Consider the following 72089-nt stretch of genomic DNA (forward strand, 5'->3'; position numbering starts at 1 on the left):
GGACTCCCCCTTGTGTAATTTCAGTTCTTCAAAGTTCATGCTTTTATTGGCGCTGCATGGCAAAAAAGGGGGGCAAAGAGAGTTTCAAACAGAAAGTGTGTGAAGATAAGAGCATAGAAAGGCCCTGCTGAATCAGACCAGCGGCCTATCAAGTTCAGCACCTGTCTCCCACAAGTGGCCAACCGGTTGCTATGGAAGGCCAACAAACGGGGCAGAGGCAATTAGCAATTAGAGGCAATTAGAGGCAATTAGCAGATTGCCTGTTGGGGTAACAAGAAGAGGACCCATCCTCTTTCCCCATAAACTTACCCAAGAGTCTTTGGTGAGGTACCTTGTCAAAAGCCTTTTGGAAGTTTAAGTATATATTGTCTATTGGGGTGCTGGTATCTACATACTTGTTTTTCAAGTTTCTTTTTCAAAGAACTCCAAAAGGTTGGTTCTCTTTGCAGAAGCCATACTGATTTCCCACAGAAAGCTTTGTTCTTCTATGTGTCTAATAATTCTATCTTAGATTGCATTTTCTACCAATTTGCTTGGGACAGAGGTTAGACTAACTGGCACGTAATTTTCTGGTTCCCCTCTGGACCCTCTTTTTAAAATTGGTGTAACATTAGCTATTCTCCAGTCTTCTGGTACAGAGGCCAATTTTAATGACAAGTTGCAACCATCTTACATTTAGTTCCCTAAGAACTCTCAGGTGTATGCCATCAGGACCTGGAGACTTACTGGTTTTAATTTCGCCAATAGGTCTAGTACATGCCTCACACTTTCCAAAGAGAATGCAGATGAAAAGAATTCATTGAGCTTCTTTGCAATCTCCCCATCTTCCTTTAGCAATCCTTTTATCAAGATTAAATTGTGCAATTCTCTGCCAAAGGACATAGTAATGGCCATGATCATTATCTAATCCTGAAACAAGTGTACATTTATATTTAGTTATTTCATTTATACCCAACTTTTCTCCACAATGAGGATACAAACTGGTTTATGACATTCTCTCCCTTTCCGATTTATCCTTAAAACAACCCTGTGGGGAAAGCTAGACTGACAGAGTGTGTGACTAAGGTCACCCAACCAGCTTCCATGGCACAGTGGAAATCTGAACCTGGATGCTAAGATGACCACTACACTGTAACAACTACAGCCTTGCTCTGCAGGCTTTAATGGAGTTGTGTCATGAAAAGGGAACAGTGCTACTTGGTCCCTATCTCTGTTGTCACCAACCCCCTCCATTACAGTAATTCTGTCACTGCTGGGTAAGACCCTGAACTTCCTTTACGTTTCCTGCTTATACTAGTTCAAATCCCTAATGACCCTCTCACAATACATCTGGATGTGTAAAAAATAAAGGATGATTCCCGATCGTTTACACGGCGCTTAGAAATACGTAAGTAGCAATTTTCTCTCCAGCCTTTCACAGAATTTAATGAATGGGTTCTGGTTTTATGAAGGTTTAAAAAGTCCATGTTTAGAAGACAGCTGGAAGAAACAGGTGTGGTGCAGGTTTTGTAGCCTATTTACATATCTAATTGAATAAATGATCAAAAAGAGAAAGAAGCCACGCTCTGCTGCTCATAAGAGAACTACCACTGGGAAAATCACTCGATTCTATTTAACATATTTTCCAATATGCTGTTTTTGAGATCTTAGTCCAGGAGGGGCACTAGATACAGTGCTTGACAGCTACTGAATTCCTTTCTATTTAAAAAATTTCCACAGTTAGCAGAAAGAGGAGAAGCCAAAATCATGGCAGCTCAAACTTTAGATAGATTGGTCCAGTCTTTTAAGCACACAGACTCTCATATTTTCGGAGTCTCAGACAACAGCTTGTGTGCCCAGTTATAAGATTGCCATTATAGATTGTATGAGCTTTTCCAAGACCAGGTGAAATTAAAATCTACTGGCTAGCTTTGTCGTTTTATTACAAATGCATTCACAGAATAGTAAAAGTGCCTCTTAGGGTGAAGGCAGTCTTAGTACTTAAAGGGCAGTAACAGAGATTTCTCCTTGGCAAATTGCATCGCAAATGTAAGAACTGTATTTATTTATTTTCTTGTTTCAGGTGCACTTTAAAAGTAAGTTAAAGGAACGTACATATGCACTTTAAACAAGCATAGGTATTCATTCCAAGGTATTTAGACGAGCATGGGTATAGGTATTCTTTCTTTTCTTTTTTTAAAATTATTTTTATTTGTTTTTTTCAAAACAAAGAGAGGTCCAGGGAAAAGAAGTGTGTGTGTGTGTGTGTGGGGGGGGGGGGGTAATGGGGTCCAAGGAACAGTAGGATTTTGCACTACAAGAGTTAAAATACAGAGTACACAAAATATATCTTATGGTATTCTTTTCTATTGCCCACATTTCATTTTATAACCCCAATGTTTTTTTTTTTAAAAAGGTACAAAATTGCTCTAGGGATTGGGAAGGGAGGAGTCTGGTGATAACATGGGTAGGAGCCAACTGGCACCACCCACAGCTGGGTCTTTCTTTTTCACAGCTCACGGAAAGCCAGTTGAATGAGTTTTTTTTCAGTTTGGTGTAGTGGTTAAGAGCGGCAGGACTCTAATCTGGAGAACTGGGTTTGATTCCCCACTCCTCCGCTTGAAGCCAGCTGGGTGACCTTGGGTCAGTCACAGCTCTCTCAGAACATTCTCAGCCACATCCTCACAGAATGATTATTGTGGAGATAATAATTACTGCAAAACACGCATGTTCCCCTGCCTGGAGTGATGATGTCACTTCCCGGAAGTGCCAGTTTGGTGTAGTGGTTAAGAGCATGGGAGCCTCTGGAGAACTGGATTTGATTCCCCACTCCTCCACTTGAAGCCATCTAGGTGACCTTGGGTCAGTCAGAGCCCTCCCAGAGCTCTCCCTGCTCCACCCACCTCACAGGGTGTCTGTTGTGGGGATAATATACTTTGTAAACCACTTTGAGTGGGAGTTAAGTTGTTTTGAAGGGCAGTATATACATCGGTGGTTGTTGTTGTTATTTTAGAGATCATTTCCTACCAGAAAAATGTACACTGGTTCCAGGATCAGCCAAACTTTCTGACTCTGAAAATATCACCTCACTTTGAACTCTGAGTAATTCAGTGATCAGTGCTTTGGGCTAATCGTTATCATTTACTGAGGGTGAGATACAGACTTGCCTAAGCTCTCTCTTCATCAGAAAATTGAGGAGCTATTTGTGTTGGGATTTTCCCATTCCTCTGCTAATTTTCTTGACCGTGAAAAACAGCTTAGAAATGTACAGTTTTGCATCAGTTCTTACAAAGAGCTTTCTACCTCAACGAATAGGCATTGGTCAAAGTGAAAATTGGAACGCACAAAATTTGGGTTGGGTCAATCATAAACTGAGGTTGCCAACCTCCCACTGAGGTTTGGAGGTTTCCTAGAATTACAACAGAATTCCAGATTACAGAGATCAGTTCCCTTGGAAGAAACGGCAACTTTGGAGGGCAGAGGTTATGGTAAAGCACTGAGAGCCAAGCTACAAGTGATGTCTTACACAGGTTGGACACTAGTCGGCTTCCCTCAAGTTTTGATGGGAAATGTAGGCGCCCTGGTTTTACAGCTTGGCTCTCCATTACAGCTGCAAGACTAGGATGCCTACATTTCCCATCAAAACTTGAGGGAAGCCGACTAGTGTCCAACCTGTGTAAGACATCACTTTTAGTTTGGCTCTGAGATCACATCCAAACATAGTTCACTCCTCTCCTCAAACTCTACCCTCCCTAGGTTTTGCCCCCAAATCTCCAGGAATTTTCCAAGCCAGATTTGGCTACTCTGTCATAAACAACCACAGAGATAGCCAAGAATGGTCAGGTCATAGAAAATGATAGCAAGTGCTATCAGTAGAATGTTTATTTCAAAAAATTTTGTCCCTGAGGACAGTATAGCAGTGGACTCTTGGACAGATGAGTGGTCTCTTTCTGCTGGAACTAATACTAAAAGATACCCTGAGCTGTACTTGGATTCTAATGGGGGCAGGGTAAAGGAGCCGCACAGGTGGGCCAGATCTACAACAAGACATTCTGAGGTGATCAGAGTATATTTTATTTAGTTACTCAGTTTTTATACCACTTCTCTTCAATTAAAAACTTGAAGCGGTTCACAACAATTACAACAGTTAAAAACCAATACAAAAATATAAAATATTTAATAAAACCACAATAAAACAGCAGCCTAATACAAATAATTAAAATCTGCTCAAGACCGAACCTCGGCCTATAAAACCCTGCGAATAAATAACAACAACAACAACATTCGATTTATATGCTGCCCTTCAGGACAACTTATCACCCACTCAGAGTAGTTAACGAAGTGTGTTGTTGTTGTTGTCATCGTCATCATCATCATCATCATTATTTCAATTTATAAACCGCCCACCCTCAGGGGCTCTGGGCTGTGAACAACAGTTAAAATAAACAATAACAAGAAAACAACAGTTCTAAAATCAACATACAATAAGAAATAATAAAATAACTTAACCAAATACATTAAGGTGCAATGGTGGGGAGAACCCCCCACCCCAAAGGTGGGAGGCCAACATGGCATTGCCCCCTTCAACCACCAAACGCCTGGCAGAACAGCTCTGTCTTACAGGCCCGGTGGAACGATAATATGTCCCGCTGGGCCCAGGTCTCCATTGACAGAGCGTTATCTGCAGAACAAAACAACCTGTGAAGTGGGTGGGGCTGAGAGAGCTCTGGGAGAGCTGCGACTGACCCAAGGTCACCCAGCAGGCTTCAAGTGGAGGAGTGGGGAATCAAACCCTGTTTTCCAGATTAGAGTCCTGCCGTCTTAACCACTACACCAAACTGGCTCTTTATGGTTGTGGCACCCTCCCATTGGAATGCACTGTTGGAAGGCACTCATAACATTGCAAGTAGATAAAACGCACAGCAGTTTCCTCTGTGTCACAGTAGAATATTAGATACCAAAAGACCACTTGAATAGTTCTGGGGGGATTCATAATGGGAGAGGCGGACCTGAAGGCATGAGGGTCCCAGGCCATGAAGGGCTTTAAAGGTGAGGCCCAACACCTTGAATTGGATCTGGAGGCTAATTGGTAACCAATGCAGTTGCTTCAAAATCAGGGTGATATGAGCTGACCATGGTGACTTGCTCAACAACCTAGCAGAATTATAGAGTTGGAGTATAGAAATTTCTTCTGTACAAGGAAGAAGATCTTGAATGGGGCAGCAAACTCTAGCTAGACAGGACTATAGGGGGGAGTACCTTCTTTCTAAAGGGTTTTTTTGCTTTGTCTGTCTGCAGAATGCTAGTCTTACACCTTTCTTTTAGAACTCTCTGACTCTGACTCTAGTCAGATGGCAACTGACTAGGAGCACACGCTGCATAATCTCTCTCAACTAGTAAGGCAGACAGATTAATTTTCTTCTTGTCAGCTTCCGTGCCAGGGTTGTCGGAGCCTGGGGGAGCGCCCTTCCCAGGTTCACCTAGACATCAAACCCAGACTAGGGAAGGTCTCAGAAATGGTGGGAAGAGGGGGGTTTACAAGCACCCTCTCTCCCATTGTTGGGCCAGCTAGGATTGCCTCTTCTCTGTCTCTTGTTTTTCTCTGCCTTTCATTCTCTCTTTCTCACTACCTCTTTATGCTCTCTCCCAACTACTCCTCACCGGCTGTTGCGCACAGGGCTGGGCACAGCAGGCAGGAGGCTCACTGGTACTGCAGGGCGGAACACAACAGGCAGGAGGTCAGTAGTCCAGAAGTCAGGTCAGGTGTCAAAGCCAATATGTCAGTCAGAGAGAGGAGCAGGCAGAAGAAGTCAGAAAGCAGGCCGGGGTCAAAATCCAATCCAGCAGCAGGGCAGGGGGCGGGGCAAGGCATAGAGCTCTGGTAGCAGGGAGTGGCAAGCTGAGTTGCTTCCACGCTTGGTTTCCTCGGCGTCTTCCTTTTATGCTGTCCTAATGAGGAACAGCTGTTGTCTCTCTAACAGCTCTGCTCGGTGCTGTGCCTGTAAACGGGCACTCCTTCGCCTCTCCAACAGAGCTGACTTATCTCTATGTTTCCTCCTTTCAGCTGGCCCCAGGTGCTCAGGTTTCGCTTTTGCCCTGGGGGAGTCTTTGTCTCTTACAGCCTCTGTGGAGGTTTCTGGCTGTTCCTCATCCCTGACAGTCTCTGCAGAAGCTCCAGGCTGTTCTTGCTGAATTCCCCCTGGAGCAGCAGCAGTGGTTTCTGACTGCTCTTCCTCTCCAATAGCTTATGCAGGGGCTTCTGGCTCTAGAGAAGACCCTTCTGGCCCTTCCTGCTCATCTTCTGAGGAGGACTCTGAGGCACTAGGTAAGGTGGCCAGTCGAGGCTGGGGCTGACTCATGACACCGGCTACCCCTGCTGGGTTCGCTTTTATAGGCTACCCTGTTGCTCCTTCCCCACTAGGCTCCATCCATCCACAGGGTTCTCCACTCCTTCCCATCTGAGGGACAGGCCTGTGGGCCTCTCTGGGGCCTTCCAGGGGGTCTCCTTGCCCCTGGCCCCTCCCTGGCCTTTTAAGGCCCATCAGCAGGGTGGAGCTGGCTGGGGCCCACCCTCCTGCCTGCTTCAGCTGAGGCGCTGGTTTTCCTCAGGGTGGACCCACCACCAAGGGACCTGCTACATCTCCCCAGCCATCCCTTCTGGGTCAGCCCTGCCACCACCTCTACAGCCTTCATAAGATGGGGTCATGTATCGCTGTGTTGGGCCTCCCTGCCATCTCTCTGGCTGCTGCAGGGTCTTGGGAGGGCTACGTCTCTGTGCTGGACCTCCCCACCATCTTGGCAGCCGTTGCACAGCCTTGGGATGGCCATGCCACTGCACCAGGCCTCTCTGTCACCTCAGCAAGCACCATGGCACCTCCGGAGGACTGCACCATCACACTAGGCCTGGCTGCCATTCTTGTGGCATTTCTGGAGGATCACACTGCTCAGCTGGGCCCTGCTAGCCTGGCCATTGCCTCTAGCTGCCTCTCCTGAAGCTGGCTGGACTAACAAACTGGATAGGAAGGACTAAGAAGCTTGACAACCTGGCCAGCCGCAGGAGAGGCGGAGGCAGTGGCTGGGCCATTGCGTCAGCTCTCGCTGCTCCCCCAACTGCCTCGACCATACACCTGGAGGGGTAGCCATGTAAGTTCGGGGGCTGCAGACTGGTTGTCCCAGACACCTCTCTTTCCTATCCAGTTCTTTAGTTCAATTAACAAAGCTTTTGTTACTTCTTATTACTCTTAATCAATACAATGTCCTGACTGCTGCATGAGCACACTGCCATCAAAATCACATGCCAGATTTTAGGGAGTGACAAGTTTCACCCGCCTTGCCTCAAACCAGCAAGCTGACAGTTTGCTTACCTGATACCCCTCTACAGAACATCCCATAGGCTTACCAAGTCTCCTGGGCTTGCAATCAGGGGATGAGTGGGGTGTGTTTTAAGGGGGGGCAGGAGGACTTACACATGGATGGGTCTGACTTGATAAAAATCGGCCTCAAACCCTAGATTAGGGTCCTATTTTTATCAAATCAGCCCTTGTGTACAATAAGGAAGTGCTTCCGAGGGTGCAGGGGTGAACTGAAGAGCTCCCAGGCCCAGTCATCCTCCATTGGCCAGGTGAGAGGTGGGGGGTGGAGATTGGGAGTGGAGGATCCCCTTCCCCACCAAGGGAGAGGGATCCCTAAAATCACATGACAGTTTAGAAAAAAAGAAAGAAAATGATTGCACACAGTCAAAATATTCTCACGCTAATACGGGTAGAGCTGAATCTATCAAAATAGGCTGCAGCAATCCTCACTAATAGTCTCCAATCAAGACCCATTTTCTCGAAAGGTTACAAAACACGACTCCAGTTCCACAGCACACCCCTAATCCAGCAAAGTATTTTTTTCCCCAATCAGTAACAGAGCCGTCACGCTCAGCTGTCATAAAGCGGTGATTGCAGTAGTAAGGCAGAGGCTAGAGAAGCCTCCTAGGATGTCATAACTTTTATCCCGGCCTTGTATAATGTTTGCATTCATTACATCATAAAAAAAGCAGCCGTAAATGGATTTATGGGAGATACTGAACTCTCCAAATTTCTGCCTTGACATGCGCTGTGGGGAACATTACAGTCATTAATCTTCCGGCTTCAAAGCTGGGCCGTAACAGATGTGCTGGATTTTTGTCTAATCTAACATCAAAGTAATAAAGAAGAATGTCACTGAGAAGGGAAGTCCCATCAGGGACACACAAAGTTGCCACGGTTTGAATAGTTACTGAAGCTTAGGGTCAGAAGACGTATCCCAGCTTTCATACCAAAGCCATTTTACAGCGGTTCACACAACCATTATTTCCATACAGTGGCTGTGAGTGTCCACCTTGCCATGTGGCTCAGGTGCTCCACGTGAATCATTTTTCTGTGGTGGTGATGAGAGCGTTGCCTGAGGATCAGCCCTTAAATGAGTCACCTTGTGAAGGCAGCTGCCACACAAAGTTATGCAAAGCATTTTGCACATGCCTCATGGAAAATGTATATGCAACTCAGGTCTGCTTTATTCACTCCACCCTTTAGTTGATGGACTCGCTCCAAAGTGCAGCAATTAACTTTGGAAGTCCAGAACCTCCTACATGAGGTTATCAAAAAAGGCTTGGTTTCTATGTAGTAGCCTTAAATCCTTAAATATACCTGGCTGAGAATCTCTCTCCATGAGACATTTGACATGTGAAGAACACGTGTCGGAAGATGCAATGTTAACCGGGAAGGGTAGTTTAATAGACAGAGCCGGTGGCCGGGCAAAGGCTTTGCTATATCCTGGAGCTGAGAGAAAGGGCCGTGAAATGTCAGAAGAGAAACTTCAGCCCATTAGAACCTTTCCAGATCCAAGTCCGGCTCTGGAAGGCAGCTCCAGCCCATTTCCATTCCTCGCTGACCTCAGGTTGCCACTCAGCTTTAGACTGGAGAGGTGAAATTGACAGAGCCTTCAGGGAGGCAAAGATGAAATTAACAAACCCTCTGAGCAGCAATCTCCACTGGCTCCGTCTTTTTAAACTATGCTTCCTGGCTAACATTGTGTCTCCCTACACTTGACGAACATGCACCGAGCATCTCGTGTAGAGAGACGCGCGGGCGCCCGACTTACCGGGCGACCGGTTTGCTGCCGTGGGGGCGCGGGAGCGGGACGAGCGCGGCGGCCGGCATGCTGGCTGACCCGATCTCAGTCGGGCAGCCAGCAGCCAATCAAATTCAAACCCCGGCCAGCCAATCACGGCGGCCGGGAGGCAGGCTGGGGGCGGGGCCAGCCACCGGACCTCAGGGAGCCAGTCTTCCCTCTGGTCCGCTGGCTGGGTATAAATTCAGGCTCCCGCCCGGCCTCGGTTCACTCGGCTTCGGCTGCTGAATCCCACCCACCGCTCCCTAGTGTTTATCGGTTTGTGGGGTTGTCTCTGTCACAACTTGTTGGCGGTTGGTCATTGGATCGGATCTCTTTTGGGGGAATCAGGGCCTCCGCCCTGGTTCCTGTAAGGGGATTCCCATAAGGAATCTTGGGGGTGAGTCACGGAGGTGCATGCCCAGCTCGGGGGCTGCCAGGTCGGACTCACCACCAGGCGGCAGGGGAATCATACAGGGGTGTACACCCAGATGATCTCCCCCTTAATGCCGCTCCGCGGTGCCCCCCCCTCATCTGGGGGTCTGAGGGGGGAGGGTTCATCGGCTGGCAGGCGGGCCAGCCGATGCTTGGGGATCCGATCCATATGACTGCCTTCGCTCCTCATCTGCTGTTCACAATAAAGTTGTGGCCTATTTTCACCCAGCCATCGTGTGGTCTCAGTTTGTCGCCGTGCCTGCCAGCCTCCGCGCCATCAGCCTAGGCTGCAATCTATGTAGCCCTGAATCCTTAAATACACCTGCCTGAGTTAGACCATTGATCCATCAAAGTCAGTATTGTCTCCTCTGACTGGCAGCTCCTTTCCAGGATCTCAGATATTGGTTTTTCACATCACCTGCTTCCTGATCCTTTTAACTGGAGATTCTGCAGATTGAAGTTGGGATCTTCTGAATGCAAAGCCGACGCTGAGCCATGGTCCCATCCATCTTATGGATCTCCCTTCTGAGGAGGGTCCCTATAACCTTTCCGTTAGGAAAGTCTGGACAATTGAAACATTTCTTTTTACAAGCATTTTCATGGTCCTAGACCAACACTTACGGATTGTAATTAAAGCTCAGCTGGAGTTTGCCTGGTACTTTTCTGCACTGTTTTGGATGAGCTGATTCTAATTGCAATCTTGGCTTGCCGTGCCATTGCCTTTATTGTTAAGTCTTTGCAAGTCACTCTGGGAATAAGGTTGGAGAGAAAGCAGGGTTGGTGAAAGGAATACATTAATGGGACGCCGTTCTTCATTTTATTGACACAACTGTGCTACTGCCCAGATCAATGAGAGGTTCTGGGTACAGCTGGCATTAGTGTGCTCCAAAAAAAAAAAAAAAAACACCCTTTCATGCAAATAGTCATATTCACAGAATATATGGCACCCACTGATATTTCATTCCAGCATTTATACAGAATATTGGCACCCCACATTTCACCCAATGAGCATGGTACACATTGGATTCCCATCCCCTCACAACAACCCTGAAAGGTAGTTTAGGCTGAGACAGTGGCAGTGATTGGGTCAAGCTAACAGTCGCAGTAGTTAGAGTGTTGGCCTAAGATAAGGGAGTCCTGGGTTCAAATCCCCAATCTGCCATGCAGCTTGTGAGGTGACCTTGGGCCTGCCACTCTCTTAAAGGTAGCCTTTAAATTAAAAATTAAATTTAAAAGGAGATTCATGTCCAATGTCCTGAGCTCTTTGGAGGAGATGTAGGATAACAATGTACTGGACTGATGGGTCATCCACGACCAAGTTACACATTTCTGAGTCAATAGGTTTAGAAGGCTGTAGCTCTATTTACAACGGCATTGCCAATAAGCTTCCTAGTTTCAACATTATTTCCACTCCACCAAGCTAGGAGTGATTCCGCACACATTGGATAATGCACTTCCAATCCCCTTTATAGATCATTTGGAATGGATTTTTTCATGTGCAGAACAAAACATCCACCTCAAACAATTGATAAAGTGCTTTGAAAGTGCATTATCCAACGTGTGCGATCTTTGATTTCAATGTCTGCGAGTGTTTGAAAGTAGCTTCGTACTAACCTGTTCGGCAGTATCCAATGGGATTCGAGCAGCTTTACTGGATATAGCAGTCATGGGCATGTAGTTTTGGACTATTTAATTTCTATAGCTGGATAATTAAAAAGATAAAAATCATACTTCCAAAAAAACTCTCTCATAAAATAAAATGATCTTGTGATTGATAGAGGCAAAGGGAGAAGCATAATAAAAGGAAGCTGAAGAACGAGACAAATACAAAATTCATTACCAAAGCTGCTGCCGGGTCTCACGACTGATTATCTAACTAAGTGAATCGCATGTTTTGGAGGTAGTTATTTTGGCTTCAGGATCAATGTATTTTGGAAATCATAGAACATTTGTGTACTTTCTTTGTTTGTAGAAACCAGATGTGTAACAACAACAACAAAAACAACAACAACAGTAACCTTGTGCTTATATACTGCTCTTCTGGTCAGATGAATGCCACACTCAAAGTCAGTGTCATTATTATCCCCACGAACAGACAACCTGTGAGGTGGGTGGGGCTGAGAGAGCTCTGAGAATCTGTGACTCACCCAAGGTCACCCAGCTGGCTGTCAGTCCCTGGCAGTTAGATCCCCAAGTTCTCCACAGTTAACACACGGGTGTTCCAGTTGAAGTAACTTTATTAGAGATCCATTCAGTACAAAGTGCTTAGATAGTGAAATTGGCAGAAGTGACGTATGGCTAGCAATGTTAGTTATAGGGAATATTCCTCCCTTTGGGAAAGAGGACCGTTAACAGGGGGGAGTTGGAGTGAGACATTGTTTTAGAGTAGACAGTGAGAAAGATGAACTATCTTTGGTTCTCAAGGATACATTTTGAGCCAGTTTCAGCTGGCAGTCAAGGACACTGGAACGAGAAAAAGTAAACTTTTGCAAGATAACCTACTGGCATTGCAGCAATAAAGAACTTCCCATACTCTCAGAGACCAGAGGCACAGCCAACATACATTCATGGCAGATATGCAGAAGTCATATAGGACACTGGCTTCGAGGAGTGAGGAATCAAACCTGGTTCCTCCAGATTATACAGTCCTGCTACTCTTAACCACTACAGCAAACTGGCTCTCTGTAAGGGTTTTAGGAAACAACACTAGAGCTCTGGATCAGTCAGTACCATAGTCTGGTTGTAGGTTCAGAACTGACAAAAGGATTTATTTTTCCCCCACACAAATGTCTTATGAAACTCGCTGCCACAAGATGTTACTAGCAGTTTAAGAAAGGGCAGGGAGATTCATGGATAGCTCTAGTTACAGACATAATAGTTAAAAACAAAATCCTGGTAAGAAGTTATGCAATGTTTGTGACTGCAACCGTTTTGACTGACCATGCTAGCAATCCAACAGTGATCCTCAATCTGGTATCCACTTCTTTCTTCCTCAAAGCAAAGAGTCACATCATTGGAGCTGGATGTACTTCAGAAGAGACCCGAAGGCATTGCTTTGGTGTCTTCAAGGAACACCAAGTTTGAAAGAGCTGCCTCCATTATGGAAGGCTGTTTGGCTTGGAACCTCCCAACATTTTGCGATTGGCCCCACCCTCATGGATGCCATTTTGTGGTTGGATGTTCCCCATATGGCAGCTATCTTGTGTTGGCGCCAGCTACCTGTTCTCAAAGTACCTATAGGCTCAGCAAGGTTGGAGACCACTGGTCTAACTTTGAGCTGCTGTAGTGTAATGCTTGAGTGGATGGGTTGCAAATCAGCAGTCCGCTGGTTTGAATCCCACTACTGCCATGATCTCAGCAGGTGGCCTCCAGGAAGCTATTCCTCTCAGCCCCAGCTGTATTTGGTTTGTGGGGCTGTTCTGGTTTCTGGTGTGAGATTACAGATGCCAGTGCTCAGTCCGTAGGAACTTTGTTTTATTTTGTTTTAATTATTTTTATCTAGTCTTAGCCTACTTTATCTAGTTTTAATTATTTTTATTAGGTATACTGAGGTCTACATCTGGTTGAACTTGTCAGCCAGCCAGCAGCAACAAACTTTTTCTTCTTCACTCCCCTCTCCTGTTAAACAGGAGGGGGAGGGTTGTATGTAGACGCTGGTTAGCTTTTCTCTACCTCTGTTAATCTCTTAACTTTTACCCTTTTTTCAAGCTTCCATATACTTTACACATTATATATCGTATGCTAATTTTTATCTTTGATATTACACTCTCTTTTAAAAACCTCTAGCCTTGATTTCCTTTCCTTTCTTTTCTCTCCCTTTCCTTCCACTCAGGCGACTTATTGCTCCCTCCACCCCTCCACCCCCTTCTTCATCAGGTGAAGTGCAATTTAGAAAGCTTTGGGGGAGTTTTGACCTCTAGTTCATTACTGGTAGCAGTTTATCACTTTTCAGGTCTACCTTGTCTTCTCTTCATTTTTGTGTGTGTGCTTAATGCCAAGTTTTATTTAGTGCCAGTTACGGACTCTCCCCCCAAGATGGGCAGGGTACAGAGGTATGCCTCATTCATTGAACAGCTAGCTTTTAACACGTATGCATGATGGATTAGAGCAACACAGCTGGACGTGTTGGCAAGAGGACTCTGGGGGGAGCCAGCACTTTGCAGCTCAGTCGCTGGACTCACCCAAGGTGAGACGATCGAGGAGGTACTCGCCCAGGCCATCCTCACTGGCACGCATACACTTCAGGTTGGTCAGGTGATCCTCCAGCTTCTTGATCAGCTTCGCCTCCTCATCAAGGTAGTGAGAGCCAAGCTACAAGTGACACCTGACACTTGCCAGTTTCCCTCAAGTTTTGATGGGAAATGTAGGCGTCCTGGTTTTACAGCTTGGCTCTCCATTACAGCTGCAAGACCAGGATGCCTACATTTCCCATCAAAACTTGAGGGAAGCTGACAAGTGTCCAACCTGTGTCAGGCATCACTTGTAGCTTGGCTCAGAGTCTCTAGGAAGTCACATATACGAGAATCCACATGGCGAGAAGCAATTTGGTGCAGTTCCAGCAGGGCCTGCTTCACACTCTTCTCCAGCTGAAGGCCATGGCAGAGGCTCCGTTCCCCCATTCATCCTGCTCTGGTTTTTTGACATCCTGCAGGACAGCTCTCCCTCCACGACGGTTTTGGAAGGTCAACAGTTTCTCAGCTTGTTCACGTTTCTCTTCAGACAGATGCCAGAAAAAGGATGCAAACTTGGATAAAGCCACATCATCCCGGGTGAAATAATAACCCAGAGACAGGTAGGCGTAGCTGGCATGGAGGAACTGGTTGACCAAGCGGCTGACCCCGGGTTTGCTCTCGGCGTGGTAGTTCTGGTGCACCTGGGAGGTCATGGCGCAGATGGAGGCAGAGGGCAGGTTAGCTGGACTGGTGGAGAAATGGAGGATGGGGCAGCCGTGGCCAAGAGCAAGAGCTCCTTCTCTTCATTTATTCTGATTCTGGGTTCCTTTTCGTTGGCAACAAAAGGAAGACAAGAAGTAAACTGGCCATTTTGTGATAAGTAAGGGTGTCTGCTATGTTAAGGCTGTTGTTGCCCTCCCTTACTCTGTTTTGTTGCGTCCTACTCTATTTTACACATTCCCTGCTCTGTTCCTAATCTGTTAACAGTTTATTTTTAACTCATTTTAACTTGTTTCTACATTTTTAAAAAGCTTGTTTTAAATTTGCTTCAATTTGTTTCAAGGTTGGGAGAGGGGTGGATATTTATCTATTCATTTATTTATTTTTCCCTAGGGGTAGTGTGATATTAAAGGCACTAACCTTAATATAAATTTGAATATAGATGAACTTATATAGAAGAGTTTATTATGAACCGTAAGCATAACTGCCCCTTTGAGGACCTTACGACTCCCTCTCCTAAACAAAGTAGGGCAGAAGATCCTCTGAGATCTCACGATATAATTTTGAAAATAGTTTTTTTTAATAATAAAAAGTTTATTTTAAAAGAAAACAGAAATGGCAGTGGAAAGTGCATAGAAACTTATATAAAATACAAAGCACTACATTTGAGTTATTTGAACTGCAACAGAAAATTATATTCAAAATATGTAAGAGCACAACTAGCTTATATAATAGTTCTCGTCCCCTCTCCTTGATTGTTTATACCCAAACTTTATAATATCAGTCATCTCTATATTTTAATCAGTTATCTCTATATTAAGATTACTTTAATTTTTCTTAATTTTGACCTAAGTAATCAAAGAAATCTTTCCATTTTTTTCATTTTCTGGAATTCCGATATTGGTCTACTGTGTGCATAAGAATTTAGCCATTGATGTATATTCATACAGCTTCTCTATCCACTTAGACATATCAAGGCAGGAATCTGTTTTCCATTTTGCTGCATATAGTACTCTTGTAGCTGTCACCATATACTGGAAGAGATCTCCCTCTTCTTTTGTAACTTTATTCGGTAAGACATGTAATAACATATTTTTGGGGTTCAGCTCAAACTTGAGCTTGAAAATCTTTTTCATCTCTTCATGTATTTTTATCCAATATCTTCATGCTTCCTTGCATGTCCACCACATGTGATAAAATGTTGCATCTTTGCATTGACATTTCCAACACTGTCCACTATAATCCTTATTAATTCTCTCAATAACTTTGGCATCTAAGGGCCAAGCTACACATGACGAATGACACTTGAATGGCAAGTGTATTTCTCCCTGTTCACTTGCCCTCCACTCAATCCACTTGCCGTTCAAGTGTCATTCGTCATGTGTAGCTTGGCCCAAAAGAACATTTTATACAATGCTCTCTTAACAATTGGCAATCTGTAAATTTAATATCTTCGGTCCGTAGACTTTCCCATTGATCCATGGAAATGATTTCTCCGAATTTTTTCATCCATTGTAACATACAGTTGTTAACTTGTTCCATTTCTTCTACCTCCAATAAATTCAATTGGTTCTTTAATTGCTTGATTTCTTTCCATTTATCTTTATCCTTTCTTGTTTTATATTCTTGTTCCAGTTTCTTCGGTTTTTGAATTAGATTATCCACAACTCCCAACCTTTCTTTTTTCTTTAGGGACGCTATTGTAACAAGGCCCCTCTTATGTAGACTTTACTGGCTTCCCACATTGTTATTGGATTAACATTAATTCCGTACAGTGGAACATTTCCATACAGTGTAACATTTATTTATGTCATTTATTTATCTTGAAATAGTTTCTTTCCCAACTCCTACATTCAGTTCTTGCCTACATTTTTGTAAGACATCCTCCTGTAGCAATAAAGTGTCATTTAATCTCTGTCTTTCTTTCTTGCTTCCGCTTTGACAAATTACCTTTATCAGATTATGATCTGCTAGAGTCCTTGGGAGAAATTCTGCCATATCCACTTCTGTCAATAAGCTTTTGGATATCCAACACATATCTATATTGAGGTACGATTGATGCCTATTTGAAAAGAATGTATAATCACTTTCTTTTGTGTGCAACTGTCTCCAAACATCTTCCAGTTCCAAAGTAGACATATAGTTGCATACACACTTGGGAAGATTCCCTCCCAACCCTATAGATCTATATATTTTTGAATCCAGCACACCATATCTCCAAAGATCAAAATCTCTCCTTTTTGAAAATTTAATTGTCAGCTCCCATGCTGGGGTTGTTGGAGCCTTGGGGGGGGGGGGGTCACCCTCCAATTTGCCACCTAATGTGGACAGGCCCCAGGTTGATCTCAGAATGGGAGGAGGAGGAGGGGGGTTGACAGCACTTTAACTCTCTCTCTCCCCCCTGGCTAGGTAGTCATCTTTGGGTGAGGCTCTTGCCCATTCGCTTGAGGCTCTGATGGGGCCTCATCTTCTCAGGGGCTTGCTTCATGCCCCCAAAGGTTCTCCCCCACCATGCTTCTTACTTCAGGCCCCTGGGCCCCCGGAAGCCTCTGCCTCGACTTGGGCTGGGTGAGGCTTCCTCCTGCCAGTGCAGCGGCACTCGGTGCAGATCTCAGGCTGGCGGGTCCTTCTCTGGCTGTCACAGCTGCCGCTGATGTTTCTCCCAGTCCAGCATTGGCAGAGTCCTTCTCGGCCACCAGCAGGCCTTCCTGCCTTGCAGAGCTCCTCGCTGCCCCCCTGGGCCTCTGGGACTCCTGCAGTAGTGACGGTGGAGGTAAGCCCGTGTAGAGGGAGTTGCCCCAACCTCTGGATACTAATAATGCCTGAAAATATCTCTCATAGAACTTCTTTTTACCATTATTTGGTGCATATATTGACGTCAGTGTCCATACTTGTCCATCAGAAAGCCTTATTTTTAAAATCAAATATCTTCCATCGTCATCTTTTAATTCTTGGAGAATCTCCAGGCTTTGATTATATTGCCACATCCTTTTTCTTCACTTGTGATAATGATGTATAGACCTTGTCCAATTTTTTATAATTTAATAGATGTTCTTGATCTTTTAAAATATGGGTTTCCTGAATACACACAATATCTGCTTTTAATTTCCTCAATTGATTGAAACTTCTTGATATTTTAGAAGGAGAATTTAGATCATTTACATTAGCTGAAATTATCTCAAGTCTGTTCATTTTTCTTTCTTTTTTTCTTTTCCCCTTTTCGCTTGCTGATTGCTCCTTCTTTCTCTCACGTTGAGGTGTTAACGTCTTCTGAGCTCGATGCTTAATTACTGTTGTCTGTTTCCAGATCTTGTAGAAGTGCCTCTGCTTCTATAACAGATGTTATTGTTTTCTCGCCTTGACTCAAAAATATTTCTAGCCCACAGGGGATTTTTCAGTGGTATCTTGTTTCTTTCTGCTGCTGAACTTTTGTCAGGTTCCCAAATTCTCTTCGTTTCTTTACTGCATTTGGTAGTAAGTTTTGGAATATTTGTATTTCTTTTCCTTCTACTTATAAGGATTCCTTCCTCTGTTGTATGAGAATGGTGTCCTTTGATTTTTTTTATGTGAAAAGGTAGCCAGTATATCTCTTGGCACTTTTTGCTGAGTTAAGTACTTAGAATTAATTTAGAAGATTTGTTTAGTTCCTGGGAAGTCACCTTGAACCTTCAAATAGTTCTGAATTAATTTTTGGAATTTATTTTCTAATTCCTGGTCTCCAAATGCTTCCAAAATTCTGTGAAATCTTTAATTATTACTCCTGAGTTTAATTTCTAAAGTCTCTATTCTTTGATCTGCTTCCGTCAGGGAACTTGCTTGCTGCTGTTGTGATGATTTGATTTGCTCTTGTGCCTCTTTCAGTTCTTTCTGTTGATTTTTGATATTCAAGAAATCAAAATATTCATTTTGTTTATTTTCTTGAAACTTCAGTTCTTAAGTTTTGTATGTCTTTCCTGATTTCTGAAAATGTCTTGTGTTTTCTGCTCTGTTTTCTGTAACTGTGTTGATACTTCTGATTTCATGCTGCACCTCTCCCACCGTGTCCTTGGTCTTCTGTACTAGTTCTGTAGTTAATGTCCGAAACTGCTGTGAGATAGAGGACAGATCCTTCTCTGCTATTAATTATATTTCATCTTCAGAGCAGAGTTCAAATTTATCTTTTCTTGTACTTTTTGCCATTCTCTTTAGCCAGCCTCCTTCATCTTCTGATAGCCACTAACAATCTTTCCATATGACAGTATATTCAAAACAATATACTTATACAATCCCACAATCATATCACAGAGCTGCCAGACATTCCCAATCTTTAAGTAAATTATAAACTGGTTTAGTATATAATTATTATATTCTTATACACTATAGATACCAGATACATATAAAAGGCATACATAAATAATAATAAAAGAAAAACCCTGTAAAGCATATTAAATGTTGAATAAAGCCAACAGAGAGCAGGTGTTGAATGACACTATAATTTTGAAAATAGTTTTGATGCCTTACAACCAGGGCTTTATTTCTAGGAAAAGAGGTGGTGGAACTCAGTGGGTTGCCCTTGGAGAAAATGGTCACATGGCTGGTGGCCCCACCCCCTGATCTCCAGACAGAGGGGAGTTTAGATTGCCCTCCACACCATGGCATGGAGGGCAATCTAAACTCCCCTCCATCTGGAGATCAGGGGGCGGGGGCACCAGCCATGTGACCATTTTCAAGAGTTTCCGGAACTCCATTCCACTGCGTTCCAGCTGAAAAAAAAGCCCTGCTTTCAACTGACCATGAATTACCTTCCCTCATTAAATAACATAGACACAGATAGTGCCCGCAATCATTTGAACAATAAGAGGCAGCCACAAATTCAGATGATCTGCAGAACAGGTTTCATCAATCTGAGACACTCAAGCATGGGGATTCAATCCTGAATTTGCTAACATTGCAAACCTTCCTCATTGCAGATACTTTAAGTAAAATCTATGGGAAAATAGATCATATCTCCATTCAAATTCTAAACAGCAATGTGGAGAAAAAATGGGAGATAGCACATAATCTTACAAAAGACCCCGCCTACTCCTGATCCCTGTAGAATTGTGCTGGATATCCATTGTTTTAGAGGGAAATTATTAATTGGAGTAATAAATGGCTCATAAAGAAGCATTTAGCATTCCTTCTGAATTTACATCCTGCTCCAATCGATTTAAAATATTATGACAATTTGTCTAGTAACCTCCATTCCTATAGATTAATGCTTTTATTCTAGTCCTCAAAGCTCCTATCTTTAATCATATTAAATAGTCGTTTCTCAGCCATTACATATTTCCCCAACATCCTCTTAAAACCACTGTAGTAACCCCCTTTTCCCTTCAAAGTCTTTACATTTTTTTCTTATAAAAGAATCTAGATTATATAAAAATGATAGTAGCAGACCCTTAATAGTTAGGAGGTAGGCCCCTAAACCCCCGGATATCCCACTAATTGCCTTAACCGAATCACCCATTTTATCAGAGGCCAGAAAAGTGCCTGAATAGCAAAGGGTGAGGGAAACTCAAAACTGTACTCTAATAACCTCAAAGGATAATGTTCTAGATGCTATCAATGAAAGCTTTTAAAATTCTTTTGAGACCCTCCCTATTGAAGAACAGACCAATATTATTAAGAGATTTAAACTATGAGATCAATTTATTAAAGTTCAACAGAGGAACGCAACTAAACTGGCTAATAATGACAAGAATAACAATAATAATATTAAGAGTAGTGTAGTAATATTAAAATATTAAGTTGGAAGGTGGCCGGCTGGAACACTAAATGATTCTTTTCCAAAGTTAACTCTTTCCTATCTACTTTTGACATTATCTTAATACAAGTGACTTGGCTAAGTAACCCCATAACCTTCCCAGGATATATTACCAAGTGACTTGGCTAAGAAACCCCATAACCTTCCCAGGATATATTACCTTTTTTAAGGAGGTCCAAAAGGGAAAGAATGGGGGAAAACCGAGAGGTGGGTTGGCCTGCCTCATTTAATCTACCCTTAATATTTCTGGATTGAAAGTGATGGCCTCTTTTGACCAGCTTTGGCTGTCTTGATATGATTGGTTGACTTTTCTTTTATAATAATGTCAATCTATATCCCCTCAACTCAAAACTGACATGTTCTAACCACTTACTGCTCCTCCTTTTTGGAAATTTATGATAATCAGTTTAATAATGACCCAATTCTTATTGCTGGGGACTTCATCGCTAGAATCGGTCAAGACGATGAGTGTCTAGTCCAAAAATGGCTAGGTTGTGGACTAGTAGAAACCATTTCCCCTTATCTGTATAATAGTTTGCCAAAGAGAAGATAATGCTGCAGGCCTCAAATTGTTTGATTTTTCCACGCAAAGAGGGTTGGGTATCTTAAATAGACAAAGAGAAATTGATGGAACGGGCAATTTCACTTTCTTTGGTCATAAGTGGGCCAGTTCAATTGACTATTTCATCATCACAGCCCATCATTTCAATCTAGTTGAGAGAATTAATATGGAAGAATATATTGGGGGGATCATCTTCCAATTTCTCTCAGCCTTTGGACCCCTGTGGATAGTTGTCTGTGTTATAAACATTTGTTCTATCTAGCTGATAAGTAGGCATTTACTTGCTGTATCCAATGGTCTCCCACCATTTGGGGTGGTGGTGGTTAATTGTAATATTTTATTGGAAAACAAATATACAACTTGGAATGGTTTTGAGGCAAGTTGTGCCATAAACAGATTCTTTGAAAATAAGTGACTGAACAAAAAAGTTAAAAGCATAATAGCCATAGAAGAAAATGTCTTCTGGTACAGGACCAGCAGTACAAAAAAATAGTACGAGTACCTTGATAATACACCCGTTTTGCAATAGTGCAAACTTTTTACTTCCATATTGTTGAGTGTTCATAATCCACACAGAGTTAAGGCTGCATTTCAACAACGTGCTAAGTTTCCTGAAATAACTAATTTTAAATATGCATAACCTAGATGTTCCCTCATTTAACCAACACCATCTAGCTGTAGAAGGGTTGAAGGGCTTAAATATCCTAAGCCACATGCAAACATTTGTTACTGTGATCATTTCCCCAAAATATCAGGATGACAGATAAAGGGGAAAACATGGAGGACTGAATTTGTTACTATACATGCATATTCTAACTTACAGATAAGTTGGAAACAGAGAAAAAGGCAAATAAACAATTTGTACAAGATATTTAACACATTCTGTACAGTGTCTTCACTTTGCTGTCATCATTTGTACAAACTCTTCATAGTTTACTTGACCATCACCATCAAAATCTGCTTCTCTAATCAACTTCATCTGTTAACTTCTCTCCAAGATTTGTCATCACATGACAAAGTTCTGCAGCGCTATATAGCCATTACCATCCTTCTCAAATATATGAAACTAGCAACAAAGCCCATTGTGGGGAAAAAATACAACGGGCTCTAGAAAGGGGAGGGTGGGCAGGCAGGCATTCGTTCCTCCTCCATCACTGATTCCAGTTGGTGAAGGAGGGGGTCAGCATTGTCATCTGCTCCACACCTGATCTGCCTGATCTCGGCCACATGGAGGGGTGGTGGGCTTTGCTACTTGCTCCATGCCTGATACATGCCGGGTAAAGGGAAGGTATTGCCTCCTGTTCTGCTCCTGATCTCAGCTGGCTGAAGGGGGATGGGCATTGCCATCTGCTCCGCTCCTAATACCAGGTACAACAAAGGACCAAGTCCACGGGAAGTAAAATGCAATACTCAACAGTAAATTTACAAAAGGTATATTCAAAGTGCAAGTGCTATAAATAGTGAAAATTCATACACATTGTGAATTCATACCCATACATTCATTCCATAGTCATCACAGATTATGAGCTTTCAAGAGTGTTGGTGATGAAATAACGTCGGATTGTGCTCTGTCCTGACCTGATGGAGGTATATTTTCATTTAATTTTGTTATAATCCATGGCACAAGAACAATTATTCTGGATATGAAAGCAGTTTTGAACTTTGTATTTTAGTGAACTGCACGCTCCTGATGAAGGAATCACGAAATCTGCAGCGTGAAGCCGGCCCCAGATTGGGCGTGGTTTGGAACTTTGCTTTTCATTTCCAACTGTGTCGCTCCTCATTGATCTGGAAGGACTCAGGACTGTTAGTCTTTGCACAATACCTTGTATAAGAATTCATGAAAAGACCTATGGAGTTATAGCCCTACTGTTTAATGTATATGGATGTATCTTCCCTTACAAATCTGTGATGACTATGGAATGAATGTATGGGTATGAATTTACAATGTGTATGAATTTTCACTATTTATAGCACTTGCACTTTGAATATACCTTTTGTAAATTTACTGTTGAGTATTGCATTTTACTTCCCGTGGACTTGGTCCTTTGTTGTACCTGTGACTGGAGGGGAGTAGCCATCTGTTTTTCCTCCGCTCCTAATACCAGCTGGGTTAAGGCAGGGGGTGAGCATTGCCACCTTCTCTGCTCCTAATACCAGCTGGGTTAAGATGGGGGTGGGCATTGCCACTTGCTCAGCTCCTAATACCAGCTGGGTGAAGGCAGGGGGTGAGCATTGCCACCTGCTCTGCTCCTAATACCAGCTGGGTTAAGATGGGGGTGGGCATTGTCACCTACTCCACTCCTAATACCAGCTGGGTTAAGGCACTTTAAGGTGAGCATTGACACCTGCTCCATTCCTAATACCAGCTAACCAACAGTGGAAACCACACTGGAGGATCCAAATCAATAACTACCACACTAAAGTAAATATTTGTTCGTATATTCCGTGCTCAGTGAACCTCAATAGAAACATTAAACAATCTATTCCAAAATACAGAACAATAATTTACATTCCATACAGTGAATAATACACATTTTAGTAATTTTCACAAAGACAATTTTAACACAGCTATAATAGCGACAGCTCCAAAATGAATATTTATTCAATCCTTTTAATAGCTCAAATCCCCATCTTTGACGTACAGAAGTCTCATCAATTGGGTATAGAACCTAAGAAAATGCAGCATGATATTCGCTAGTGCGCACAAGGCTAATAATTTTTGTTGGTGTACACAAGGCTATTCATAAAGTCTAGTTGTATGTTTCAGGTGGCTGAGAAGATATCAAAGCCCTTGTCTGGCGTGGACTCTACAAGGGGCCGGCTGATGTCCAACTTGTTTCCCTCTGCTTCATCAGGAGTCCCTCGTCAGAACCACCATCGACAATTCAATCTTAAACTGCACATATAGAGCATCTTAAACTGCATGTATAGAGCATCTCTCTGCTGTGAAGCTCTCTATACATGCTGAAGAGATGCAAAGTTTGCAGTGTACACCAACAAAAATTATTAGCCTTGTTATTAGGAGATCCCCCCTGCCGCCTGCTAGCTGATAGTTTAAAGGGTCCTGTGGCTTGCAAGGCAGGAAAGGGCCCTTTAAACTGTTAAATGCCCCTTCCCCTGCCACTGTTAAGGTCAGAAAGGGGCATTTAAACCCCACAAACCATGAACTGTTTCATAACTGGTCCAGTTCCGTGGTTCCTGGTTCATTTTTTGTTTTGTTCCGTGCCCATGTCTAGTTTCCAGTGCTCCCTTGTTCCAAGGCTGCCAACTCAAGTAAGCACAGCCCCCTGAATAACTTTTTGCTCAAAGATGTAGGGAGTGAGCGAGATGTAGGGAACTCTAAGTAGAATTTCACCCCTCTGAGCTTATTGACTTCAATGTCTTTAGCTGGGAGTGACTCTGTTTAGGACAGCACTGTGAAGCAGTTGCTAGGAAGCACAGCTTTGTTGTTCAAAAGTACTAATAGACAAACCTGAATATCTGTTAAAATGATCACATTGGAAAATTCCATTAGCAAGCTGTTCGTGCCGGTTTGACTTCTCTCCATAGCCAGAGTTATCATTGCTCTTTTTTAAAAAACAAGATTTCTTTTTACCAAAAAAAATATCAAAAATCAAAAACGGTCTCTTGAGAAAGAAACGTGTTTCCTCCCAAATATTTCTGAGCCTGCAAGGCTATTTCTTAAGAACCACAAAGGAGATGCGAAGAAGTGCTGTGCCAGAGACAGGTCTGGAAAAGATTGAAATTTTTGAAGGATCATTTGGAAACGGCAATAAAAAGAAGAGGATTTTGCTAGGTAAAGGACCGAACTCTTGAACAAAGTTACAAAATAGAGGCGATATGCTCAGGTAGCGGAATGACTTCTGCAGCAGTTTTGTTAATGGGATTTTTAAATGAAGTCATTTCTTTTTTATGCAGCAGACACAGCGGCCCTTTTTTGCCCTTAAGTCTGCCCTCCCCTGATATTTCCTTGTGTGATAGCAGCTGCTTGGCTTGTAAAAACCAGGAGGAAAAGTATTTCCCATGGCATGGAGCAGGACCGGCATCAACACTCAGCACTCGGCACATGGCGAGGTGAGGCTGCTGCCAGGGCTCATGGCTTCTGGTGACTCCCACTGCTGCTGACTCCCTCTTCACACATCTCCTCTGAGGCCTGCACTCACCCCCTTCCGCTGCCTGCTTGTGAGCACTTTGTCACCTCTGCTCCCAGCTGCACGTGCTGCCCAGCCCTGCGGGAGGAGGGCAAGTGGCTGGTGCACAATCACCAGCATTCCTGGTGGCCACAGCGGTGGCACTCCTAGCTGCACCCAGCATCATCAAGGAAAGGGGGTGCAGCAGTGTGAGCAGCTGTTACTGCAGGTGGTGGGAAAGCTTGCAAGCGGGCAAAGGCAAGAGGCACTGGCAGGTGGGGGCACATGGGTGGGAGGGCAAGAAGAGGAGCCTAGTAGTGGGCAGGTCCACTTACCCTTCCGGCAGGCGGGAAGAAGGGAGACCTAGCTCTTCCTTCCTTCTTTCTCTTTTCATCTTCTATTTGTGTGTGCTGTGCGTGCATGGTCCCGCGGCTGCACAGTTACGTCACTTCTGGTGATGTCACTTCTGGTGATGTCACCACGCAGGTGCAGGAGGGTGCATGTGCTTCACAGCAGGCCGATTTTGGCCTCAACTGGGCCCGATTTGTTCCATTTGGGGCCCAAATCGGCCTGTGGTGAAGCGCTGACGATGACATCAGTGATGTTGTTGAGCCGCCCCAGGAGTGTGTCCAGGAGGCCCGTTCCCCAGCCAGGTAAGTGGAGGCAGGTGGGTGGAGGGTGAAAGCGGGGGATCCCCAGCCCCAAACGGGGGCCCCTATCAACTCTCTGCCCAGGCTCCCTTCAAACCTGGAAATGTCCCTGGCATGGAGATAAAGATTTTGAGTGGCTAATATCTGGTGCTGATCCAGCTACTCTTAAAGACATCTCTACTGTGCCCAGTGTAGTGTAGTGGTTAGAATGTTAGACTAAATCCGGGAGATTCAGGGTCAAACTAGAAAGGAATTGAAGTGAATTGATGTGAGGGAATTAACGTTTCCAAGTGTGCAGAGACCCTCCCCTCCCTGGACTGTTTTCTTGAGTCAAATTGTATCCACAAGGGTCTCTGTATTCACTTAGTAAAGCGTCTAGTAGCACCTTTAAGACTAACCAACTTTATTGTAGCATAAGCTTTTGAGAGCCACAGCTCTCTTTGTCAGATGCAATTGTACTGTAGCATAAGCTTTCGAGAACCACAGCTCTCTTCATCAGATGCAACTGTATTGTAGCATAAGCCTTTGAGAACCACAGCTCTCTTTGTCAGATGCAATTGTATTGTAGCACAAGCTTTCGAGAACCACAGCTCTCTTCATCAGATGCAATTCTATTGTAGCATAAGCTTTTGAGAACCACAGCTCTCTTCGTCAGATGCAATTCTATTGTAGCATAAGCTTTCGAGATCCACAGCTCTCTTCATCAGATGCATCTGATGAAGAGAACTGTGGTTCTCGAAAGCTTATGCTACGATAAAGTTGGTTAGTCTTAAAGGTGCTACTGGACTCTTTACTCTTTTGCTACTACAGACTAACACCGCTAACTCCTCTGGATCTGTATTCACTTAAGCAGCGTGCAAAGGGACAGCTGCATAATTTAGCTTTGACTTACAGGCTTGTGTCAAGGAAATTGCTTTTATTGTCTCACTAAGCTTTTGTGTTGCTTGATGCTTGTTAAATGGATTTAGTTACTGTTTAAGTACATTTACTTGGGAACTGCAGCTAGTGCTGGGGTCAGGAATTTGAGAGCAGAAGCTGAGATGACAACAATTGTGCATCTTCATCACAGTGTAAAAAGTATATCATGTGCACTTCTGTTATTCAAATCAAGGTAATGTGGATAAAGGAGAGAACATTGACCCTTTGTTCATTCGTTCGTTCGTTCGTTCTTTCCTTCCTTCCTTCCCAAAACCAGATTTATCTCTATTTCAGACTTCCACCCAACAATAGGGAGTATTTTCTTTCCACAGATGCTCTGTATATGCAATACTATTATGGAATTAGCAGTTCAAAACAACTTTATACCGTTTGGCAGCAAGTCATCAAGTACAGGTGTCTTACCGTTTCTCATATTTGTAATTGTATTATACAGTTCCTCTATTTCTGTAGGTCTCTGAAAAATGTGAATTTGTATCTGCAATACTTATGAAACTTGAAGGTTGTTTAGAAATGCATCTATTGTTTTTTGCATATATGCTTCAGGAGTGCATAATTCTGAATAAAAGGATTATTTTTTTAAATTAAAAAAAAACAGATTTGTGGCACTGTTGTTAGCATGTAATGTGGGAGGAGGGGAATGTGCCGCTTTAAATCTCCTCTCTTTTTATCCCTTTTTGAAATACTAATAAAGTGGAAAACCTACTTTTGATCCATGAAACTGTATAGCTTCACAGGCTAAACCCAGTGTAAACCTTTCAGTTGAAGCCAAATCAACAAAGAGCATATAACTTTCCTTTTGCAGAGAGTGATGGACAGTGATGTGCGCTTTGCCCATTGGCATTTGGTTGGCATGAAGAAGCCTGGAGTGTCTTCAAGGGAATGCTGTTGCTTTGGGGGAACAGTTGCTACTTTATGATGAACACTGTCTTGTCCATCCCCATCACACTCCCCCCCCCCCCCGTTCAGCTTGTACATAAAACAGACTTTTTAAAAAAGAGTCATCCCACATTGCGACACATCACAACACAACACAGTATGTCTCAAGTGCTTGCTGCAAGGGCCCCTCTCCCTACTTAGTATCAAGCTCCCCACGGGATTTCTTACTGCTGGTGGAGCATGACACGTTTGTTCATTTGTTCGTTCGTTCGTTCATTCATTCATTCATTCTCTCAGATGTCACTTGAAATATTGTAAAAGGCATAAAAAGTCACTGCCTCCAACTATCTAGATCAGGTATAGCCAACTCGAGATCTTCGTTTATAGCCAGCCCAGGGCCAGTTCAAGAGTGATTCCGCACACGTTGGATAATGCACGTTCAATGCACTTTATCAATCGTTTGAGGTGGATTTTTTGTTCCGCACACGAACATTCCAAATGATCTATAAAGAGGATTGGAAGTGCATTATCCACGTGTACGGAATGACTCCAAGTCTTGTAAATGACAATTATTTTGATTTTGGCTAGCATCTTGTTCCTTCTTCATTTGGCTCTGAATAGCAAAGGGAGGCACGGTGCCATTGCAGAATCTTTCCCCAAACTCAAAAAAGTGGCAGAGAAGGGAGAACTGCAGACTGATTTTTCTTCCAGGCACCTCTTTTCCACCCAATTAAAGAAACTGGCAGTTGGAAACCATCCTGTTTCTCCCTCAGCCCAGAGATCAAAAAGAAAAATTTGCTTCCGAGTAGTCCTTAACATAAATATGCAACTTGCCGCTTTATTTGATCAACAGCCCGTGAAGAGATCCATAATTTCCCCAGCCCTGGATCTATATCTCTCCGTGCTAACTGCAGACTGCTTTGAAGAGTGCAGCGCAAGTTGTGAAATCGTTAGATGGGCATCAACATGCAACTCAGCAGAAGGGGAGTCTTTGTTGCCATTTAAAAATTCCCCATCGCTGATTGTGCAAGCTCGCTCTTTCAGGCAGGCGAGTGCTTGCAGTATGTTTTAGCAGAATGCAAAATGAAGATGCCTTACCAATACCTTCTGGATTTCGTAAACTCAGCACTCAGGACTGGGGGAAAAAAACCTCCTCTTTTCTTTTCCACAGGATGTTAAATGTGCCTGTGTGCAGCCTTCTGGAGAAAGCTTTTGAAGCACCAAGTTAGAACAGATGGAAGGTCATCAAACTCTTTACTCCCTCGCTGAAAGCAAAATCCACCCACCAGCTGCACTAGAAGCTAAAGTGAGGTACTGGATAGTGGTGAATGGAGAGGACAAGCTTATAAAGTTGCCAAGCACATGCCCGGCACCCCTAGGAGTCTTGGTGGGGCAGGATATGGGAGAAAAGGACGTTGTTGACATGGAAGTGACATCACTAAAAACTCGAAGTGACATCACTGATGCTCTAAGACATGGGTTCCCAACTTTTTGAGCCTGCAGGCAACTTTGGATATCTTGTACTGGATGGTGGCTGCAATCACAAAATGGTTACCACAAAATGTCGAGTCAACCACAAAATCTCAGGAAGTGAGGCCATGTATAAACAGTGTTCCTTGCTTCAGTTTGTTTTGGGTGAATTCTCTGTTTTGACATGATTCTCTGGTTTGATGCTGGTCCCCTTGATTCATTTTGGTTCTGTTGGGGTCCCTTTTGCATTTGGAAGTGTGTCTGTGTCCACTGGAAGCCTTTCCCCTGCTTGGAAATGTTTCTCAGTGGCTGAGCAGCTTGTCCAGGGAGCGCTTGGGTTGCGGGGGGGACTTCAGTTTGTTCTGTTGGGCTTTCTGTGGGTTGATATTGCATTTAGAGGTGTGCCTTTGGCCACTTGCAGTCTTGCCACTGTGTGTTTCTGCCTGAAAGCTTGCTTGGAAACGTTTCCCGCATAGGAAACAATGGAGAGTGTCTGGATTCACCTTCTTCAGGGGCCTAGAGAGTTGGACCCCAGGTCCCAATATTCCTGAATCCTGGGAGGTCTTTAGAGGACAGACAGGAGTAGGCTTCCTGCCAATCTGGTGGAGTTTTCTTGTAAAATGCTAGCCCCAGCCCACCAGATAACCCCCAGAGAGGTTTCTCCATAAAGTATAATGGCCAAATAAATCTGGAATTCTCTGATCTGTCTTAAGCTGGATCAGAGAATCTTTCCTAGACTTCAGGAATCCTGGATTTTTTGGAATCCTGAAACCTAGAGCCAAGCTACAAGTGACTTTTTCCACGTGGAGAACACTTGATTGTTTTTGCAAGTTTTCCTGGGAACTGAAGTCCCAGTGTCCTTCCCCTCTCTGTTAGAATCGCTGCCTGAAGAGCCAGAGAAAGCTGGCGGCGGCAGCAGCAGCTTTTGCAAATCGTTCCTCCAGTCACAAGCCTGCTGGACAAGAGGGCTCCCAATGATTGTTTGGGGGTGGGCAGCTGCTACTTTCTCCCTGGGTGTCCTGCTCCCGGAGAGCTGCTCTGGAGAAAGCTGCCGTGTGGGTGAAGCTCCAGCCGCAGCGACAGTGGAAGAATCTGCTGCTGCTCTAACATGCCCTCATTCCAGTTTTTCTCCAGGAGCTCAGGAGCAGGGGAAGGGTATATTAGAGCAGCAGCAGATTCTTCCGCTATCGCTGCTGCTGGAGCTTCACTGACTCGACAGCTTTCTCCAGAACAGCTTCCCGGGAGCAGGACGCCAAGGGAGAGCGTAGCAACTGCTTGCCCCCAAATGATCATTGAGAGCCCTCTTGTCCAGCAGGCTTGTGACTGGAGGAACGATTTGCAAAAGCTGTTGCTGCCACCGGCTTTCTCTGGCTCTTCAGCCAGCGATTCTAACAGAGAGGGGAAGGACACTCAGACTTCATTTCCCAGGAAAACTTGCAAAAACAATCAAGTGTTCTCCACGTGAAAAAAGTCACTTGTAGCTTGGCTCCTAGGAATCCTGAAACTCAGTTCCAAATTTCCCAGTTTTTTTGTATGCCCACCTCTAGTTTAGAGCTACTGTAACTAGCCTTTGAAAGAACTGGGCTCATATTCTTCCTTTTCATGTGGGCTGGGAAATCAGTCACTTCCACATATAGGACATACCCCATTTGGCCATTTTGTTGAATTGTAAGCTATAGATCGTTATCTCAATGCTGTATTTGGAACCCTGGTTTGAGGGAGAGAAAATAAATCACTCTTGGTTGTGGATCAAAGGGATGGGAAGACATGAGCCAGAGGCTTTGCAAGAGTGCCATAATGACCAACCATGGTATACAACTGTCACTGTTGACATCAGTTTCTCCATCTTTGATTACAAGTATAATCCCTAAGTGTAGGAGAGAAACACCAATAGATCAAGGACAAGCAAAGGAAGAAAGTGCAAAATGATCAATATTTATTGCACAATATTTATTGCACAAAAAACCCCCATGCTTCATGGCAGAAGCCTTCTCAGGAGGAGAATCAAGCAAAGACTGTCACCAAGCCAAGCTCTCTGTTCTATGGGGGTAGCCAGAAACAGTCAAATTCTGATGTAAGCTTGTCTGGATTATCTTCTCAAGATTTCTAAAAAGAGAATGTTTGTTTAAACAGTGCTGGGCTCTTGAAGACATTAATACTGACTGTCAGATTTGGATTTTCTTCTTTCTGATCTGTTTGAGAACAGTGGCGTGCACGTTTTAAGGACTGAAATTAGTAGGTAAAGTTATTTTGATATATCAGTGCCAAGAAGTGAGGTACAGACTCTTTCATGTTGTTATTAATGATAAGCCACAAAGTTAAGACAGGATGCTTGTAATGTTACGTAAGAGGACAGTCACTCTTTAGGTGCCAACATCCCCAGTTCTGTACAGCTGAGAGGCGTGCTTTTTGCCAGTCCCAGTTGCATGGGACAGAGACTGGTTTTGTCACCAAACACAGCTTGACAAAGGGCTGTTTTTGCTCAGGGAGAGATACTTAAGCCCTTTCCTCTTTATTAGTGAGTCCCCCCCGCCCAGGCATTCCAGTTGGGTGTTTGAGATCATTTGGTCACTATTAACTTAGCATCTCTTTTGTTGTAAGGCATTTGTGCACCTTCAGTCCCCCTTCCCATAAATACTCTGTATACAAATGTTAAAGGTTTTAAGCTAAAGCCACTTTAACACCTGAAGTAACATGCTGAAACGCACTGAAGCTTCCTTCACCTCCTTTGAAAGCCGGGCCACTTAATTGTTAAGTGATCGCAAAAGCTCGGCGTTTCATACATGCCCTTCCCAATGAATGTCAGGTTAAAAAGCAACACACAATGCAGTTAGTACATTTAGCAGACCGAAGTGCCTTTAGCGTTTTCTGCAACCTTGGCACAGTCATCATCCACGTTACGATCTTGTTCCATTCCCTCACCTCTGTTCATTTTTTCCCCCTTCATGAGCAAGAAGCATCTAAGAATGCAATTCATTCCATTCATTTCATAAGAAGACAGTCGTACAATACAGAGTGGTAAAGAAGTCACATAACAGAGGACAAGGCACATTTTGTAGAAGCTCACTTGAAGTTCTAATTAGGTTTGCTTTAAGTGATGTCAAAACTATGATAAATATGCTTATTTCAAATCCTTGTGCTATTTTGCATTTTTACTTGAGGCAAGAAGGCTGGTTTGCTTCTTCCATCGCTTGAATACCTTCTGCTGGGCCTTTTCCACATGGCTTACCTTCCCTTGGAACGACCCGGAACATCGAGCAAAAAATGCGGAAGATCACGTTTCTTGCGCGAGATTTGCACGTTCTCGCGCAAATCCCGTGCACGAAAATGCAATCTTCTGCATTTTTTGCGCGATGTTCCGGGTCGTTCCAAGGGAAGGTAAGCCATGTGGAAATGGCCCTGGTCTTTCAGATGAGGCAAAAGGGCCCACAATCCACACGAAGTGTATGTTCATGTTTATATATTCCAGCAAGTCATAGCACTATCCATGCATTGAGGATCTTCAGTTTGCTGAGCTCCCGGAAGCTACCAGGAATATCCTAGAAGGAAGCAGCTGTGTAGAGGTAGGCATGGACATAAGCAAAAATGATTTGCAGCTGGTAGACTAGCCCCTGGTCTGGGAATCCCTGGATACTAGAATGCAGTGAAAGATAGGCAGTCTGTAGATGATGAAGGATATAATGGGACACCACCAGTATCCGAGACTCCATTCACTGTTAAGAAGCATAAGAAAGCAGCACAAACAGAGAGTATCACAATACACAAGTTAGCACAAAGAAATACAATTGTGAATACCTACTAAGAGCCGGACCAAACGAGACATTTTTCACGAGGCACGTTGGCACAAGTTTACCTGGGAAATGTAGGAGATGCTTTCCCCTCTCTGCCACTGCTCACTGCCTGCTGCCCTATCAGAATGTGTGTGTTTGTGTGTGGGGGTGCAGCCCCAAAGCATTCCCTCCCATCTCCTGCCTGTCGCCTCACAAACTAGAAAGGAGCTGAGGAAAAATGATAAGTTTCTTTTGGGGGACTGGGGTGGGGGGTGGGATGGAATAATGACAGAAGAAAGCAAAGGGGAAGGGAAAGGAGAAAGCGGGAAGGACCTAGAGAAACAGCTGCACCTCAGGGAGTGCGCTTTGAATGAGCTGCTGAAGGCACAAATCTTTCTTCTAGGCACAAGCCGCCCCACCCCCGATGCAAGGGCGCCCTGGAAGAGAGCAGCAGCAGCCTGCCTCAGAACAGTCTTGGGGGGCCCTCACATCCAGCAAGCTTGTGCCCGGAAGAAGGATTTGTGTCTTCAGCAGCTCATTCAAAGCACACATCCTGAGGTGCAGCTGTTTCCCCAGGTCCTTCCCGCTTCCTCCTGTACCTTCCCTACCCGACATGCTTCCCTAATGACACCATCATCTGACTGTGCTACCCTATACAATCGCTTTATCTGAATCTGCAAAGCAACATTTCCGAGCTACCCAACCCTAACCCGCCATCTCTAACGCGGGCATAAATCAGTCTATTAGTGATACACACCGGTAGGTGTAACCGCTTCTTTACTGCCGCACGTAATAAATCATCAACGGGACCAAGCTGGGCTGCTGATGCGTCAGTAGGATCAGCGATATACAGCAATCTGGGTACTGTATAGGTCTTTAACAGTTCTACTTTTTGAGTAGGTTTAAGGGGGGGGGGGCCACCACCAATCTTTTCTATCCAGACCTTCACCAAATCTACTGAGTCCACCTTACAAATACCTCTCCGTGGGTCAAGCTTAACACCTAAATATTTCTGTTCAGTTCCAAGTTCAATCATATGAAGCCTGTCCCTGCCAATCCTCCAATTATCACAATTATTAACCACATAGGACCCCTGTAGCCCAAAATGAGGCATTGTGGGCTACATAGGTTGCAGGCTTCCATATCGATACGATAGATTCACCTGAGACCAAAGCAGCACTAATTAAAAGGATAAAACGGGAATAGCAGAATTCACACTTAGCCAGAGTGTTTCCAGTGGGGCCACGAGGAGGTGGTGAATCTAATTACAATGCTACTCCAGTAACTAAGAGAGTCGTAGTTACTCTCTATGCTTAGTATTACCTACTAAGCGTTTATTGTGGGGGTTTTCTTCTTTTTTGTTGTCTAATTACTCCGATATTCCTTTCAGATGAGGCCAAAGAACCCGCAATCCACACAAAGGCTATGTTCTCGACCATATAATCCAGCAACTCATGTAGCACCATCGATGCATTGAGGATCTTCGGTTTGCTGAGCTCCAAGAAGCTACCAGGAATATCCTGGATACTAGAATGCTGAGAAAGATAGGCAGTCGGTACATGCTGATGGATAAAACAGGACTCCACCAATTATCCAAGACTCCATAAACTGTTAAGAAGCACAAGAAAATCAACAGCACGGCTGGAGTCAGACATGCATTAACTGAATCCTGTATGCAATACTATGGTTCACAGGACACGTTGAGGCACCAAGCCAGTGTTTCCCAACATTCCCCCCCTAATTTTCAAATCCAGAGGGACCTCAGCCTATGAAAATGTTTACAGACCAGAAAAAGTTCACAGCAGGGAACACAATTAGTGTGTGCATGGGTGTGCACCAGCTTATATAAATATAAGAACTTCAGTACTTCAAGGGATATTTGGAATTGTTCATGGTTTTTCAACCCTGGCTTGGAAATAATGATCTAAGCTTTGTCATGGTGGTGGTGGAGAAGGCCATCAAGTCATAGCTGACTTAGGGCGACCCCTGGCGTGGTTTTCATGGCAACTGACTAACAGAGGTAGTTAGCCATTGCCTGTCTTTGCAGCCCTGGTCTTCATTGGAGGTCTCCCATCCAAGCTCTGCCTTTCACTCAAGTCATCCTTCCTCAAGCTCCATGTTAGCCACCTCTTGTTTAGGTCTTCCTGGAAACCTGGATGTTTTTGATCTGGTTTTTGTTTGGAATATTCAGTCAATAGACAAAAGAGAGAGAGAAGATTAGATATACTTGAAGTAGTACATTTCTCATAAGAGCTCTTGGTGGTCTTGCTAAAGTCATAATGCATAAAACTATTTTAAAGAGAATGGAGATTATTATTATTTATTTATAGTTCACCTTTCTCACTGAGACCCATGGCGTGCAAGGGAAATACAATATAATCAACAGCTAGGACATTCACTGAGCAAAGTACAATAATGAACCACAGTTAGGACATTCAATGAGCAGATACAATTGGGAATGGTAGCAGAAAATTTGAAACAAACACACAGCTGAGAACAGAGATGAAACCTTTCTGAAACACAGCAATAATTAGTTAACATCATATGTTTAGCAATGTGGAATCTCCCTTGTAGGCACATGTGTACATCGGCAGACAGCACACAATGGCATAGTCTATAGTCCCTGTCTTTACTAGGTCATCTCTCTGAGCTATTTCCTATGAAACAGCCCTATAATCTGGGTAGAAAGCCCCCCTGAAAAATCCAGTTTTGCATAGTTTGTGGAAAACCAGGAGGTGGGAGCTTTCCTGACTTCCTCAGGTAGGCCACACCGTAAGGTGGGGGCTACTTCAAGGAAAGCACATGTACAGGTAGCTGTCCACCTACAGGCGGGTATCTGCAGAAGACCCTGTTCAAAGGAGTGGAGATGCCGTGGCAGAACACAGGATGAGAGGTGGTTGCACAGCTATGAGGGGGCAAGGCCTTGAAAGCCTTTGAATGTGATAGTCATTGTTTTTAACTGAGTCTGGTAAGTGATGGGCAGTCAATGGAGTGACTGCAGAATGAGAGGGACATGTACACTCCACCTGGCACCTGAGAGTAAACCTGTTGCAGCGTCCTCCACCAGCAGGAATCTCTGAGTCAACTTTGAGGGGAAAGTCCTGTGCATTACAGTAGTCTAGCCTTGATGATATTAAGGTGCAAATCCAGGTGGCCAGACTGGCCATGTCAAGGTAGGGGGCCATCTTCCAGGCTAGTCTGAGTTGGGAGGAGGCCTTTTGTGCAGTGACATTTACTTGCTTCTCTAGTAGGATCCTAGGACTGTTTATAGTAAAATCATATAACCCAATGGCTCTTAACTGAGAGTCTATCTACACGAGACGAATTACACGAGGATGTTCAAGTGAGGGGAGATGCAATGTTAGCCGGGAAACCGAGTTTTAAAAGACAGATCAGAAGGCTCTGTCAATTTCACCTCTCAAGAACCAACAAAAACCGCTCCTCAGAGGGTCTATTTATTTTCTCTTTGCTTCCCCAATGGGGAGGTGAAATTGACAGAGCCAAATATTGCTGTTACTGTTCAGATAAGACTGAACAACCCTCTGTTGACTGTGTATCTTCCTCCCTTTTTTTTTTCCGGAGAGTTTCCCCCCTCCTTTTTGTGATTGTCCAGGGCCGTTTTCACACTGCTTACCTTCCCTCAGAACGACCCGGAACATCACGCAAAAAAAGCAGAAGATTGCGTTTTCTCACGTGAGATTTGCACGCCGTTGCACAAATCTCGCGCGAGAAAACGCGATTTTCCACGGGTTTTGCGCGGCGTTCCGGGTTGTTCTGAGGGAAGGTAAGCAGTGTGAAAATGGCCCAGATAAGAGCATTTGGGGACCAAATTTGTTCAGCTTTAGGTAAAGAAGTATGTGGGTGGGTGGGGGGATGATGAGACTAGATACAGCCAGAAAGTTGAGTAGAACACAGTGACCAACTCCTCAAAGCGATAATTAGTTTGCTACCCTCCAGCTGGCAATTAGCTTTTATATAGCCTTTGTAAGGCGTAAAGGAACCCATTTTGGCTTTAGAGACAGCCTGAGCACTTCAGACTGCTATTAGCCCACATACAAGTGGATAAAAATATTCTGCATTGGTACAAATATACTTCAACTCTTCTATGTCAGCTCAACCTCAAGGAGAGCACTCCAAGAGCTTGTCAAAAACTCTTCAAAGTTTTTAAAAAGATACTTAAGGATCTTTTGCATCCAATTTAAACCACAAGGAAGAAACGTCACACAGGATGCATCAGAGATTTTACTGGGTAGCCAACCCTTGGCAGGATGAAACAGCAGCTATGAGATGGTACTTCAAAAAGAGCATTTTTCTGACTCAATGTTCCTATTCCCCTGGAACTCGGCAAACATCAAGTGGCCCCAACCAAATGCGGCCATGCAGTCCTTTCTACGTTGTGCTACTTTTCTACTTGATATGTTTTTTTAAAAAAAAGGAATGTCCAGGTGATTGCTCTAGGGTTGCCACCCTCCAGGTGTGGCTTGTTCTCCTGTAATTACAACTGATCTCCGGACTACAGAGCGTAGTTCCCCTAGAGCAGGGGTGGCCAAACTGCGGCTCGGGAGCCACATGTGGCTCTTCTAGACATATTGTGTGGCTCCCGGAGGTCTCTGAGTATCTCCATGGCCATACATTTTATTTTAGTCTAGTTTATTTCCCTCCCTCCCTTTCCTCCTTTTCCTCCTTTCTTTCCATGCCTTTCCCTCCCTTTCCTTATTTCTTTCCATGCCTTTCCTCCCTTTCCCTTATTTTCTTCTTTCCTTCTTTCTTTCCATGTCTTTCATATTTTCAATAAAAATGTTGGGGTTGCCAGGTCTGACTCAGAAAATATCTGGGAACTTTGGGAGTGAAGCCTGTCAAGGATGTGATGTCACTTCCAAGTCAAAGTTCAGGTGATGGCTCTTCCCAAGCTCCACCCCTTCTGGTGATGTCACTGCACCAAACCCCCACCTCTTTCTGTGATGTCGCTTTCAGGACACTCCCTAAAACCCACCTCCTCATCTGAAGTCACTTCAATGCATCATGTCTTTCAGCTCTCAAACATCTGATGTTTATTCTATGTGGCTCTTACATTAAGCACTCTGTGCACTTCACCCCCATGCTATTCTTTGGACTCCTGCTCCTCAAGAATAGGGTACTTAATAGGCTGTGTTGGGGGGCAGGGTGAAGAAAGTTTCATGCTGCTGGCAGAAGTATCACCTTTGTCTCCAACTCAGCTGTAGAAATCAAGTGTGCAGGATACTAGATCGGGTAGGCCTCCATTATATGACCGTTTTGAACGTTAATACAGAAGAACTGCTAATTTAGGTTGGTTCAGAAACACAATAAAAAACCCTTCCAACAGTACAATTTGGCTAGCAAGCTTGATTTCCGTTTTATCCTAAGTGATTAATTTGTACAAAAGACTTTAAGGAGGGGAAAAGAATTGATTTACCTCCAAAGGAAGTGGTGCCCAGAGAGTTTAAATAACTGCATAAATGAATCTTTAAACAAGGGAAGATCTTCAGAAGTTCCGTAGCTCTATATTTCATTCCAGAGGGTGATGCTGCCTTCTCGGACTGGATCCAAATCAGTAAGGAAAACCAGGAATCATTTTACTGCACCTACCTTGCTCTTCATCTGTTACTGGGAGGAAGGAATCCACCCAATTGTCCAATTTCCATAACCTGGCAGCTATTTATTTATTTATTATATTTTTAACCCACCCTCCCCACAAGTGGGATCAGGGCGAGGTACAACATTGATTAAAATACAACATAAAAACAATAAACACAGCATAAAAACAGCAATCAATAAAACCATTCCAAGACAGGCAGTCCTGCACTCCTTCCTGTCAGCATACAAAAAGGGGAGGTAGTAGCAGACAGATAGATTACTTGTACCCCTTTTTGGGGCAGCCAGCAGTGGACCCTCCATAACCCCTCATAGAAGGAGACCGGTGGAACGCTCGGCACTGATGGACTAAAATTAGCCTCCACCATATGCCTGGCGGAATATCTCTGTCTTACAGGCCCACCTAATTGATACAAGATCCTGGTGGGCCTGAGTGTCCTCAGACAGAGAGCTCCACCAGGTTGGGGCCAGGACCGAAAAGGCCCTGGCCTTGGTAGAGCCCCCCCCCCCGAGCCTCCCTAGGGCCAGGGACCACCAGTAGATGTTTTCCGGTTGAATGAAGCACTTTTGGGGGCACATACGGGGAGAGATGGTCCCTTAGGTATGCTGGTTCCAGTCTGTTTAGGGCTTTTTAGGTCAGAACCAACACCTTGAACTGAATCTGGAATTCTACTGGGAGCCAGTGAAGCTGCTGCAAGATAGGCGTAATGTGTGTCCTACACGAAGCTCCAGTTAGGACACGTGCAGCAGCATTCTGGACGTGTTGAAGTCTCTGGATCAAGCCCAAGGGCAGCCCTGCATAGAGTGAGTTACAGTAGTCCAACCTGGAGGTGACCGTTCCATGGATCACTATCGTTAGGTCCTGGGCCGAGAGGTAGGGCGCCAGTTGCCGGGACTGCCAAAGGTGGAAAAAGACCACCTGAGCCACAGCCGTGATCTGGCCCTCCATAGACAAGGAGGAATCCAGAATCATGCCCAAACTCCTAGCCGATGGTACAGGCACAAGTGGTGCCCCCCAAAGATTGGGAGAAGGATCCCCGCCTCCGACAGCCCATGGCCCAAGTACAGGATCTCCGTCTTCGTGGGATTCAACTTCAGCCTGCTCTGTTCTACCCACCCATCCAGAGCTCTCCACAGAGTGTCAGGGGCAGAGTCAGGTCAGCCGCCCATTAACAGATACAACTGGGTGTCATCTGTATATTGATGACAACCCAGTCTGAAACTCCGCACCAACTGGGCAAGGGGGCGGATATAAAGATTGAACAACAGGGGAGAGAGTATTGCCCCCTGTGGGATGCCGCAGTCCGAAGGATGGCATGTGGACAGTCGCTCCCCCAGCACCACCCTCCGTCCCCAGCCATGGAGAAAAGAGACAAGCCACTGAAAGGCCGTCTCTAGAATTCCCACATTGGTGAGGCAGTGGGCCAACAACTCATGGTCGACTATGTCGAATGCTGCTGAAAGATCTAACAAGATGAGCAGCGCCAACCTGCCCCAATCCAGAAGCCTACAGAGATCGTCCGTGAGGGTGACCAACACTGTCTCTGTCCCATGACCCGAATGGAACCTGGACTGGTATGGGTCCAGGACAGCTGTCATACCTGTCTGTTTCTGGCCCAGAGTAGATTCCATAACAGTACTCTCAGTAGCCTCCACACTTCCTTGGGCAGTCTCTGGAGTTACATCTTTCACGCCTGTGACTGCATTCTTCACTTCTGCAACTGAACTACTGATGGCCTTTTCAGCACCAGCCACTGTGGTAGATAATGGCTCTTTGGGGTCCAAAATAACCTTAAGAAAGACAAGATAAGTGACAATCAGTTCCACAACCCCCAAAAGCAATGTGAGAGATCAGACTGGTTCTATCTAGAAGGACAACATTTGGAATGAGCTTTCCCCAAGATCCCTATTGGTGAAATTCCCGCTGGCTACAGACGTTTTAGAGGGGAAGGAGGACAGCTCAAGAAAGTCACTCGTCAAGATCTCCTGATAGGCAATCTACAAGCTGATTTGCAACCTTACCGTAGCATACGAGTTATGGAGATGGTGGCACTTGTGGGACGTTTAGAAAGCAAGCCTATACTTACATGTTTAAGTATTAATCAATTCATATGCAGGATAGATAAGATGGATTTGGGTTGTTTCATAATCATTCATATTGGCCAATGTTTCATTTCCAATTTCTTGCTATTTGTTTTGTAAATTTCCCTTGGGGATGTGTACAGCAGTTTTTGCCCTATTTTTATGACAAGCCCGGTTTCATCAAATCCCAGAAGCTAAGCAGGGTTGGCCTTGGTGAGTAATTTATTGGAAGACCTCCAATAAGGACCAGGGTGACAACAGAGAGAGGCAATAGCAAACCACCTCTGTTAGTCTCTTGCCTTGAAAACCCCATCAAGGGTCGCCATAAGTCAGCTATGACTTGATGGCACTCTCTACCACCACCATACATAGTGTATCTCATTTATGTGTAATATGCCAAATTGACACAAATAATGCTGAAAAGCAAACTTCTCAGTAAATTCAAAGTGGAGGAAATTGATTGTAATGGATATTAAAATATTTCTAATCCAATAAAAAATTTAAAAAAAAGTGGAGGAGTTTTTTTGCTGGGGAGGGGGTGAGTAAAGCATATCTTCCTTATACCATGCCAGACTACTGGTCCATCTAGCTTAGTATAACCTCCTATGACGGTAGATCTTCAGGGCCTCAAGGGGGGGGAGGAGGGAGGCGGGGGGAGGGGGAGAGAGAAGTCTTTCCTTACTTTTTAAAAAACTTGAGATGCCAGGTATTTGTCCCAGAATCTCTAAACCACATGCCGTACCACAGTTCTTTCTATACAGAGGGCCTTGAAAGAGGGAGGTTGTTGAGGGAGGTTACTTACCCCATTCCTTGTGCTATGTTCTGCCTTTCATTACCTCACTCCTTCCATGCCTTCTAGAAGATAATATAGGGTCTGAAACGAGCACTTTGTGTGCAAAACCGCTGCTATTTCCTATAAAGTTATAGCCATCACAAATTCAAAAATCCCATAGGATAGAAATTAATCTCTGCCCCCTAGATTGAGCCAGCTTGGTGTAGTGGTGTGGTTTCATGTAGTGTAGTGGCTTGCTGTGCACCAGCTTGGTGTAGTTAAGAGCAGCAGGACTCTAATCTGGTGAGCCAGGTCTGATTCCTCACTCCTCTGCTTGAAGCCAGCTGGGTGACCTTGGATCAGTCACAACTCTTTCAGAGCTCTCTCAGCCCCACTCACCTTACAGGGTGATTGTCATGAGGATAATAATAACACACTAACTTTGTAAACCACTCTGAGTGGGCATTAAGTTGTCGTGAAGGGCAGTATATAAAAAAAATGTTGTTGTTCTTATTGTCCAAGAGTCTCATCACAAGTTTTAACGGTGAATGCACTAATTACCAATAGTACTGGCATGTGTTCGACAAAGTTTTCAATCGCTGTCAGACATTGACGATACCAGAATGCATCAGTTGATATGCACAAGCTGATTTACCATCAACTTCAGTGAACATAATTCATTCAGTACATTTTTTTAAATCTAACTCTTCCTCCTGGAGAGTATGCAGCACATTCTCTGTCCACCATTTCATATTAAGTTGGTTAGGTAAGAATCTGTAACTGACACAAGGTTGGCCAGGAAGTGACATGGCCACATAGGGAACTGATCTGAGTTGTCGAGGTCCAACTCCAGCCATGGCCACATGCTGGCTCTTAGCTTGAACAGGCAGATTATAGTCAGCCTCAGCTGATCCTTCTTGTTTTGGCTGAAAGTTATGTCAGTTTCTACAACTCGCAGAACTAAAATTTGGACATTTAATTCCAAGATAAAAACTAGCTATCCAAAGCAACCTTTTGAAAGTTGAGATTCTGCAGGTGGAACTATCGTTTCAGTTTTTAGAGTGGGCTATAAGACTGCTCGAAGTGGTGGTTGATGTGGAAAAACAATACAACAACAACAACAACAACAACAACAATAACATTTGATTTATATACTGCCCTGATTTAACACCCACTCAGCAGTTTACAAAGTATGCCATATCCCCACAACAAAACACCCTGTGAGGTGGGTGGGGTTGAGAGAGCTCCAGAGAACTGTGACTAGCCCAAGGTCACCCAGCTGGCTTCAAGTGGAGGATTGGGGAATCGAACCCGGCTCTCCAGATTAGAGTCCCGCACTCTTAACCACTACACCAAAGCGGCAGGGGCAGCTTTTCACACAAATAACGTTTTACTGGGGAGATGGAAGAAGATACAGAGATTCTTTATTTTTATAACCATCTGGGGCATACCTAAGATTGGCAACTCTTGCGAAATTACAAGAGATTTGGGAGGGGAACCTGGAGTATAACCTCAGTGTGGTATAATGCCATAGAGCCCACCCTTCAAAGCAACCATGTTCTCTAAGAGAACTAATCGGTCATGTAGAGATCAACTGTAATTCCGGATGATCTCAAGGCCCCAACTGGAAGTTGACACCCTGGGCATAAAATATGCTCCATCAAGCCTAAATAACTGAACAAATGTTGACAAACAACTGACAACAATTAACCCACCAACCAATTCCATCCTAAATGACCTATGAAGCTAAGAACACTGTTTGCTGATGGAAACTTCCCTTTGTTTATCCTGACATAATTTGTTAGCAAGAGGAGGAAGAAGAGCAACTTGTCTCTTAGCCCTATAGCAACCAGTGGCTAATCAAATATAGACTGATTCCGCACACGTTGGATAATGCACTTTCAATGCACTTTATCAATCGTTTGAGGTGGATTTTTTGTTCCGCACACGAAAAAATCCGTTCCAAATGATCTATAAAGAGGATTGGAAGTGCATTATCCAACGTGTGCGGAATCACTCAATAGTAAAGTTCTCTTATATCAGCATAATTCAAAACCCACTGGTTTAGAAGGGGGTACCTTTGTTTAGGTACTGGTACCTACTGTACTGCAAGCATCTCCAAATAGAAACAGGAGGTCAGTGGCAGGTGTGACTTTCTTAGGAGCGCCCAGGTTTCTTGCTGCTGAAGCCAGGAAATAGCTTGATTGCATGGAGACTCCATTTATCTGTAAAAATCCTGAGAAATAATACTCTGGACTAGAAGTACTGGCTTGTTGCCTACTTGGCACTCCCTTCCGCAATTTTCTTTTGAAAGAAAATCCTGTTGGCTTGCTAGTTTTCATTTTTTTAAAAGGCAATTTCAGGCCAACGTTGGCGTTTCAGGATTAAAGCAAAAGGTCTGTTCGGTGAATCATTCTTATTTATAAACATGATATCTAGCAGCATTGTTAAAATTATAATTACATTAAATAGCTATTTACTGTGTCACAGCCACCAGTATGCTAATTATTAAAACAAATTAATGATGTTTATTAAGTCAGCTGAGGATTACAGCCTTGCAGTTTGAAAAACAAACACTTTCATTGGAAGGGGTTCAGCCTTAATGTCAAAACCTAACTTGGGTTCCAACTGTTGGGAGAAAATATAAGAAGTGTTGTTCTATGCCCAGCTGCCAACAGCATGTAGAGGTGGATCAACAATGCAATCCAAAACAGAGAGTCTCTCTGCATGAGACATCTTACAGGGGAATGGCCAAGTGTAGGGAAATGCAATGTTAGCTGGGAAACGTAGTTTAATGACAGAACTAAAGGATCTGCCAATTTTACTTCTTTACAGGAGGGTAGTTTAAAGAGGCAGAGCCAGGGACGATTGCTCCTTAGAGGGCTTGTTAATTTCATCTTTGCCTTCCAGAAGGCTCTGCTAATTTCACTTCTTTATAGGAGGGCAGTTTAAAGAGCCAGAGCCAGGGAAGATGGCTCCTTAGAGGGTTTGTTAATTTCATCTTTGCCTTCCAGAAGGCTCTGCCAATTTCACCTCTCCTTTGGGGAGGAGAAGAGGAAATTAACAAATTCTCTGAAGAACATCTCCACTGGCTCTGTCTTTTTAAACTACCCTTGTATAGAAAGGTGAAATTGATAGAGCCTTTGGCTCTATCTTTTTAAACTACGCTTCCCGGCTAACACTGCCTCTCCCTATACGTGAGCACCCTTGTGTAAGAGGTCTCATGTAGAGAGACTCAGAGTTAATACCCTTCTAAAGCCACTTCAACAGACTTAGAACAGACTTCGTTAGGGTTGCAGGGCAAGTTACTTGCGCATATGTGAACTCCCCTTATAATCCTATTAAACTCATTGGGAATGCCAAGTAAACGACATAAATTTGTTGAGTGTAATTAAGTCACACCTGGAGGGTAATGAAGCTTCCACTGTTACCTTGGCCTCCCCCATCAGAATGAGAAACAATGTCATTACTCAAATATTAATTCTTTGCTTTTTCCATGTATTAAATATTGGAGCATTATCAGAATATGAGGAGCAGTTTAATCATCACTTTGACTATAAGTACATCTGGCAACTGCATTCTCTTACACTTGAGCAATGTCTAAGATGTTTCCTCTCACCCACCTCCATAATACTGGAAATTCTTAATATCTATGGTGATTGTACTTCAGGGTAGAGGGCTCTTTCAATACATTTTGCTAGAGCATAATAATTATTATTAGATAATAGTAATGATATTTTATTTATTATATTGTTCTTATATCATTTTTTTTAGTTGAAACTTACCTTGAGTCTCAGTGAGAAAATAGTCTATAAATGAAGTACATAAATAAATGTAGCAGAAATATGGACTCTGATTTTGGCATTAGTTAAGTTTACCTACTATGACATTGCATGGAAGCAGAGGTCATTTTGTAGAAAAAGAGGTGGAGGAACTCATTAGCATAACTCATTAGCATATGCCACACCCCCTGACATCACCTATCCTGGATGTTTTGGACCCAATCCTGGCCATTCAGGGCTGAAATTGGGCCTAAAATGGCAAAAAGCAGCTGAAAATGGCTGAAAAGGGGCCCAAAAATGGTCAGGATTGGGCCTCTGATGAGCGGGAGAGTGATCCACCACCTGTCAGAGGCCCGATCCGGGCTGTTTTGTCCCCAATCCAGGCTGAAATGGGCCCAAAATGGCCAAGAGTCAGGTGGACAGGGCCACCTGACATGTGACCTCTGGGGAACTGCTGGAACTGTGTTCCTGCACATTCCCCCTCAAAATGAGCCCTGCACAGAAGTATGATATGTTTATAATTCATTCACCCCATACAAGAAGGTGTGTGGCCTTTCACATAATGGAGAAACACTTGCACGTCCTTCTCATCTGCAGTTCACATGATACAGTACGAGATGTGCTTCTTTGCACGGAGGCCGTGTGTATAGACCTCTTTGAGAGGCAAAAGTTACATGAATTAGGTCTTCAGCTTTCCAAAGCCTAGGGGTACTTTTGCAATGTTCAGAAGGAGTAGTGGCAAACATCACTACGAGGCTGCCTTGGTTTGTGGGACCAATCACAAAATGGCTGTCACATTGAGCAATTACAGAATGTTGCAAAATTCCAAACCAAGTATTGTCCTATGGTGCAGGTGCCATTTCTCAGTGGGCATGATCTGCAGACCCAAAGTTATTGCCTCCCAAGGACTTCTGAAGCACCTATTGTTCCAGTGAGGTGAAAGTTAGCCAGAATGGCTTCTTCACTTTGGGAAAGCAGAAAGTGGCACAAAGAAGCAAACTGGTGGGCACCATACTAGAGAGCACTATTCTAGACACCAAGTACTGGGGCAACAGTCCTAAAAATTAAAGACCATCTAGTTCTTAGGATATATGCACATACCAACAGGAAATGATTGAGCCCTAGTTACAGCGAGCCTACCACCAGCACCTGCTTGTTTGTCTTCAGAGAAGACACCTTCATTTCTTCTTCTGTTAGAGACATGGTGATGTCAGATGATGCTACTGCAATCAAATAGTATGACAAAGGAGGTTCATGAGTTAACACTGTTCTCGAAGAGCAAGGTCTATTGGACATAGGGCACTGCTATTTTTTCTTGGGGCAGCTCCCCTCCAGCACGAGACCCCAAACTTGTTGCACCTGTGGACAGTTTATAAGATTTTTTTTTAAGTAGGTGATGCCACAGTAAAGTAGCTGCCATGGGGGTGGCTCCAATCACAAAATGTGATTCCACAACTAACAAAATGTTAGGGATTCCCCAACATATAGAGAAGTTCCAGGGCAAGCAGCTGGAGACAGCTGTTTCCAAATGGGTGCTACCTGAAAACACAAAAGTCCATGCTCTTCCAAGGTACCTCCTGTGTCACTGAGCTGGAAAAAAGCCAGGACTGTCTCCATTGTGGGAAACAATCTTTCTGAGATCGTTAAAATGAGTACCCGGTTTCCTGGGGGTAAAGTGTAGATGACTGGGGAAGGCAACAGCAAACCACCCCATAAAAAGTCTGCCAAGAAAACATCCTGATGCAGCATCCCCCCTTCGGTCAGTAATGACTCGACGCTTGCACAGGGGACTACCTTTACCTTTACTACTACCCAACCTTGAATATAAATCCAATAAAACAAAATATCGTTTTGAAGCTGCAAGCATCAAGGTATATTTTCTGAAGCACCTTAAGAGTTAACCAATGTTTGTAGGAAGAAATGAGGAACCCAGAAATTCCACATGCAGTATTTACATAAGTCCAAGAAAGCTAGCCTCAGCTGTCTCTGGGACTCAAACTAGATCAGCAATGCTTGTCTTGAAACTATTTTTTTTTAAAGCAGTGCTTCTCAGAGCCAAACTTTAGCACATAACCAATAAGAACGGCTTTTCTAAGATTTGGATTAATCTGCCTAATCCTTAATGATAAATGGTGAGTCTGGCTGGGAAGACAGGATGCCAGCTGAAGCCACTTTGGCATGTCACACATCTTCTCCACTTAGTTTGCAGAGCAGCAGCCAGAGAGAAGCTTATGCTGCTTCGAGACAGCTCTCAGCATCCTGTCCAGCTCAACAACAGTTTAACGGTTCGTCTCTGATACACACACATGCTTCTCCTCCATCCATTTCTGAGGATGGAAAGGGGTCTCAGCTCTGTACTAATGCACATGCAGGAAAAAAATGAGATTAAATTCCTAGCATCTCTAGTTGAAATTAACTGTGAAAACCTTTGGTTGTTGTGGATTTTCCGGGCTGTATAGCTGCGTTCTTGGCATTGTAGTTCCTGGGGTTTCGCCAGCAGCTGTGACTGCCATCTTCAGAGGTGTAGCACCAAAAGACAGAGATCTCTCAGTGTCACAGTGTGGAAAAGATGTTGGCAGGTAATTTATATCTACTCAGGAAGGTGGGGTTGGGCTGAGTCATCCTGTAAGAGTTTCCCAGGGTGTGGAATGCTAATGGCGGGAGGCTTCACTGTAGCCTGAGGAGGTTCTTTTGCATATGGATTGGTGCTTGATGTGCTAATCTTCTCTGCAGGGCTATTGTAGGGTATAGAGTCTTTTGTTAGCCTGGTGTTTTTCAGGACTGGAAACCATGCTCTATTCATTCTTAAAGTCTCTTCTTTCCTGTTGAAATTGTGTGAAAACTTTTGTTGGAAGGCTATAGCCAGTTAGAGAAGACAGTGGTGGATCAAACGGCCCATCAGGATCAGGTAGATTCATATGGACTTGTCTTATTTCAGTCACACATAGATGTTCTGCTGCTGTCAACAACCAACAACCATGTGTCTGCAAAACAGTTACCAATGGCCAGAAGCTGGCCTAGAGAGAGAGCATTGATCTACCACACGAAGTCTCCACACCATAAGCAATTTTTGCTCCTACAGTGACAAGAAACTCTTTGACTTCTTTAAAGCATAAGTCCTCCTAGCTTCCAGAAATAGGCAGAACTAAGTTTCCCACCGTGCATGCACTGTATGGACATGGTTACTCAGGTGCTTTCCATACTGTATTCTACAGGACTTATTTCCACTTAAGTGTGCACAGGATTATCTCCTTACGAGTTACAATATTCACCTGCAGATCTAGATGTAAGATAGGGATCTTTTCATCAAGGCTATAAGATTGTGTTGGGATTTAGCAAGTGTTTTCGTTTCAGTCATTAAACCATTTGTGTTACTTACTTAATTAGTAAACTTACTTTGAATGTAACCATTAGGGCTTCAAGTGAGTTTCCTGCCGTATGAAGTGGAGTCTTCATGAATAATGAAGTAGAACTAGGATTTCCAGTTGGACAACTTGTTTATTGGGGGGCAATTAAGTGAGGCTATATACTGAAGTTGTATTGCTCTTTGTCCACTCTCTCTACTATTCTCTCTCTCAGTCACTTCTCATGCAAGATGTAGTCAGTTTAGCAATTTATTATTTTCTCCAAATGTAACCCTATTTTTATCCTTTAGTAAAGTATTTAAAGAGCTACACTGGAGTGTGTGCGAGTTTATTCTCATTACTTCCAATGCACAATCTTTGCACCAACTCTGCTATATTTTCCTACAGATTGCTACTCTAAGATACTCATACTTACGCCATACTTAAAAGAGGGAAAGGAGGCATGGTAGTAAATAGAGATTTTAAGTTATCCTGCACATGTTTAGAGGGTCATATAGACAAGCTTAGGATAGATATTCCTACGATTTTCCCCCTCAAACCCAGTGGAGAATCAGTAGGCCACCTCTTCATGTGTGAACTTGTTTTACAGTGATAGGTTAAGCAGAATTACAACCTTTGGACTTCAGAGGACTTAATGGGCTGAGAAGTGTTTTAACTCCATTTAGGAGCGTACTGATATTTCAGTCAACCCTTGTTCTAAAAAGCTCAGGGCGACAGGAATAGGTTTTCGCTTCCCATTTTAGTCAGATTCAGCTAAGAGCCAAGCTACAAGTGATGCCTGATACAGGTTGGACACTTGTCAGCTTCCCTCAAGTTTTGATGGGAAATGTAGGCATCCTGGTCTTGCAGCTGTAATGGAGGGCCACGCTGTAAAACCAGGACGCCTACATTTCCCATCAAAACTTGAGGGAAGCTGACAAGTGTCCAGCCTGTGTCAGGCGTCACGTGTAGCTTGGCTCTCAGAGACCTCTCAATGAACACCAAGGCTGAATGGAGATTTGGCCCCAGGTCTTCTTACCGTAACCACTATGCCACAAGGACACTTGCTTCTGCTCACTCCTGCCCCCTCTATTTCCCATGTATATTTTGCAGGTGTCAATCTTGTAGCCAAGGTGGCGTATACAGAACCAACACTTGTGTACCCACCATGCTTAACAGCAATTCACTGTTTTTTTTTTTTAACTTATAGCAAAAGGAGATTAGACACCTCATGATGAATAGCACACTCTATTCAACAGAGTACTCTGAGGTTCTCATCCTAAAGAGTTAATGTCCAACAAAAAACTTTAGTGCTGTAGCTCTTTCCTTTTCTACAGCAAGCTTGATAATAAGGGGCTATCTCATATACATGAGTGAAAACGTGCTTACGCCATTGATACTTTGAACCAAGTCTAAACAGCTTATTATTTTTTCTGTCTCCCTTTGAACACCACATGAACAAATCAAATCTAGTACTACATAACTGGGTCAACGAATGCTCACACGACCTACCTTCTGTCCCCACCTAAACCTGTCAGCTTCTTTGCAGAGGGTTCTTGGTTACATTTACAGGAGTTGATAACAACAACAACATTCAATTTATATATCACCCTTCAGGACAACTTAATGCCCACTCAGAGCCGTCTTTCAAAGTGTGTTATTATTATCCCCACAACAATCATCCTGTGAGGTGGATGGAGCTGAGAGAGCTCTGAGAGAGCTGTGACTGACCCAAGGTCACCAAGCTGGCTTCAAGTGGAGGAGTGGGGAATCAAACCCGGTTCTCCAGATTAGAGTCCTGCACTCTTCAAACTGTTGCAATACAATTGAGCAGCTATTGAACATGGGCTGATTCTGCACACGTTGGATAATGCACTTTCAATGCACTTTATCAATCGTTTGAGGTGGATTTTTTGTTCTGGACACAAAAAAATCCGTTCCAAATGATCTATAAAGAGGATTGGAAGTGCATTATCCAACATATGTGGAATCACTCAAGCAGAAGAGGGAATCAACCAGAAAACAGTTTTAAGTTTGAGTAACAAGGGGCAAGATTGTGTGGCTGAATCTCTTGACTCCTTCAGTTTAAAAATGAGATTTTTCTTCTAACAGAGGAACATTTCTCAGGAATCAAAAAGCTGCAAGATGTCTAGCTTTGTCAACAACCTGTACTGCTTCCTGTTCCTATTACAGCTTCAAACTGTTTTAGTAACCGCTGCCTTCTTATGTCTACTTTCTCCCACGCATGAGCACAAATGTCATGTGTGGGTGTTGCTTACTGTGATGTGCTGCTTCTAGGAGGAAAAGTTGATATGCTTAGTTGTTGACCTGTGTGGAGGACATGTCCTGTTGTTTTACCCATTTGGTGACTGAGTATATAAAATGTGTTCTGATCTCCTAAGCTAAGACTGGAGGGAGAAAAGCACTTCTAGAAAGGAAAATGCTTGCTTGTGAGGAAGGAAAGTTTGATGAGGAACATCTACAAGCAATGCTTTCAAGCATGGTTCTTTGGATTGGACTGGTCTGATTGATCTCTCTATTTAATTTGCTACAACTGCAGTGCTATACGAAGACACCCTATCAAATTCCGTTGGATTTCTTCCGAGTAAAAGAAATGCCCTGGATAGCCCAGGTGAGCCTGATCTCATCAGATCTCCGAAGCTAAACAGGGTCAGCCTGGGTAGTAATTGGATGAGAGACCTCCAGCGAAGACCAGGCCTTCAGAGGGAGGCAATGGCAAACCACCTGTTAGTCTCTTGCTATGTAAACTCCACCAGGGGTTGCCATAAGTCAGCTATGACTTCAGGGCACTAAAAAAAATTGCATCTGAAAGATAAGATTATACAGCTGCAATTTTAAGCATACTTCCCAAGAAGGGATTGAGCCCTCACCTTTATCCCATGTGTGTTCACTTGACACTAGAGTCGGTTCACACATACTGGAGAATTAAGAGGGCGGAGTCTTGAAGTGAACAGCAATTCCTAAACCTGCAGGCGGTGGATTCCAGTTTTGAATGTCCCTTTGCATAAAAATCTGTGCAAATAGGAGGAAAAGGTTCCACTCCTCTGTTTGTTACCTGTGCTGGATTTGATTGTGACTTGCAAAAAGTTTTGAATGTAGGGGAAGATTTCAAACTGTTGTCTTCTAGGATTCTGCACCTGTTGCCTGAAGGAGTACAGTACATCATGCCACTTCTGCAGTGGTATCCTAAGTAGAGATGGGCACGAATCCAAATACGACCCAAAAAAACACACGAAGCAGGCCGGTTCGTGGTTCGTGAACCACCGTTTGTGGAAGCTCCTTTCTACGAACTTCCACGAACTGGTTACTGGTTCGGGTTCGTTTGGGGTCATATTGGGAAAAGAACACTTTAAACGGCCATTTCCCAGAGGAAATGGCCATTTAAACTTTTCTTGCAGCTTGCAAGTGGCAGGTTCCTTGAAACTATCAGCTGGCAGGCTGCAGGGGGGATGTGGTTTGGGCAGTTTAAAGGGCCTTGCCATGGGCAGGTCCCTTTAAACTATCAGCTGGCAGGTGGCAAGGGGGGGGGATGCTGCTTGCAAGGCAGGAAAGGACCCTTTAAACTGTTAAATGCCCATTTCCCTGCCACTGCTAAGCTGCAGGAAAGGGGTATTTTAACCCTACGAACCACAAACCACGAACTGGTTTGTAACTGGCCCCAGTTCCGTGCCAGTTTGTGGTTCCTGGTTCGTGAAAATCCACGAACCACAAACCTCATGGTTCGGGGTGTTTTTGGTTCGTGCCCATGTCTAATCCTAAGCAGGTCTACTTGGAATCCTACTCAAGTGGGACTTAATACCAGGAAAGCGTTTTTGGGGTAGCATCACTGATGTTTGTGATCTCATGTGGTCATTACACACAAGTCCAATATGGTCCAACTATCCTAATTTACCATGAACAGTTCTTATTTCTGTTTCCTATCCTTGGTAGTTCACACTCTCTATTTTGTTCATATTTTTGCCTTGGGGGAATGCCTTCTTACGTTTTGTATAATGATTTGCAGGATTCATTCTTCCTCAGGGATCAGTTCATTCTCTGCCTAGGGGTCTCTAAACATTCATGCGGAGTGCATGCTTTATTACTGGTGTAAATGTATGTGCATGCACGCTAAGGCACCATGGAGCAGACAGCTTTTCTCTTCAAAAATTCTGACTGCTAAGCTGTTTATAAATTCTCTTTATACAGACACATATACATGGGGTTTCGGGGCTGGGGTCCCTGGTTATTCCAAGAGGCCTGTGAGCAGACAAGATAGTTCTGCTGGGATATAGTATGGTGGTGGAGAGTGCTCTCAAGTCACAGGTGACATATGGCAACCCCTAACAGGGTTTTCATGGCAAGAGGCTATCAGAGGTGGTTTACCATTGCCTGTCTCTGCAACTCTAGTCTTTGTTGGAGGTCTCTCATCCAATTACTAACCAAGGCCGACCCTTCTTAGCTTCTGAAATCTGATCAGATCAGCCTCACCTGGGCTAACCATATCAGGGTGCTGGGATATAGCAATGCTGTTGTAATCAAGTATCTTGTGAGTGTGTCCTCTTGAGTGTGACAGGTTCTCAAACGTGGTATATGGGAGTCCTGAGGAAATCTTTGTGGGACCATGCTAGCTATTTTCTGGCTTTCACTTAGCAAAAGAACAACCCCCAACCTTGCTTTTTAAACCGATGAAGTGACTACAGAGCAAATGAATGCAGCACAGACGGTGCAGAGGATGAGCAGTGATCCTTGGGATGAGAACTGGGGTATGTCATGCATGAACCTATTTTCATTTGTGAAATGTTGGATGGAATGCAGCAGGCTCTTTGGTGAGCAGGTTGAATTCTTTGGAGAGTTTGCATAATACAGTTTGTGCTGCAGGATTTGCTAATAGCCATAATCTGACATGGGATGAAGCACATCTCATCCTTGCATATTTATTTGGAAGTAAGTCCCCCTGAGTTCCATGGAGTGTAACCGCAGCCTATAAATTTTCATGGGTTTAAGCGTAGCGATTTATGGGATTGTGGTTAGGATTAGGAATTTTAATCCTATACACGCTGAAAGGCTGTGTGTGTAGTGGTTAAATTAGTATCAGGGAGACCTGAGTTGAAATCCCCACTCTGCCATCTTCATTGGGTGAACTGTCGCCAGGCTCGCTTTCTCTGCCAACCTCACAGGGTTATTATGAGGATAAAAGGGAGGAAGGAAGAATTGTGTACACCATTTTGAGTTCCTTGGAGAAAGTGTGAGATAAATATGTACTAGATAAACGGATAATTACTTATTTGAGAGTAAGTCTTTGTTAGTACTATGCAGGGCTCATTTTGAGGGGGAACGTGCAGGAACGCAGTTCCGGTAGTTTTCCAAAAAGGTCACAAGTCAGGTGGCCCCACCCGCCTGATTTTTAGCCATTTGGGGCCCATTTTGGCCTAGATCTGGGCCGAAACGGCCCAATTTGAGCTCAAAATGGCCAGGATCAGGCCCCAAACAACCAGGATTGGTCCCGAAATGGCCAGAATTGGGCCCTTGACAGGTGGTGGATCATTCTCCCACTCAGCAGCAGCCCAATCCTGACCATTTGGGGCCCCTTTTCAGCCCCTTTTTGCCATTTTGGGCCCAATTTCGGCCCTGAATGGCCAGGATTGGGTCCAAAACAGCCAGGATAGGTGATGTCAGGGGGTGTGGCATATGCAAATCAGTCATGCTAATAACACACTTCCGGTGATGGCAAGGGGCATGGCATATGCTAATGAGTTATGCTAATGAGTTACGCTAATGAGTTCCTGCAGCTCTTTTTCTACAAAATGACCCCTGGTACTATGTACTCACTTGCAACCACATAAAGGTGCAGCCTTATAGACCTGCGGAACTTCCTTTCAGGTAATCATGCAATATGATCCAAAAAGAATGTTATGCATGGGCATCACATTTAAAAGTCTGTATACTCTCCCTGAGAAAGCAAACAAGTAGTTTGAAAATATGAAATGAAAAAGTTAACTAGGAAGGAAACAAAACTCTTAATTTGGGAGGTTATTGACTTTAGTGCCAGCTCTGGTTTCAGGTTTCTCAATGTTACAGGCATCTCCCCCCCCCCCCCGCCCTGCCGCCAACTAAATTAATACAATCCAATGGAAAGATCTCTATGAAAACAGATGTCTAGTTTTGCAAACAAATGGTGTTAAAATGGCATTAAAAGAGTGCAAAAAGAAACAAACAAAAACGGATAACGTGCCAAAGATAACAGAGGAGGTGAAAATGCACAAGAAATGAAAAGAACAAAAAGAAAAATACGTACATTCCCTCGTCATAAGGAACTGACTGATTGTATCTTAAAGAGTCTTTCCTATAAGGTTTTTATGGGGGCTTGCTTTTGGGACTTGAGTGCTAAGAGAGATGATGTTTCTTTCCCCATTTCTGCATCCCTGTTGAACTTCTGCCCTGCTTACAGCTCTTCAAAACTAAGGAGTAAAAATTTTCATTTGCTGGATCTGCTCCTGTGCCTTTAATATCAGCATGAAAAAAGCAGAAGTGCTGATTGAGTTCTCCTTTGAGGGCTTTCAGCTGCTAATTCCTTTGTCCAATGCAGCCAAGCATTCTCAGGACAGAACTCTTGAGTTGCAGTCCTTCAGACCATGGAGGAGGGAATTCAAGATTAGAGATGGGCGTGAACCAAAATATGAATCAAAATTAAGCATGAACCAGGTCGGTTCGTGGTTCGCGAACCACGGTTCATCAGATCCTATTTCTGACGAACCACCAAGAACTTTTAGGCTGGTTCATTTGGTTCGTTATTTGGTTCGTCACTGCAGACAGCCTGTTGCCAATCTATCAGTTTCCTAGGCAACAGAGGATGGACTTCCTGCAGACCTTCTGCTGACCCGGAAGTGAACTTCTGCTGACCTGGAAGTGACGATTTTCTGACCTAGATGTGACGTTTTCATGAACCAAACGAACTGGTTCACGAACCAGGGGCAGATTTGTGAAAGTTCATGGTTCGTGAAATTTGATGAACCATGAACCACATGGTTCGTTTTTTCCCCTGTTTGTGCCCATCTCTATTCAAGATCTCTTTGACTTAGCTGGAGATAGTGGCTATGTAAACAATGGCAATGCACATAGGAATAGCGGCTATGCTGGGGTCACACTGGATATCTGGGGGCAGTGACTGCAGAGGGAGGACGTTTAGCAGGGATGACATGGCACCACTCCCTTCAACCACCGGACACCTGGCAGAACAGCTCTGTCTTTTTTTTTTTTAAAGAATTTTTATTGGATTAGAAACATATAATAACAATTATAATCACATTCTTTAATTTTTTCTAATTCTAACCCCCTCCCTTCCCCCCCTTTTTATTGACTTCCAACAGTTTTCCAACCCCCTATCCACTTTCCCTCTGCTCCTTCATATTTATTTTATTTGTTTATTATAATATACTTTCAGATTCTTCTAAGCACTATTTCCACTTCCTTTCACATATAAATTGTCATATAAATAAAATCCTCTTAATCTATCTTCTTCATTAAAACTACTAATAATATTCATTTTGATAACCTGTGTTTTATCTTACTCCTTCTATTCTCTTCAATATGGGACAAACAATTTGCCCCCCTTTATACATCAATTCCAATACTTCTATACACATACTTATTATACACACTTATTGTCATTTACTTAGGCTTCTGTTCTATATGTTGTTCTTTATCTATACATATACCATAAGTCTAACAATTAGACCTATCTTTGAATTTACGTATGTGTGTATATATTCACTCTATGTTATACGGTTATCTTTCCAAAAAATATAGATTAGTTAATTTCTATCCCAATAATTCTCATAGTATCAACGCTATTGCTACTTAATATAATACTTAAAAATTATATAAAGTTGCTTAGAATTTTTCCATTAACTCTCCACCCCCTCGGTATAGTCACTTCTCTCCTCCTGTGTACCTCAATAATTTTCAAACTGCCACAGTTCTCCTCCCACCTCCCATTTTTTCACCAGATATTGTTTCAGCTTTCCCCAGTCCGTGTTAAACTGCCCTGGATCAAGGTCTCTCAGTTTTCTTGTCATTTTGTCCATCTCCGCCATGTACAGCAATTTGTAAATCCAGTCCTCAGTAGTTGGCACTTCTTGTACTTTCCACTTCTGCGCATACAAAAGTCTGGCTGCTGCCGTCATATAGAATATCAATGTCCTATGTTGTGCTGGGATGTCTTCCATTCCCAAGTTCAGTAGCAGGAGTTCTGGGTTCTTATTAACTTGAAATTGTAAAATCTCACTCATTACTCTTATTATTTCCCCCCAGTACTGCCTAGCTACCTCGCAAGTCCACCACATGTGATACATTGATCCCTCATGTTTTTTACATTTCCAGCATTTATTAGACATATTCGAGTTCCCTAGCGCAATCTTCTTTGGCGTCAGATACCAACGGTAAATCATTTTGTAAATATTCTCTTTAATATTGGTACATGTCGTGATTTTCAATGTATGTTTCCACAAGTATTCCCACGCCTCCATTGTTATTTCTTTGTTAAAATTTATAGCCCACTTCACCATTTGCACTTTGACTGTCTCATCTTCAGTATACCATTTTAACAACACTTTGTAAACCTTAGAAATTTCCTTTTGGTCTTCTTGTAAAATTACTTTCTCTAATTCTGAGTCTTCCATCCTTATCCCTCCCTTCGCACAGTCTGAGTAATAAAGATCTCTAACTTGTCTATATTGAAACCAGTCGTAGTTTGGAGACATCTCTTGTTGCGTTCTTATTCTTATTTTAGAGGATTCTATTTGAGTTATCTCCTTATACGTTAAACACTGTTGTTCATTATCGACCGTTCTTGGATCTATTACTTCATATGGAACCACCCAGGAGGGAATTCCTTCTTGTAGGTATTCTTTGTACTTCTTCCAAATTGTGAAGAGGCTTCTCCGAATATAGTGATGCAGAAACATAGAATCTGCTTTTACTTTATCATACCATAGGTATGCATGCCATCCAAATAATTTTTTGTATCCCTCTAAGGCCAGCAGTTTGCGATTTTTCAACATGATCCAATCCTTCAACCATACCAGACAGATTGCATCATAATAAAGTCTCAAGTTGGGCAGTTGCATTCCCCCTCTTTCTTTTGCATCCTGTAACACTTTCATTTTCACTCGAGGCTTCCTGCCTGCCCACACAAACTCTGATATTTTCCTCTGCCATTTATCAAATTGCTTGGAGTCCCTAATGATTGGTATCGTCTGTAACAGAAACATAACTCTTGGTAACACGTTCATCTTGATTACTGCAATTCTTCCCAACCATGACAAGTTCAGCCTATTCCATTTGATCAAATCATGCTCTATTTGAGTCCATAATTTCTCATAGTTATTCTTAAATAGATCTATATTTTTTGCAGTCAATTCAATTCCCAAGTACTTCACCTTACTTGTTACCTCACAGTCTGTTATTTCCGTTAATAACTGTTGTTTTTGTTTAATCATATTCTTACATAAAATCTTTGATTTCTTTTTGTTTACATAGAAACCTGCCAAGTCTCCAAACTCTTTTATTTTTTCTATTACCTTAGGCATGTTTTCAATTGGATCTTCCACAATTAACATTATATCATCTGCAAACGCTCTGACCTTATAGGAAAAGTCTTTTATCTTTATACCACGGATTGCATTATCTTCTCTAATCTGCATCATCAAAATTTCAAGAACCAAAATAAACAACAATGGGGATAGCGGGCAACCTTGTCTTGTACCCTTTCCAATAATCAGTTTTTTAGTCAGCTCGTCATTCGCCACAATTGCTGCACTCTGGTCTCTATAAATTTCTCTCACTGCTCTTATGAACCTTTCCCCCATTTGTAGCTGTTCCATGGTGGCAAACATAAAGTCCCAGTTCAAATTGTCAAATGCTTTTTCAGCGTCTACAAAGAAGAAACCAACCTCCTTATCACATCGCCTGTCATAGTATTCTATAGCGTTTATGACTGTCCTTAGGTTGTCTCTAATTTGTCTATTTGGTAAAAAGCCTGCTTGTTCTTCTCCAATAACTTCAGCTAGCCACCCCTTTATTCTCTCCGCCAAGATCTTTGCAAAAATCTTGTAGTCATTATTAAGTAAAGAGATAGGTCTGTAGTTTTTAACATTGGTCAAGTCCTGTCCTTCTTTGGGGATCAATGATATATTTGCTTCACTCCAGGTATCTGGGATCCTTTGGTCCCTCATAACACCATTGATCACCTCTTTTAAAAACGGTACCAGTTCATTGGCCATTGCCTTGTAAAACTTAGCTGTGAGTCCATCAGGCCCTGGCGCTTTTCCCAAGTTTGTTGACTGTATTGCCTTCCTTATCTCTTCTTCTGTTACTTCACTGTTTAGTTTAACTCTCCACTCCTCGGACATTACTGGCAGCTTTATTTTCTCCAGATATGCGGCTATCGCATCTTTATTCACTTCTTTCTTATCATACAATTTAGCGTAAAATTTATAAAAGGCTCTGCTAATAGCGACCTGTTCCAGGTGTACTTTATTGTCATCACATATTTTATTTATTATCTTTTTCTCCTTTCTTTTCTTCAATTGCCATGCCAAAAATTTCCCAGGTTTGTTCGCCTCTTCAAACGACTTTTGATTCAGTCTTTTAAGATTCCATTCCAGTTCTTTATTATTCATGGCCGTCAACTGCTCCTGAAGGATTTTAATGTCCTGATATATTTTCTTTTTCCCTGGTCTTTTCTTCAACTGGATTTCTTTGGCTTTTATTTTTTCCATAATCTCCTGTCTCTTCTCCTCTTTTTTCCTTCGAAGTCTTCCATTTAAGTCCATTAATACACCTCTGATTACTGCTTTGTACGTGTCCCATACCTTGTTGGTTGGTACTTCTTGATTCATGTTGTACTGTATGAAGAATTTAGTCTCCCTTCTCAACATTTCCATATTTTCTCCCTCTTGCAACAAATCCTCATTTATTCTCCATCCTTTTCTCTTAGTTCTTTTTCCAAATTTCCACATAATTGGGTTATGATCTGAGCCTACCATAGGCATTATTTCTACTTCCTTAGTCCAAAGTACTAAGTCCTTTGAGGCCCAGATCATATCAATACGCGATAAGGTAGAATGTCTTGCAGAGAAAAAGGTATACTGTCTGCTTGTGGGATTCTGCGTTCTCCACACATCTTCCAACGCTTCCTGTTGCATTAATCCAAAAAAAGTCTTTGGTAATTCTCCTTTTTTTTGTGTGTGTGTAGTGGCTTATTTCTTGTCCTGTTCCAAATTCGTAACTCCATTGAAGTCTCCTGCAAGTATTATCTGATCATATGAAAGTTCATCTAGTTGCTTCTTTAAATCCTCAAAAAAGCACTCTTTAGCTCCATTAGGCGCATATATTCCAATCACCAACACTTTCTTTAAGTTCCAAATGCATTCCACTGCTATAAATCTGGCTTCCCCATCTCTAATTATCACCTTTGGTTGCAGCTCTTCTTTTATATATAGTACCACTCCCCTTTTTTTCTTTTTTGAGGCCGCTACAAATTCAATGCCCAATTTACTTACTTTAAGGTATTTTACATCCTGATTTCTAATATGAGTCTCTTGTAAGCAAACTATATCACATTTCTGTTTTAATAGCCAGTGGAAAATACTTTTTCGCTTATTAGGTGAGTTAAGTCCATTTACATTCCACGATAAAACTTTGCACTCCATATTCAAGGCCTTGTTGTTGGTAAGTCTTTTTCATTGTCCATCACGAACCTTTCCATTTCCAATTCAGATCTGATGCGCTTTCTTACCCCTCCAAATTCAAAAGATATCCCTTCCGGTAATTCCCATCTGTATCTTACTTTCATGTCTTTCAAAGTCTGGACTAACACTTTGTATTTTTTCCGGTCCAAGAGCACCGATCTGGGTAACTCCTTCATGATTATAATTGTCTTGCCATCAACTATCAATGGATCTTGAAATTGCTTAGTCACTATCATTTCCCTTACATTCCTTGTCGTAAATTGCACTATCACATCCCTTGGTACCTTTCTCTGGGTCGCAAATCTAGAATTTATTCGGTACACCACATCTAGGAAAGCCACAACCTCCTCCTCCTCCTTTTCCAGGTATTCAGCTAACACTTCAGTCACCTGTTCTTGTGCTGTCTTTCCTTCTACTTCCAACAAACCTCGAAACCTCAGCTGCTTTTCCATATATTTACTCTCCGCAACTGCCATTCTTCCCCTCATTACTCTCATGTCCGTTCGCTGCGTCTCTGTAAGGTTGTCCATCGCCTTCTCCACATCGTTAACTTTTTGCTGCGCTGCCTGCAGGTCGGTTTGTATCGTCTGCATTCCCTTTTTTACTTCTGCCAGCTCATTTTTAACTGTCTCTTTGACATCTTTGACTTCTTTCACCAACTCCAATTTTGTTTCTTTAAGCTCCTTTAGCATTTCACAAATTTTTTTGTCCAAGTTCTCTATGGCTGCTTGCCACTCTTTCTTCGACATCGTGGGGCTTGATTTACCTCGCTCCCACGAGTCTGCACGTTTTCTTAGCTCCGTGGCATCCAAATTGGTAGTCCTTTTAATTAATTTAAAAGTCCCGGTCCTTTAAATGAACAAAAATCGCTTCAAAAATCCAAAATGTCGGGCGTCTTTTCTCTATGGTTTCTCTGTACCCTTTTGTAATCCAAGATGTCCTACTTCCGCCCTTGCTGAAGCCAAAGCCCTTCCCTGTTCAAAAATGGCAATGCCCTTCTTCCTGTCTTCCAGTAGGGGCCGTCTCCTTCTGCCGACTCTATCACTATTACGTACTTCCTGTTTCCCGACTCTCCGCTGCAGCTCTCGCGATGGTAGAAGTTTTCCCACAGCCTGCTATCGATTCTCAACCACAGGTATGATAAACAAATGTCTCTTTTCTGAAATTACTTCTTTTTACTTAGTCCTTTTTGGAATCTATTTCTTGCCGGGTTTCCCCCTCCTTATAGTAAGTCTGTTGAAGTTTAAAAAGTCCTTTTAAAACTTCGTTACTTTTAACAATCCATCCCAATTCAGGAGATAGTGATCTTTACCTTTTCAAACGTCTTTCTGGGTTGTAATCACTGCTTCAATCTTAAGTTCTCTTTCCGTTTGTTTTCCCCCTGTTGAAGCTTGGGCACGAAGGTCTTATGCCAGCCGCACTGGCCCCGGGTCTGCCGCAGAGATCTATGCCGACCTGTCAAAGGGTGGGACCTCAAGGGTCGAGAGAGAATCCTTAGCGCAGAACCCCCCCTCGCCTGAGATCAACGTGCCCTGAGGTCTTTAAGCGTTCTTTGCCTGTTCTCCGCCTGAGAGCAGGTGGCCGGGGGCTATTTGTGCCCCTCCGGCCGCTGAAACGGCAGCCCGGTCAGCTCTGCACTTAGAGCTGCGTTAGACCTCCATGGATCCCAAACCGGAAGTCCCTCGCAGAACAGCTCTGTCTTACAGGCCCGGCGGAATGATAATATGTCCCATCGGGCCTGGGTCTCCATTGACAGAGTGTTCTACCAGGCTGGGGCCACAACCAAATAGGCCCTGGTCCTGGTTGAAGTGAGGCGGGCTTCCTTAGGGCCGGGGACCACCAGTAAACATTTATCCGCTGATCAAAGCAGTCTCCGGGGAACATACAAGGAGAGGCAGTCCCGAAGATATGCCGGCCCCAACCCACTCAGGGCTTTAAAGGTAAGAACCAACACCTTGAACCTGATTCGGAATTCAACTGGAAGCCAGTACAGCTGGTGCAGGACAGGTATGGTATGTGACTGGTAGGATTGAAAGTGGATTATCCAACGTGTGTGGAAGCAGCCCAGGGCAATATCCCCACCCAGCTCCCCTGAACCTGATAAGCAGCGTAGGGTGCGACAGCATCTCGTTATACAGGAAAGGCGATGAAGTGCGAGGCTTCAGGCACTGAAACAGCGGCATAGTGACCTTGAGTCCTAGCAGGATGCAACACTGCCTTGGAGATTATTGCTTTTAAGCCAGGGTGCCCTTTCTCTCATTGCACAAGCACTGCCCAGCTCTACTGTGACTCAGCTCTCTGCTCTTGGCTCTGACCTTTGTGTGCTCTAACTGCTCTCTCAGCTCTGACCTTTGGACTCAGCTTTCTGGACTATGTTTTCGTCCTTGTTCCCTGGACAGCTTTGGTACACTTCGGACTCAAGTTAGGTCTGTGTCTGTTTCCCTGCCTGCATTCAGCACACTGTCAGACAGGGCAGCCAGCCTGCCTGCCATACCTGTGAATGTATATCTACTGGGGGGGGGATGGGTAGTAGTTTCTTCCTTCACTGTATCTTGGCTATGCTTTCCTTGGGGGTGAGTCGTGTTATCAGTGCAGCTGGAACATCTGGGAATCGACCTTGGCAAACTCAGCTCTGTGTCTCTTTCATAACTTTTGCTACTTCAACTGACTCTTGTTTGAACTGGGGTGGGGGGTGGGGAGGGGACTGGAGGCATATCCTCTCGGGGAAGACTTTGCTTTGGCATTCCAGGCAATCACTATGTACAAGTGCACTTCTAGGGAGAAATACTTGTTAAAGACCTTTAACTTGTACAACTGTGTTTGATGAAGTGGAGAGTCTGAGGGAATCCCCTAGCCAGATCCGACACTCCCTGAACTCCATTCCTAAATCTCCAGGAATTTCCCAACCCAGAGCTGGCAACCCTACTCTGCAGCTGCTCTTGGCCCCGTTCCTCTTATACTCTAAGTTTACCATACGGTCCATTCTCCAAAGCTGCCATTTTGTCCAGGGGACTTGATCTCCATACTTTGGAGATCAGGAGAACTCCAGAGACCATCTTGAAGTTGGTTAACCTATGTATGGTTGGTCTAAGGACCATAACAATAAATAACTATGCCCAGGCAGCCACTTAGACATATTTGTACATCTTTGTCTGTGATTGGAGAACAACCACGGCACAAATCCAGCTCTGGTTTGGCCAGTCTGAGCCTGATTTTGCCCATGTGGAAGTAGGGTTGCTAAGTCCCCTTACCCTCCCAGTGGAGGGGTGACCCAGCACTCACCTATTTTATTTTCTCACATGTGCGCGTGTGCTCCTGGTGAGGTGCAATGATGTCATTTCCAGGTCTGATGTCATCATGCAGGAATGCTCTAATGCTTTGCACTGGGTGGAAATTGGCCCAGTCCGAAGCATGGAAGCCCTCCTGGGGCCTGCACTCCTGGTGCGGCATGAGAAGTGACGTTGTTGAGCCATGTCAGGAGTGTGCTTGGGAGGCTTATTCCCCTACCTTTTCCCTCTGCTGGCCACGTGAGTGAGTGTTACTGGGGAGTGGAGGGTGGGAGCAGGCGATCCCCCACCCCCCTGAGGGACCTGGCCGCCCTATGTAGAGGTGGTATCTATAACATCTATTCATTCCGATGATGTAAGAATATGTTCTTAGTTTGTCCCTCTGAGATGTAAAAGAAATGATAAGTATTGTGGTCTCTCAATGTTCTTAAGAGACTCATAAATCAGTCACTTCCAAATTAATGTTTTTTTTTCTAGCAGGCTGAGTTTCTGGTTCTTTATATAAGTGATTTCTCTGCCAAAATTAAACTTTCACCTCTGAAGCCAACCAAACGTTTTATCAAGTTTCACAAGCTTGTGCCGAGCAATTTTTTTTTTGCTGAAGTGCAGAATGTGTACACAAAATTCTGAAGCCAGACTTCATTTTTCTTTTCTTCTAGGCCAAAAACAAAACAAAACAAAAACCCTTTTCATTTTTCATTTCACAATTTGTCATTCTCTATTTTCTTTAAAGAAAGGTTTTGTACTTTGGTCACATTTCTACATCAAAACAATCTTTAAGGAGATATTATCAAAGCAAATTGGAAAGTTCAAGCTCAGCAATACATCTAGTTGTTCCTAAGCATGTTTTCTCAGAAATAGGTCACATTTATTATTTATTTTTATTTATTTTATTTGTTGGCTTTATATCCGCACTGCCCGTGAGCAGGCTCAGGGTGGGTCACAACATCATAAAATCACAATTCCAAAAAATATATATGTACAATAAATACAATAAATTACAGTTTAAAATTGGAAAGCCAGTTTGGTGTAATGGTTAAGAGTGCGGGACTCTAATCTGGAGAGCTGGGTTTGATTCCCCATGCCTCTGCTTGAAGCCAGCTGGGTGACCTTGGGCTAGTCACAGCTCTCTCAGAGCTCTCTCAGCCCCACCCACTTCACAGGGTGTTTTGTTGTGGGGATAATAATGATATACTTTGTAAACCGCTCTGAGTGGGCATTAAGTTGTCCTGAAGGGCGGTATATAAATCGAATGTTGTTGTTGTTGTTATTATTATAAAACAATAAAATATCAATACATATCACTCTGGGTAGGCACAACAGATCTCATTAGACAGCGGAGTGGAACAAAACAGGCAAGGGACCAGCTGGATAGTTTGTCAGCTCCGCAACCACTCTCATAGGCCTGGTGGAACGTCTCCGTCAAAAAGGCTCTGGCCCTGGTTGAGACCAAGCGAACATCCTTGTTGTTGGAAATACGTCTTCTTGTGTACAGAAAAGGTAGAAGACCCACAATACCTGCAGAGGGCAGCAAATCTGACAGTCAGATAGATAGCAAAACAAGATCTTTCTTTCTGCCTCTCTTCTGTCCTTCTTGCATGTCTCCAGATTGGTATTCTTCGGCTACTTCCCACTTCTTCCCAGAAGTCCCTCCCTCCTAGTTTAGTAATGTAGTTAGTATCTATTCTATTTCACTGCTTTCTGTCAAAGTTGTACTTCCTGAATAAACTCTTTTCATTCACTCCTTAATCAGTCTCAGGATCATTCCTAAGATATACCAGAGCCTACACTTGGAGCCAGGGACCACCAGCAGATGCTGATCTGCAAAGCATAACATCCTCCAGGGAACATACAGGGAGAGACAGTCCTAAAGATACGGAGGTAATTTAGTGGAAGATGGTTCAGGGTGGATCCCTCAATCTGTCACCAGAAGCTGGAATCTTTCATTTGTTCGCCTCCCCCTAGCAGACACTTCTAGCCAGAGGAAGGTCGATCCTTTTGCGAGACTCACATGAAAACCACAATAGTTCCCAGGCGTGGATTGTAGTGAGAGACGTCCCGCTGGCAACTTTTGTTGTCTGTTGCCATTCTGAGTGATGGTGGGAGAAAAAGCTTAAAAAACCTGCCAGCATCCAGTGCAGTGCGATGTCTCTTGTGGAGGAAACACTATACTCCAAGAATCCCCGGAAGCTTGGAAGCAGCCTTCTATTTCCAAGCCACTTTGTATCTTTGGCCTTGAGTTACCCATTGCTGCCTTGCATGTAAGAGGCGTAGCAGTGATTTCTGGAGTCTGCGATGAGCTAATAAAACTCGGATCCTTCGGCTGACGGAGCATCAGGAAGTTCACGGTCATTTCTAGGCAAAGCTTTTATATTGCTTTAATTCAAAGTCTCATTAAAGCCTCCTTCCCATAAAGTTGCAGCGACACATTACCAACGTTTGAGCTATTGTCAAATGCCAGATACCGCATCTGAATTCATTGCCTTACGAGTGAATCAGGTTCGCTGAGCGCCGAATTTTATTAGCTCGGTAGCGAGTAATGTCCGTCATAAAAACAACAAATGAGATCGTGGCGCTGCCTTTCTTGTTTCTGTAAGAGAATAAGACATAAATGTTAAGAGACGAATCGCAAACCATCCAATCACACCAGCGAAGTGCCGCTGGAGTTCGTGGTACTATCTTTGTGTAAGCAGTCAGTAAACTACTCCCTCGGGCTTAGCAATGCCACTATTACCGAGTTAAAAAATTAAGTAATGAATTTGCATTAAGTAGAAATGAAGCCATTTCAGATTATGTCCAGCAGACCTTTATTGTACTGATTCTTTATTGATTTGATTACCACGGAAACAACTTTCATTCTGCTGGCACTCACTGAGAAATGGATTCCAACTCTGTTTTGCAGGCAGTTTGAAAATGGTTTTTAGCTTTGTGAAGCTGTGAAGTTTGTATATTCTGGCACTTGATGGTGGACTATACATCCTGGATCAATGAATAAGCTCTGATGGTGGGTAGCTACTTACAGCCGTGGTTCTGCACCACTTGTTAAGGAAATGTATGCCATTTAGACTGCATTTCAGAATGAGGAAGAAGTTTTAGACTTTGAAAGAGGTCAGAGACATGAGAGGGGCTTTGCAAGAGCAATATTGTTGCTTGACGAGGACTGAAAGTTTTTAGGGTAGGTCACTGAGGCTGATTCCGCACACGTTGGATAATGCACTTTCCATGTACTTTATCAATTGTTTGATGTGGATTTTTTGTTCTGCACATGAAAAAATCTGTTCCAAATGATCTGTAAAGAGGATTGGAAGTGTATTATCCAATGTGTGTGGAATCTTCTTGAGTCTAATCTCCCCATGTGCCATTTTGCACACTCTCCTCTTTACCTGCATATTTGTAAATAAGATGATTTTACAAAATACTATTTTGGATCCTACCTCTTATTCTCACCCGATTCCCTCTTCTCCTCACCTGATTCCCTTCTTCACGGTATCAACCATCTCATGTGACTTTTGCCAACACTGCCCTTTTAATTTTTGGTAGTTGAAAGAGGCCCCCTTTCCCTCTTGCACCATCCGAAAAAATTGGTAGCATCCAACCCTAACAGTACAATCCTTAACAGAGTTGACACCCTTTTAAACCCACTGGCTTTAATGGGCTTAGAAGGCTGCAACTCTGCTCAGGTTTTCTCCTTCAAAGGAAATTGATTCAGTAAATTGAAATGGTCTTGACCATTCATGGAAACAGAGAAGAAATAGAGAAGAGACAGTATGAAATAATATTTGTGTATAAGGGCCATTGTGTATAAGCCATTACACAGCTGACTTAGGGTGATCCCAGAGGGTTTGCAAGGCAAGAGATGAAGCAAAAAGTGAACAGAGGTGGTTTACAATTACCTGCCTCTGCAACCTGGGTCTTCTTTGGAAGTATCCCACCCAATTACTAACCAAGGCCAACCCTGCTTAGTTTCTGAGATACTTAAGTATACTTAAATATCCTCCGCCCTGACCTGGATACTCCAGGCAAGCCTGATTTCATCAGATCAGGGGTATGCACGCCACAAAAAGTTTAGTAAATCTGATTTTTTTTACCGAATCTGAGAAAAAGTTTGAATTCTTTGAATTCCAAATTGATTCTCTAATTTGGTTTGGGTATTTCTGCAAAATTTGGCCATTGTTTTCTATTGGAAAATCACCCTGGGAGATATCTGGTGGGCTGGAGGGGTTGTTTTTCAATCAAACTTCACCAAATTTGGAGGGAACCTACTCCTGGCTGTCCTTTAAATATCCCCCAAGTTTCATGAAGATTGGACCCTGGGGACCAATCTGTTGCAACTTAGCCCAACAGAAGCAAACTGAAGCACAGGAATGAATCCACCCAGAATCCAAGTGAAGCAAGGGGACCAACATCACAGCAGAGAATCACGTCCATTCCACCTAAAACAAACTGATGCAACTTAGTCCAAGAGAAGCAAACTGAATCAAGGGAATGCCTTGTGCTTGTGGATGGGTACTGCTTGGTTCTGTTCTGTGGTGTTTCCCTACTGGCTGAACCCAGCATCTGGCTGTTATGAATGACACTGGTTCTGTTAGTTTAGGTTGCAACAGTGTCCCTTTCTTCAGTCTGGTTTGGGTGGAATGGATGTGATTCTTTGGTGTGATGTTGGCCCCCTTTCTTCGCTTTGGCTCTGGGGGGGATTCCATTCCTGTGATTCAGTTTGGTCCTATTGGGTTTTCTCTGGGATGAGCTCAGCTTGCATTTGGGAGTGTGCCTTGGCCCTGGCAGCCTTGCCCCAGTATGTTTCTGCAGTGGGAGTCAGCTTTGACTTATTTCCCATGGGAAACAATGAAGTGGCTGGGGTACCTTATTCAGTGACCCATAAAATTGGAACCCATGGCTAGGGGTGTGCAAGCCAAAAATTTTCGGCTATAGCCGAAAGTAGAAAGCCGAAAGAAGATTCTCTATCGTTAAAGCCGAAAGCCGAAACAAGAATCTCTTTCGGCTTTCGGCTTTCGGGATTCTTTCGGCATTATTTCAGCATTCTTTCGGCTTTTTTCTATGGGAAAATGCCTCCGTCTTCCAGGACGCCTGGAGGAGGCATTTTCCCACCGAATAAGCCCAAAATTGGTGGGGACCTTCCTCTAACCCTTCTCTAACAACCACCCAAGTTTCAGACAGATTGGACTTTGGGGGGCCATGTTATGGCCCCCCAAAGCAGGTCCCCCCATCCTCCCATAAGAAAGCGAAGGAGCAGCATATTGTTAGCATGCTGCTGCTGATCTTTCTTCATTATTTCCTATGGGGAAAAAATGAAGAGGCAGGCTTCCTTTGCCAGGGGTGGCATTTTGCATGCAAAATGCCCCCCAGCCCTCAGGGGCCCTTCTCCCACCCCTCCTCCCACCCCCCACCAAGGCTCAGCCTGCTCCCACTTGGGGGGGGGGGCATTTCATGGCCTCCCCAAGTAGGTGCTCTGCTCTCATCTCTACCACTGACAGCTGGGGGAGGCTTGTCTTGCCAGGGGTGGCATTTTGCATGCAAAATGCCCCCCAGCCCTCTGGGGCCCTTCTCCCACCCTTCCTCCCACCCCCCACCAAGGCTCAGACTGCTCCCACTTGGGGGGGCATTTCATGGCCTCCCCAAGTAGGTCCTCTCAGCCCCTAAAGTCCACCCCTTACAGCCCCACACAAACCCAATTCCCCCCCAGCTGCCACACACAGACCCAAATCCCCACATTAGCCCCTCACAGACCCAAATCCACCCCCACCTGCCCCACACCCATAACCCCAGGAACAGGCTGGCAAAGGCCAGCCCTCTCCCTTTGTTCCCTATGCTGGGAACTTCTAAACTCTCTTTCCCTGGGCAATTCTGCACAGCCCAGGGGTGCCACAATGGTGGGCACACTTCTGAGTGCCAGCTGGTCCCTGTGAAAGAGCACCTGAACCACAGACACCCTCCCTCAAATTCCCCCACCACCTACAGAGATGGCTGGCCAGCCAGCCCCATTGTTCCCTATGATGGGAACCAACTGCACAACAAAGAATAAAACAATAACAACACAAAATAAAGTTTTAAAAAAATTATATTCTCCCTTCCAAAGTACAAGTAGGCAAAGCATTATGACACATTACACCAGCAGTCCCCCACACAGAAAAATTAAAACAAAACTCACTTAACATCAGAGAATCACAAAGCATGATTCCTGTCAAAAACACTTTATTTCTTGAACAGCTTTAGGTTACACAGCAGGGGGGAACACCAAAGGGCATGGCACCACTATCTTACACAAAAATAACACAACTCACTTAACATTAAAGAATCACCCCAAAAAATTGCTGTCAAAAGCACTTTATTTCTGTAACTGCTTTAGGTTACACAGTAGGAAGGCACCACAGAGCAGGAAAGCAGTGTACTACACAAAAATAACACAACTCACTTCACATCAGAGAATCACACAAACACAATTGCTGTCAAAAACGGTGAAGTGGGTTGTATTATTTTTTGTAGTACATTGCTATCATGCCCTGTTGTGCCCTCCTACTGTGTAACCTAAAGCTGTTCAAGAAATAAAGTGTTTTTGCCAGGAATTGTGTTTTTGTGATTCTCTGATGTTAAGTGAGTTGTGTTATTTTTGTGTAAGATAGTGCTGCCATGCCCTTTGGTGTTCCCCCCTGCTGTGTAACCTAAAGCTGTTCAAGAAATAAAGTGTTTTTAACAGGAATTGTGCTTTGTGATTCTCTGATATTAAGTGAGTTGTGTTATTTTTGTGTAAGATAGTGCTGCCATGCCCTTTGGTGTTCCCCCCTGCTGTGTAACCTAAAGCTGTTCAAGAAATAAAGTGTTTTTGACAGGAATCATGCTTTGTGATTCTCTGATGTTAAGTGAGTTTTGTTTTAATTTTTCTGTGTGGGGGACTGCTGGTGTAATGTGTCATAATGCTTTGCCTACTTGTACTTTGGAAGGGAGAATATAATTTTTTTAAAAATTTATTTTGTGTTGTTCTTGTTTTATTCTTTGTTGTGCAGTTGGTTCCCATCATAGGGAACAATGGGGCTGGCTGGCCAGCCATCTCTGTAGGTGGTGGGGGAATTTGAGGGAGGGTGTCTGTGGTTCAGGTGCTCTTTCACAGGGACCAGCTGGCACTCAGAAGTGTGCCCACCATTGTGGCACCCCTGGGCTGTGCAGAATTGCCCAGGGAAAGAGAGTTTAGAAGTTCCCAGCATAGGGAACAAAGGGAGAGGGCTGGCCTTTGCCAGCCTGTTCCTGGGGTTATGGGTGTGGGGCAGGTGGGGGTGGATTTGGGTCTGTGAGGGGCTAATGTGGGGATTTGGGTCTGTGTGTGGCAGCTGGGGGGGAATTGGGTTTGTGTGGGGCTGTAAGGGGTGGACTTTAGGGGCTGAGAGGACCTACTTGGGGAGGCCATGAAATGCCCCCCCCCAAGTGGGAGCAGTCTGAGCCTTGGTGGGGGGTGGGAGGAAGGGTGGGAGAAGGGCCCCAGAGGGCTGGGGGGCATTTTGCATGCAAAATGCCACCCCTGGCAAGACAAGCCTCCCCCAGCTGTCAGTGGTAGAGATGAGAGCAGAGCACCTACTTGGGGAGGCCATGAAATGCCCCCCCAAGTGGGAGCAGGCTGAGCCTTGGTGGGGGGTGGGAGGAGGGGTGGGAGAAGGGCCCCAGAGGGTTGGGGGGCATTTTGCATGCAAAATGCCACCCCTGGCAACACAAGCCTCCCCCAGCTGTCAGTGGTAGAGATTAGAGCACCTACTTGGGGAGGCCATGAAATGGCCCCCCCAAGTGGGAGCAGGCTGAGCCTTGGTGGGGGGTGGGAGGAGGGGTGGGAGAAGGGCCCCTGAGGGCTGGGGGGCATTTTGCATGCAAAATGCCACCCCTGGCAAAGGAAGCCTGCCTCTTCATTTTTTCCCCATAGGAAATAATGAAGAAAGATCAGCAGCAGCATGCTAACAATATGCTGCTCCTTCGCTTTCTTATGGGAGGATGGGGGGACCTGCTTTGGGGGGCCATAACATGGCCCCCCAAAGTCCAATCTGTCTGAAACTTGGGTGGTTGTTAGAGAAGGGTTAGAGGAAGGTCCCCACCAATTTTGGGCTTATTCGGTGGGAAAATGCCTCCTCCAGGCGTCCTGGAAGACGGAGGCATTTTCCCATAGAAAAGCCGAAAGAAAGCCGAAAGAATCCCGAAACGTTTCGGCTTTTTTCTTTCGGCTACCCGAAACGTTTCGGCATTCCCCGAAACGTTTCGGCATTCCCCAAAAGAAGCCGAAACACTTTTGTTTCGGCATTCTTTCGGCATTCTGAATGCCGAAACGCACATCCCTACCCATGGCCCAATCTTCCTGAAACTTGGGGGTTCTTTAAAGGACAGTGAGAAGTAGGTCCTCTGAAAATTTGCTGAAGTTTTCATGAAAAATGCCACCCTGAACTCCCAGATAGCCCCCAGATATTTCCCCCCATAGGGAATAATGGAGAATGGGTGGGGGGCACCTCCTTTGGGGCCCATAAAATTGGTCCCTGGAACACAATCTTCATGAAACTTGGGAAGTCTTTTTTTTTTTAAGTCTGAAATAGGTCCCCATAATATTTGGTGAAGTTTGGTTGAAAAATGACCCCTCAATCCAACTGGATATCCACCAGAGTGATTTTGCCATAGAAAATGATGGCCAGATTTTACCTTTTAAAAAAATGTTTCAGTAAAAATTTGGGATACCTCATTTTTTATTTGAAATACCCGGATTTTACCAAAGCCAAAATTCAGTATTTTAATTCAAATTCTGAACTGAATTGCACACCACGATTGGTTAGGAATTGGGTGGAAGACCTCC

At 43.8% G+C, this 72089-nt stretch overlaps 1 pseudogene; it reads right to left on the bottom strand.

Moving 5' to 3' along the window:
• Positions 1-13713: 13713 nt before the first annotated feature.
• LOC129335173 (ferritin light chain, oocyte isoform-like) lies at positions 13714-14434 on the bottom strand (annotated as a pseudogene).
• Positions 14435-72089: the final 57655 nt, after the last annotated feature.

This window comes from Eublepharis macularius, chromosome 8 (assembly GCF_028583425.1).
Source record: "Eublepharis macularius isolate TG4126 chromosome 8, MPM_Emac_v1.0, whole genome shotgun sequence".
NCBI lineage: Eukaryota > Metazoa > Chordata > Lepidosauria > Squamata > Eublepharidae > Eublepharis > Eublepharis macularius.